We start from the raw sequence: 72089 nt of genomic DNA on the forward strand, positions 1-72089 counted from the left end.
CAAATTGCTGCAGATTTCAATGCGGGGTCATCAACAAGTGTCAGTGTGCGAACCATTGAACGAAACATCACCGATATGGGCTTCTGGAGCCGAAGGCACACGCGTCTACCCTTGATGACTGCATGACACAAAACTTTACGCCTGGGCCCGTAACGCCGACATTGGACTGTTGATCACTGGAAACATGTTGCCTGGTCTGACGAGTCTCGTTTCAAATTGTATCGAGCGGATGGATGTGTCCGGGAATGGAGACAAACTCATGAATCCATGTCAGCAGGGGACTCTTCAAGCTGGAGGAAGCTGTGTAATGGTGGGGGGCGTGTGCAGTTGGAGTGATATGGGACCGCTGATACGTCTAGATACGACTTTGACAGGTGACACATAAGTAAAGTAAGCATCCTGACTGATCACCTGCATCCAAACATGTCCATTGTGCATTCTGACGGACTTGGGCCACTCCATTAAGGCGCTGCAGTCATGGACTGTGCGGCTGGTCCCGGCGGAGGTTCGAGTCCTCCCTCGGGCATGGATGTGTGTGTTTGTCCTTAGGATAATTTACGTTAAGTAGTGTGTAAGCTTAGGGACTGATTACATTAGCAGTTAAGTCCAATAAGATTTCACACACATTTTTTTGGGCCACTCCAGCAGGACAATGCGACATCCCACACGACCAGAATTGCTACAGAGTGGCTCCAGGAACACTCTTCTGAGTTTAAACACTTCCGCTTGCCACCAACTCCCCACACATGAACATTACTGAGCATATATGGGATGCCTTGTAACGCGCTGTTCAGAAGAGATCTCCACCCCGTCGTACTCTTGCTGGTTTATGGACAGCACTGCACGATTCATGGCGTCAGTTCCTTCCAGCACTACTTTGGCCGTTAGTTGAGTCCATCCCACGTCGTGTTGTGACACTTCTGCGTGTTCACGGGGGCCCACACGGTATTAGGCAAGTGTACAAGTTTCTTTGGCTCTTCAGTGTAATACTGTACTCTAACATAACAAGGTTTATTTTGCTACTCATCTGCATTAACTTACATTTTGTCTACATTTACAGCTAACTACGATTCATCAGACCAAATGGAAATTTTGTCTAAGTCATTCTGTACCCTCCTACAGTTACCTAATGACGAAACTTTCCCGGGCAGTACAGAGTCATCAGCAAACAGACGCAGTTGCTGCTCACTCTCTCCGTCAAATCGCTTGTGTATATAGAGATCAAGAGTGGTTCTATCACATTTCTTTTGGATCCCCAAGATGACACCCTCGTTCCTAATAAATTATCGCCGTCCATGATACCTTTCTGGGTTCTCTTATTTAAGAAGTTTTCGAACCACTCACATATCTGGGAGCTGATTCCGTACACTTGGACCAAACTCCACAGTGGGGTTCTATAGGAACAACACGAGTCTGAGGAGGACCTTGTCAGTGTAGGGTACAATTTTTGGAAAAATATTCATCATATGATACGAAGTCTGGAGATACAGTAAGGATGCTAAAGTTTTATGGAGGAATGTAGCGTTCAGTTGGTCTCATATCATGCGTCACAAATAAAATTTTCGAAAACAATGAAGCGAGATCGTACACTTGAAACTGGATCTACGGACCTGAACCGAATCGTCCCGCATATTTATACCTATAGAGGATGACGAATATCTGATTCACAGCGCCAAACCTGCAGATGAAGTCATCTGGTGAGAACAGATCCGCTGCACATTCCTCGCAGTGTCCAGTAGCGGAGTAATGGTGCTATTCTGTGAGTAACGATTGTGAGCCTTCCTGCGAATCTAGAAAAGAAGTGCAAGGAAGAAAATTCGATTACGGACAACGCACGTGTCCTTGTAGGAACGTGAAAGGACTGAGAAGAGGGGAAGCGGCAAATGGAGCCTGGAAAGAGCGACCAAGGCTGGCGCGTCTGGCGTCTCGGCTTTCCCGGTAGCAGCGACCTTGCGCAACGCACGCAGAGGCGCGAGGGGCGGCCCCCGGCTCATCTCTGGAGGGGACGCGTCTCAAGATGAGCGCTCGGGGCTCCGCCGCCGCTCACAACCAGCTGGACACGCTCGCCCGCCGCATCGCACCGCCCGTGAGTACCTCTGCTGCTCTCCTGCTCTTTCCTGCGCTCTCCGTTAAGTGTGAGCTTGCTTATTTTTTAAAGTGACTACTAAGCTACACTACCTCCTTCTCACTTCACTGCTACAGCGTGTTATCTTCACAAGTTGCTAGGGTTTTTTTTCTAGATTATATATTCTACATGGGTTCTAGAAGACAGTGTGTCAGTATTATGAAATGAACTTTTAAAGTAAACTGTAATCCTTCCATACTAGAATGTGCTCGACAAATACTATTAGAGTGAGGTTTTATTACGTAGTTTTCTATAAAGTATCAAAAATTTATAAGTTCGCCAGCAAATTTTGTTAAGTTTCTAGGGGTACATACACGTAGCTTCACTGACGAATTTCCTGTATTGATTCTGTCTCATTTACGTCTCCATTTGTATTCAGCAAGCCACGGTACGGTTATGGTGAAGAATATTCTGGGTGAATGCGAACTTTGCCGACAAAATTTAAAAAGTTGTTCTGGGTATTTTCTGAATATTTCGGTATAAGAGCCTCCAGTCTCCAGTTGATCTTTACACAGTAACTGAATTTCGATTGATTCGTATCAGTTTTAATCTTTTTATATCTACTACAATGAAAATATTTTCAAACCTGTGGAAATGTTGTTGGTATCCCTTCTTTGTATTGTTTGGAAACAACATGTTTCATTTACTTACGGTAAGCGCTGCTACAACAGCAACTGTCCACCTTATTCTTCGCCCTCATTGCTGAGGGCGAAGAATGAGGTGGACAGTTACTGTGCGGCTCCGACTCGGGTTAGTTTTTCCGGTAGCATCAGTTGTGTGTTACATATGATACAAAGCGGTTTGGATATGTTTACTAATGAGGAGTTGGCCGATTTGCAGTGTGAAAGTGCATTCGCAGAAACGAAGATAACTGAGGTAACAAATCTAATGACTCAAAAATACGTTACTATTCTGTTACAAGCCGTTGGAAACCACGGGTCTATTATGCCAAAATACTCAGAAATGTCCCTGAAGTGTCTCCTGAATTTGGTCGTTGGAGGTCCGGCTTACCCTGTGTGGGCTGCTAGTAACCCATCCTACACCATTTTGTTGAACATGCGCTTGAAGAGCTGCTGTTGGTACATCCCCATACGAGCGGAAATCCATACATCTACATCTGCATCTACATGTATACTCAACAAATCACATTGAAGTGTCTGGAAGAGGGGTAATCGAACCACCTTCACAATTCTCTATTATTCCAATCTCGTATAGCGCGCGAAAAGAACGAACACCTATATCTTTCCGTACGAGCTCCGATTTCCCTTATTTTATCGAGGTGATCGTTTCTCCCTATGTAGGTAGGTGTCAACAAAATATTTTCGCATTTGGAGGAGAAAGTTGGTGATCGGAATTTCGTTAGAAGATTCCGTCGCAACGAGAAACGCTTTTCTTTTAATGATGTCCAGCCCAAATCCTGTATCATTTCAGTGACACTCTCTCCCATATTTCGCGATAATACAAAACGTGCTGCCCTTCTTTGAACTTTTTCGACGTACTCCGTCAGTCCTATCTGGTAAGTATCCCACTCCGCACACCAGTATTCTAAAAGGGGACGGGCAAGCATAGTGTAGGCGTGCTAAGTGTCCTGCCAATAAAACGCAGTCTTTGGTTAGTCTTCCCCACAACATTTTCTATATGTTCCTTCCAATTTAAGTTGTTCGTAATTGTAATCCCTAGGTATTTAGTTAAATTTACGGCCTTTAGATTTGACTGATTTTTCGTGTAACCGAAGTTTAACGAATTCCTTTTAGCACCCACGTGGATGACCTCACACTTTTCGTTATTTAGGGTCAACAACCGATTTTCACACCATTCTGATGTCTTTTCTAAATCGTTTTGAAATTTGTTTTGAAGTTCTGATGACTTTATTAGTCGATAAACGACAGCGTCATCTGCAAACAAACTAAGGCGGCTGCTCAGATTGTCTCCCAAATCGTTTATATAGATAAAGAACAGCAAAGGACCTATAACACTACCTTGGGGAACGCCAGAAATCACTTCTGTTTTACTCGTTGACTTTCCGCCAATTACTACGAATTTTAGAATTCTTCTCATTAACCGAGATGTATTTGAGAGAACGCAATAGCTTTTTGTGTCGATTTTGAAACATTTGCTTTAATAATTTTTATACTAAGCTGTTAGACATGTGTATTGTCTACTTTATATCGTCCGATATGGTGTCTCGGGCTGATTAGATGATTCATTTATTGTATGAGAATTTTCTATCTCTTCCGTCAATGCAAATTGGTAAGCATCCGAGACTAACCAAAGATGCTTTAACCGATCGGAGCAACTTGTTTTTCACGTGGTGATAAAACTTGGTCTAATGGCAGATTTTATATCACTTGGCTCATCCAAATATTGACCCTTTGCCCCATTTCTTGAATTTTCACTGAAAACGAAGTCATTGTCACAGAGAACTGACTTAGTTTACAAAATGATTGGAGAAGGAGTTGAAGGTAATCTATAACTATGAATCACGTCGGTTATCCCCGCAGAAACTCATATAACCAAAATGAAGATTAAATAAGATGGGTAAATAGTACAACCACTGATCACAGGCCGTGTTTCCCTTGTATCCGACTTCAGGTATTAATCTGATTGCAGTCAGTGTTGTTAGGCCCTGTACAGATTCTATATACACAGAAAAGGTTTCTGTAGAACTTCAGATTTACACCCTGTGAGAATACCTTTGGTTCAAAATAAACACGCCAGCGAGAGCCCTGATCAGAGCTGGATCTCTATAGCTGATCACCATCCATCCATCTATTGAATGATTCCCTGGGTAGAACTCACTCACGGATAAGGCAGGCGAATAAGCAGTTTAATTTTACGCACTGTCTATAACTGGTAGCATTTACCCACAGGACAAATGAAGAGGAAAGGCTCGAAAGTGACGTTAATATGAAATCGTCCAGATTACTGCAGTTATTTAGTCAAATGAAAGATAAGCTAAAGAGCGGACCCAAAAGTGCGTTGAACCACCGTTTTCCGCATGCGAATTCCGCGTTTCAAACACTGTAGAACGTCAGACGGTGTGGAAGGTGAACTCGAGTGCCTCGGAAGTTAGTGTGTTGTTGCCTTAAATTAAAAATACTGCTTCCATTCCTGATCGAGTATAAGATTTCCGTTGATTGTGAAGGACTGTATCAAGCTAACTGTTGCCGTTAAGAGGAGAGAGGAAATAAAATTGAGAGGACACAGTGTGTTTTTATGTTAAATCTATAGCTACAACAGAGACTAGATCGGTTATCGACGTTTCTCATCTTTGTACAATGATGGAGGCACTGTGGGAGAAACAATGTGGTATTTGTAAGCTCACTTTGATATAAAACACTTTTTTTTAGTGTATTGGTACTCTAGGTACAGCAACTAGTGTTTACTGTCAAGGTGGACACAAAATTCCCAAAATGTTTCTCTACATATTCGGATCAATCATGGAACCAGTTTACGTACTAGGGGCGTTCGATAAGCAATGTGACACATTTTTTCTCGGCCAGTTTCGATTGGAAAAATGTTGAATTTTTTGTGCGACATCGTATAATACACCTTCTTCAGCCCCTATAGTTTCATGGAAGTTCCGGTTGGTGGCGGTGCTATACGTAGCTTTGAAAATGGTGTCTGTAACGGAGGTGTGTTCCGAGCGGAGAGCTGTCATTGAGTTTATTTTGGCGAAAAACCGGAGCACCGTAGATATTCATAGGCGCTTGCAGAATGTCTACGGAGACCTGTCAGTGAACGAAAGCGAGGCGTCTGTCATGGTTGCAACAAGATCGTGCAAACTTGTCCGATGTCCTGCGTGTCGGCCGGTCGCACACAGCTGTGACTCCTGCAGTGTTGGAGCGTGCGGACACTCTCATTCAAGGTGACAGACAGATCACAATCCAACACCTTAACTGGACGTATCTGCTGGTAGCGTTGACAGACTCGTCCACCAGTTGGGGTACACAGCACAGTGGTGTGTGCCCGTAAGGAAGTAGAAGAAACGACTTCAGCGCGTTCGTCGCCACAAAAATGCAAACGAATTTCTCTGTCTCCATGACAAGACAAGGCCTGATACAAGTGTGCGTACCTGCGAGGAGCTCACAAAACTTAATTGGCCTGTTCTTCTTCATCCACACTACAGCCCGGGATCTCGCCCATCCGACTTTCATCTGTTTAACCCAACAGCTCCGTCGGAAGCTGTACTTGGGTAATGGGGAGGTTATTGATGCAGCAAGACGTTGGCTCCGATGTCTACCAGTAGAGTGGTACCAAACGGGCATACAGGTCTTCCCAGTAAGGTAGTGTATGGCCGTCGTACTGAACGGAGATATGTTGAAAAATAGGGGTTTGTAGCGAAAACAGTGGGGAATAATGTGGTATACTGGAATTCGTAATGAAACCAATCTGCTTTCAGAAAAGAGTTGTATTGCTTACTGAAAGCTTCTCGTATTCTGGGCAGAGCTTGTTGAGGACTTGTCCGTGAGTATACTTGCAAGTTACTGTATTTCTTTTCTGATCCAATAGACTCATGGCATAACGGCGTAAACTGACGAAATAATTTTTCATAATTTTTTCAGCTTTAATATAAAATCACGGTACAAAATATTACTCAGTACGTCAAAAGCACCCAATGTTCGCTTTGGAGCGCTGTAGATGGTGTAGAACTGGTACCAGGCTGTCAGGTGACTCTCCATCACCGACGTTAAATCATGGCTGTGAAGCGGTGAGTGTATGCCAGTCGGCTGTATGGAATCAGATCAGCAAAATCAGCCAACGAGGAGAATGTCAAAAACGATCTATTGTGTTTGGTCGTGCCTACGACCACGCCATGAATAAAGCTACCCGATTTATTGGCGTACCAACGTGGACTGTCCATCATATCTACAACAAATAGTGTACCCCTTACTGCCATCAGACATGGCTTAATAAACCTGGCCGTGAAAATATCTTAACCGTGGTGGCTCAAATTGGTTCAAATGGCTCTGAGCACTATGGGACTTAACATCTGAGGTCATCAGTCCCATAGAACTTAGAACTACTTAAAACTAACTAACCTAAGGTCATCACACTCATCCATGCCAGAGGCAGGATTCGAACCTGTGACTGTAGCAATCGCGCGGTTCCGGACTGAAGCGCTTAGAACCGCTCGGCCATAGCGGCCGGACGTGATGGATCAGAGACAAATGTCACGCCTTGTCAATGACGGCAGGTTTCAAACCCGATAGAAATTGCTACTGTTAATGAATGCAGATCCATCAAAGCCAGGTACCGAGTGGACATTGATCACAACGGCACAAGAAGCTGCATATCTTCAATCGTGAAAAAAAACACAAAAACTGGAATGTAACTCACTGGGGCCTACAGTATAGTCCGACGAGTTGCGATTTTGCCCTTTTTAAATGATGCAAGTCGTCGAGTGCACCGATGACCCGATGAGGCGTTTAGTCTACAGTGTGTGCAGGGTATCATGCAGGCCGGAGTTGACTCTGCTAGATCGCTAGCTATTTTTCGTTCCCTGACTTGGGCCCACTCATTCAGGTTATCCTGAACTGAACCAGAATGTATACTTCAAAGTTCTCTGTGTCCATATGTTGTCCTTTCTTCTACATCTTTGTGATGAGTATGCTGCGGACACTCCCGCCTTCAGAGACGATAACAACCGTGTTCACAAGGCTGCATATATACGTTCCTGGTTCGGCGAACACTCAGACACTCTATGGAAAAACTCAACGAACCCGCTAAATCACTCCATCTTAATCCCATGGAAAAAGTCTGAGACTACTTGCAAGAGCGAGAGATACGTCGCAAGCAATGTCCTCTTAGTTTAGTAACTTTACGGGATCTAGTCAGGTGGAGGTGTTATAGTTGAAGAAATGTGTGGACTCTCATCCTACCCAGACGAGGTTATTATCAAGGCTAGAAGGGGTTTGACACGATATTAGCAGGATGTTTCCTGGGGGTAGCCTGTGTACGACACTCACTGTAACATGGGAAGGGCACATAATATTTAATACGGTAATTTATTTTCTTCATCACGGTCTGTCACACGACACAGCCAGTCACTCACGTAGTAGACCTTATGAGAAATTTGCACGACTAAGCTGCTGGACTTGTCGGACATGCTTCACCCTTTTACACTACTCTAATTTCGTGATTTCATTATCATTATGCAATAATTAAAAACGCAATTTCTAAATAAAAATAGGATCCGAAGATATTCCTGGGATACTAGAGAATGTCAGTTACTGAAAGAATTTAAATCAGTGTTTGTATTACATTCAATTTTTTAAGGAAATAGGTCCAGTGCGGTGCACTACTCTTTACAAACACTAACAGCGACCTGCAGTTCTGTAATTGAAAGAAACAAAAAATTTTACCTGTAATATGAATGTACTCAAAAATTAGCCCACTGACATCTTTTGACTATGTACTTATGTACTTTATATGAGCACGTTATTGTCTACCATGTAAAAACGAAGTTTCTGAAATATTTCTGAAACTTTATACTTTGTTTTATTCGAATGAAATATAATACTGCCGTTCTGATAACTGTGTCTAACAGACTTCGTATCTGCTGGCCTGCATTACATACTGTATATCTTCTTTACCGGTGGGCGCGCAGCGTAGATCACATCATAATATGACGTTTTGTAGTGAATAATTCCAGGCAAGCCGCAAATGGTTTAATTAGTAATTCTCCTTCTTTACTTAAGCTTGTTTGGGCTATATCGCCATTACCAAGTAAATCTGTAGATGTTACATTTGGGGAGTATACTTACTTTTGTAAAAGTTGCACAGAAAGGTCAGTTTGCATACACACTTACATCTAGTTGGAAAAGGTGCCCATATTGCATCAGTGTGTAAACTGTCGACTGTCTGTTTGTTGCCAGATCGCTATAATAGCGTAAGTTTTGTTTCTATAGAATATTTTCGCAAAATACTTTGGACAGTTAGAATGACAGTTTATTCTCGTTGATGCTTTATGTTTACAGTGCAGTCTTTGCTAGTCACTGATGTTAGTTTCGTTTTTCTGCAACCAAAGATAGTCATAGATAAAAACGATAACAAAATTATAATAGCAATGAAACGCGACTGACATCACTGACTAGCAAAGACTGCATTGTAAACATAAAGCATCACCGAGAATAAACTGTCATTCTAACTGCCAAAACTGTTCTGCGAAAATATTCTATGCAAACAAAACTTACGCGATTATACCGATCTAGCAACAAATAGACTGTCGACGGTTTATTCACTGGTGCAATATGGGTACCTATTCCAACGAGATGTAAATATGTATGCAAACTGACCTTTCTGTACAACTCTTATAAACGTAAGTATACTCATCGAAAGTAACATCTGCAGGTTAACTTGAGGATGGTGCCAAAGCCGAAACAAGCTTGTAGTAAAGGAGAAAGATTACTGATTAGACCATTTTCAGCTTGTTTGGAATTATTCACTACAAAATACTATATATCGTCAACGTATCTGATTTCCCTAAATTTATATGGTGTATTGTAAGATCACTATTTAGAATATCCACAAGCTGTACGGTCCAACTGCAACGGTACTTAGATTGCCCCTAAGAATTTAACATAGAATCACGAAAAATTAGGTCAAGAGAGTCGTCATTAGTAATACAGTCACCATCTCCCAGGATTCGAAAGAGACATTTCCTATTTTCAATCAGTCACTCACATTATCACTACATCGCCATTTCCATTAGGGAGATGGATGTAGCTAACAAAAACCGGAACTGATACGATCAACCTGCCACCAGCTGAGAGCAGACGTTACTGGATGTGATAATTCTCGCGAATGCAGTCGTTACCCATACACTGGAAATTAGCATTGAATTTCAGCATCCCATTGACAAGATTGTTAGAGACGGATGAAAAGAGCCAGATATAGATTTCGGTCAGTTTTTGGGAAGCATAGCGACGTTTGCGTCATTCAGACAGATAACCCCACAGGAAACGTGACTGAGATGGTCGAGTAAGGACTTCGGCCAAGCTTATTCCGAACATAAACTCATTGTCTTCCACAATGTTTCACCCCGCATGGTCTCATACACATAGTGTCTTTACAGATGTAACAGAAGAACTTTGGATTCTTTGTCGAGGAGGCTGCGTTCAGAATACTCCGGTAGCAATCGTGAATCCGCTTTTCGGTAAAAAAAAAGCAAATTGTTGATAGAACTATGAATACGTTTAGGCTGCAAGCAAATGAATCTGCTTAGTGTCTTATTACCACGTTTGAGCCTCTTTCGTCTGATTCCATCTTCATTAACACGAAACGAGCGAAGAGATCTAGAGTGGTCATTGAAGATTTGGAAGCGGGAGGAGGATTAGGATATAACGTTCCACCAACGACGAGGTCGTTATAGACGGTGTGCAAGGTATCATTGGTTAAAGGAAATTGGCCGAGTCCTTTTTCAAACTAACCGTCCCGTCATTTGCTTTAAGTGATTTATGGAATCCTACGTCTGAATGGCTGTACGGGGATCTGAACCGCACCATTCCCGATTTTACCACCTCTTTCGGTGGGGTACTAGAGTACCATAAGACTGAAATCGGATACAGAAAACACAAATCGTCACCCAACAAAATAAATACGTCTTTCAGAACTGGTAGACATGCCTCTAAAGGGGTGTCTGTGAAAATGAAAATTCCCTTGCATTATAGTTGTAAAATGGAAACTTTTTGACGTTAAATAAAGTGTATCAAATCATTTTGTCCCTCAAGTAGACTCCAACAACAAGTACAAAAGATAAAACGACTCCGTCTGAAAGTCTTCTTCGAGAAATGGTGTGCTTGAGATTGGTTCACGAAGAGACATACAGACCGACACACACAAAGGAAATGAGACATATATTCACCAGCAAAGAACATCAACTCACATATCTCCATAATCACTTACAGTTAGGAACTGCTAATCGAACATCAAAAAATGGATGCTTCTGTGAAATGGCGGAGTTAGAATTAGACCAATGAGAACTCAAATGTCATCCCATCTAGTATTATTTAAGGTTTCAGTACTAGCCTAGAATCGCTCCAAATGACTTTTAATGTAGCGTACCGGATTACTGTTTTGCTACTGAAATTCACTAGCCTTTGCCTTCAAATTTTCTGTTCAAAAAAATGTTCAAATTTGTGTGGAATCTTATGATCAGTCCCTAAGCTTACACACTACTTAACCTAAATTATCCTAAGGACAAACACACACACACACACACACACACATGCGCGAGGGAGGACTCGAACCTCCGCCGGGATCAGCCGCACAGTCCATGACTGCAGTGCCCTCGACCGCTAGGCTAATCCCGCGCGGCTCAAATTTTCTGTCTGTCTTCTTGCATCACTACGTATTAGTTGATAAAATGTACTGGACGTATTGATAATGTGTATGTAGACCAGTAAAAGAGTATTTCCGACATTTCTTCGGGACAAGATCGTCGATAAACCGCTCGGCTAATCCCGCGCGACTCAAATTTTCTGTCTGTCTTCTTGCATCACTACGTATTAGTTGATAAAATGTACTGGACGTATTGATAATGTGTATGTAGACCAGTAAAAGAGTATTTCCGACATTTCTTCGGGACAAGATCGTCGATAAACATTATTTGAAGCTCGGAAAATGACTACGTTCAAGTTTGTTATTGGTTTTCTATGGATAGATTGCCTTTCTCGAATACCATGTAATCGTTATAAGTCAAGGCAGACCTCCGTCTCAAAAATGGTTCAAATGGCTCTGAGCACTACGGGACTTAACAGCTGAGGTCATCAGTCCCCTAGAATTTAGAATTACTTAAACCTTACTAACCTAAGGACATCACACACATCCATGCCTGAGGCAGGATTCGAACCTGAGACCATAGCAATGCGCGGTACCGGACTGAAGCGCCTAGAACCGCTCGGACACCGCGGCCGGCGACCCCTGTCTAATCTGTGACGTATCTTTTGCATTTTTGACTCTTGGAACAGTGAGACTATGTACGTAGGTCTTTGGAGTCGCAAGCCGAATAAAATATTCATATGCACATTGTAGTCACTGAATATGATAACATACACTGTTAAATCAAAATATCTGGACAGCTATTAGTGGACATTAATATGTGATGTGTCCCCACTTCACCTTCATGGCGACTTGAACTTTGCTGGGGACACTTTCAGGACTATTCCTCAAGAGCCGAAGCCAGAGAAGGTAGTGATGTTGGACGCTGCGGTCTGGAGCTAAGTTGGCGTTCTGACTCATCCCATTGGGTTCAGGCCAGGACTCTGGACAGGCGAGTCTCTTTATTGTCTGCAAACCGCTTCCTCACAGATTCTGCTTTATTACAGGGTGCACTAATACAAACAATGATCGTCTCCAAACTGTCTCTCTGTTATACGCAATGCACATTGATGTAAAATGTATTTATATCTTTCCGCATTTACCGTTTTCTTTAACGCAACAATGGACAACACCTTAACCATGAAAAACCTTCCCATAACGTAACAACACCTCTTCCGAACTTCCGTGTGGGCGTTAGGGCGAAGGCAGGTAACGTTTTCTAAGCATTCTCCATTCTAAGCATTTTCAGTCATTCAGTGTTCCGTGGTGTCGCTCTTTACACCACCTTAGATGTGCTAGCTGGACTGCTTGTAGCACTTTGGCACTCACGAGTGATTTCCTCCGCTGACTTTTTGCGACTTTTTACAACCACCTTCGGAAATGCTGCGTCAGTACATGAGGTCTGCCTAATCTCGGTGTTGCTATGGATGTTCCTTCGCGTTTCCACTTCACAATCACCTCACAAACAGCTGACCTGGGCAGATCTACGAGGCCCGAAATGTCCCTCGTGGATTTGTTACTCGGGTGACATCTAATGATTAGTCCACGCTCAAGTCTGTGGGCTCTCTGAACAACGCAGTCTGCTGTTACTGTTTCTCCACTGGCAACATAATACTCACCGCCCCCATGTCTACTGGCGGGTCTCCCTCTCGTAGCCTTCAGTCGCGATTGCTACATTGCATATGCTTGTTCGGCTACTTTTGATCAAATATTTTATCCGCGTTCGTGTAAGTTCCTCTTTCTCCTTCTACTTTAACGATCAGTTTCACCTCTTCTTGAAGTCCATAAGTGTGAAAATACTTGCATCTGTTCGTGAATGTTTCCTTCATTGGTCAAAACGATTTCTTTATTGATATTTCTAATTTTTATACACCTTCTCCATTTCTGTCTCTCTTTCTCTCTCGTCTTCCGCTGTGCTGTGTGAGGACGTAAGAGGGTGGGGTGGGGTGGGGGGGGGGGGGAGACGCGCCCACTTGTGTGTAAGTAGAATTAATATAAATTTTTTTGTATTTACTCCGATTCTCCTCAAATTTAGCACAGTTGTTCATATATTAACAAATTTACCCCTGTTTGGAGATTAAATTTTATCAATTTACGAAGTATTAAGTGGCCATCCGTCAATATGCAAGGTAATCGAATATTCATTGAAGTTGTGAATCGTGAAATATGTATTAAACAAGTTAAAATACCAATATAATTTCATCAGAATTTTTTTCCAACCGAACACACTTTAACAATGGTAACAGCGACAATATAGTTACACTACTATTCGTTCGAAGTTTACACAAGTGGAGTATGTGTAATAACGCTCGCAAAATGTTTTTCAGCTAATACTTCTTTTCTACACCATTATTGTCTTTTAGTCGGTTCGGTTTAGAGAGGAACAAGCGTTGATCCCATTTATGTGACGCCATGTACTGACGGCTAGATAGAGTACGTGACGGAGATTCGATTCTACATTGTTCCAGAATTTCGTTTTTCTGTTTGTTGAAAGAGTGAATGTCGTGTTTAGAGATATACTTATTGTTTTGTATCTGAGTTACTAGCATTGACACCCAGAACTGTTGCATGATGTAGGAAATATAAAGAGCCACGTATCACAGTAATAACATATTGATAAACCTTCATCGACGAAAAAAGCATGATATATGCTTTTGTATTATTTCGTGTGATCTCAAGGTGACTCAGAGGATCTGTTGAGAAGACATTGAAAATTCTGGGCTCGTTCATATGTTTACTTATTTTCATTTATTGTTTTAAGTACCCTATATTTGACTTTATCGATCATTTAATTTTTTTATGTGTATCGAAATGCTGAAAGCTGTAAATGAGTCAGTATTTCACTAACAACTCCTGAGCCTATTTATCTACAGTCTAATATTGCTGACGTCGAAGGATGTTAATAAAGATTCTACATTAAGATTATAAAAAAGAACAAATTACATGAATTAAATTCCACTTTTGCCTGATGATTGTATGTGCATTTCATAATTAATTTTTAAAAAAATACACTAAAATTACATTAGATGTGTCCCTTGAATACACTAGATGTTTCTACAGTGCCCTCTAAAAAGCGTGCTCGATATTACTGTCATAGACCTGCACGCCTATTTTTAGAGTGTAATACAACGACGTGAAGAATGAACGCGAACATATTCCCACAATTCAGTGTTAACAGAGAGATTTACATCACATTAATAAGGTGGCTAATATTTTCATAGATATTGAAATATAACTTAACGTGCAGTTAGGAGAATCAAGACTCGTTGCACAGGAATTTGCTGGAATCTTTGCACTTATCCTACCAGTCATGAGCTTCATCATGTTTTCTTACTGTCTCTTCCCTTCTCTTCTTTTCTCCCCAGACATATTTTGAAGATTTTTGTGTTGCCAACTCTTGTCAGTCATATGAAATCGCCCTAAGACTTTATATTCACTCTGTCTAGACTTCTAGCGCATTTTCAGGTGCTTACTTTTCGCGCTGGACTCGCATTCGGGAGGGCGACGGTTCAATCCCGCGTCCCGCCATTCTGATTTAGGTTTTCCGTGATTTCCCTAAATCGCTTCAGGTAAATGCCGGGATGGTTCCTTTGTCAGGGCACGGCCGACTTCCTTCCTCATCCTTCCCTAATCCGATGAGACCGATGACCTCGCTGTTTGGTCTCTTTCCCCAAATCAACCCAACCATACATTTGCATTTGGCAGGCCTTCGAGTAGTATTTTATGAGTAGGTCTGTCTACTTTATTAGTTTTCCTCGAACGTTTGCTGGCATTTTCTCGCGTTCAGGCCAGGAACAACACTCTTGTGTTTGCTCCTGAGTGTCGTCAGCGAGTGCTAAATCACCAGAATCATAGGCTGTTAACCCACTGGCAAATGTGAGCTTGCGAATTTTCTGCGACGGGCATTTAGACACATTTTCTACGTCAGTTAAGTTTGAGCTCGAGACTTTGGTAGCCGGCCGCGGTGGCCGAGCGGTTCTAGGCGCTTCAGTCCGGAACCGCACGACTGCTACGGTCGCAGGTTGGAATCCTGCCTCGGGCATGGATGTGTGTGATGTCCTTAGGTTAGTTAGGTTTAACTAGTTCTAAGTTCTAGGGGACTGATGACCTCAGATGTTAAGGCTCATAGTGCTCAGAGCCATTTTTGAGACTTTGGTGCCGATTAAATGTAAATACTACAGTACGCTTTCAAATAAATATTGAATCTCAGTCATTGGGAATTATAAAAAGTCCCATTTCAAAGTTTAAAAGAGCGCCAACTATTGAACCCAAAGTGTTTCGAATTATAGACTATTTCCTCGCAGTGGAAGAGAGAATAAATAGCAAAGAGGCTGAAGGGATAAGCATGTCCTTTCTTTCCTTCGCAGTAATCCTCTACTCCTGAATATCTTCTCCTGTGGAAAGTGGTGAGCATGTTGGTCCGCAGCAACATGGCAGAGTACGTCAGCTGGCATCGTTCACCTTGTTCTATTTCTCCAGTGAGTGCAGGTCTTTTACCAATCGATATCCACATCACGTGTATTCGTAACAACAAGTCTCAAAATGTAGTCGACAGTTCTTCACTCGTTTCGTGTAATTAATAAGTACCATTATCATGAGCTCTGATTTTCGTTGTACATAAAAGTATCTTTAGTAGACATTAGATTTACACTTGACAATCTCCCGATGCTTTTGCTGACTAAATAAATGAGATTTATTTCTGAAACAGTAGCATGGCGGAAAGGAAAAATATAACTAAACTGGAATCCATTGGACCCCTGTGCACGCAGCTACTGCTGAGATTTTCGGTATTAAGAAAAGGATAGCAATCGGTTGCAGAATTCTTCGTTTATTGGAGCAGATCTAGATCTGGACTATTGCACAGACGTAATAGGTGTTAAAAAATACAAATACAGGTGGAATCAACAACAGATACAAAATATGTCGAATACCACATGTACAAGAGTCCGTAAGTGAGTACATAAAATAACATACCAGTTGATAAATGTGACATAGGTCCCAATATGTCTTTGTATAAACACCAAGGCACTGGGCAAGCGGATAAGTGGAAATTATAAACGTATATGTCTATTTACAAAGTCATAGGAGACGTTGCAGGACCTTATGCCTCTGCCCACATATAAAATGGCTGCTCTTTTATGGGTGATTCACTTTCTATGAATTTATAAACCCTAGACATACACTTTTATAAGGTCCACTTCTCAGTTACGGTTTTATTACAAAAAACGTTTTTTAAATAATATTCAAACAAAAATATTTTTGTTCGATGTATACTCCAACAGAGGACACCATACGTTCTCTGCGATGTATGTTCATGCCGCTAGCGATGATATAAACAAAGGCCTCATCTCTCTGTGTGTCACATGCATGCCCATGTCATTGATTAGTGTTGATGCTCAGAGAAGTCCTCCTACTTAACTGAGTGGTAACATGTTTTCTTACGATGCAGCAGGCACGCGTTCGATTCCCGGCTGGGTTTCAGAATTTCTGCACTCGTGGACTGAGTGTTATGTTGTCCTCATCATCATTCATCATCACCAACGCGCAAGCTGCCCAATTATGGCGTCACCCGAAATAAGACTTTCAACTCAGCGGCCGAACTTACCCGGATGGGGACTTTCGGCCATCAAAGCCACACGATAATTTCTTTATACATTGGGTCTTATATCAAAATAAAAATGGTTCAAATGGCTCTGAGCACTATGGGACTTAACATCTATGGTCATCAGTCCCATAGAGCTTAGAACTACTTAAACCTAACTAACCTAAGGACATCACACAACACCCAGTCATCACGAGGCAGAGAAAATCCCTGACCCCGCCGGGAATCGAACCCAGGAACCCGGGCGTGGGACTTATGTCACCTGCTATCAAGTTGTATGCTGTCCGCCCCCGGTAGCTGAATGGTCAGCGTGACGGATTGTCAATCCCCTGTGCCTGGGTTCGATTCCCGGCTGGGTAGGGGAATTTTCTCCGCCCAGGGGCTGGATGTTGTGCTGTCCTCATCATCATCTTATCATCCTCATCGACTGCAGGTCGCCGAAGTGGCGTCAAATTGAAAGACCGGCATCCGGCGAACGGTCTGCCCGATGGGGGGCCCTAGTCATACGACTAAAAAAAAAAAAAAACAAACTGGTATGCTATTGCTATGTACTTACTTATAGTCTTCTGTACCTGGGCATCTGATATTTCGTATCTGGTGTTGATTCCACTGTCTTTTTATTTTTTAGAACCAATGATGACTATGCAGTAGTCGAAATTTAGATTTGCTCCAGTAAACAACGGATTTTGCGAGTGATTGCTGTCCATTGTTTAATAGTGATGGAAAAAATATTCTCTATCACACCATATTTGTTTTAATTCGTATATTGTACTTTAAATTTAAAATAAGCATCTCATTTTACAAATATTATATATTAAAATACACAATAATAAAATTTACTTAATTATTGTTTTGTTTTGATTGTTACAGAGCATATGAAAGAAGGACAAAGCATCCAGTAACTGTCCACTATGAAGACTTTGCTCTTCATCTTAGGTAAGGTTGTTTACAATATTATTGATAGTATTTCTTTTACCATAGTATAACGCTAGCTTATTTTTATGCCCACACCGAATGACAATCTAAGCACTTTAATTCTGTCTGGAATTCTAAGAATATTTTTAAAAAAATGTGTTCTTAGAAAGGTATCACGCAAGGAACTAAACATTGGTAATATAGGCCTGTATTATAGCCAGTTTCCCTATATCATGTTGAGAATATGAGCAACAAGTACCACTGATATTTCGCCACGCTGGCCTCGGCTGTTTCCCCAGCTCCACGCAGGAGGTTGCCGACCTTTAATTGGAAGCAAGAATGAATGAGAAACAAGTCCGCTTTCATCATGTGCCGTTCTCAGGTTTACCTGCATGGCCGCTCAGGAGTTACTCTCTACTTAATTAATGTCTTAGCTGCAAAGAGTCGCACGAAAAACCCGTCCGAGCTTATGCACGTGTCGTACTTTCACACGAACTCGCTGGGAGTTACTGTGCAACTCGAGTCTTATATTTCTCACAGTTACTGTGATATGCAAACCTGGTGGTGTAAAGCTGTCTTTTGAAGATTAATTAACAGTATTTATTGAAAAACTCTTACACATTATCAACAGGCTATGTAATTTGAGAAATGAAGATTGTTTCAAGTTTTTACCATTTCAAGAGGGACGTGGTGTGTATAAATGAAAAATCCGATTTTGACAAGACAACTGTTTCCTCTAATGGTACACTACAGACTTCCCATTTCACTTGTGTAGTAGGATTATTTTCTGCCTCTTGTGCATGATATGGACTATACTGTATATCTAATACACCGCTTAAAACAGGCGCTACTTTCAAATGACAGAAACTAGCGTGCTTTCCATCGTTGTCCGCCATGGGAAAGAAACCTCGAGAACGCTGCGAATGCAGCATGGCACGGGCGTTCTGACGGGCTGGTGGTGTAAAGTGGCTCAACTCCCTAAGTAGGTCATTCTTAACTTCCTTCGTTACGCAACGCTGTTAGCATAAGTGTGCTGCAGTGAAAGTTCCTCGGGGAGCGTTTCCTATAAGGCTAATACTTCAGTCAGTATCTTCAACAAGAGGAAATACGTGTCGTAAAGTGAACTATCAGGACTTAAGTAACTTCACCTCTGGAGGAACCGTGCTTGGTGGCGCAGTGGTCAGCACGCTATACTCGCATTCGGGAGGACACGGTTCAGATCTCCATTTGGCCACACAAATTTAAGTTTTTCGTGATTTACATAAATCTACATCTACATCTACATCTACATTTATACTCCGCAAGCCATCCAACGGTGTGTGGCGGAGGGCACTTTACGTGCCATTGTCATTACCTCCCTTTCCTGTTCCAGTCGCGTATGGTTCGCGGGAAGAACGACTGTCTGAAAGCCTCCGTGCGCGCTCTAATCTCTCTAATTTTACATTCGTGATCTCCTCGGGAGGTATAAGTAGGGGGAAGCAATATATTCGATACCTCATCCAGAAACGCACTCTCTCGAAACCTGGTGAGCAAGCTACACCGCGATGTAGAGCGCCTCTCTTGCAGAGTCTGCCACTTGAGTTTGTTAAACATTTCCGTAACGCTATCACGGTTACCAAATAACCCTGTGACGAAACGCGCCGCTCTTCTTTGGATCTTCTCTATCTCCTCCGTCAACCCGATCTGGTACGGATCCCACACTGGTGAGCAATACTCAAGTATAGGTCGAACGAGTGTTTTGTAAGCCACCTCCTTTGTTGATGGACTACATTTTCTAAGAACTCTCCCAATGAATCTCAACCTGGTACCCGCCTTACCAACAATGAATTTTATATGATCATTCCACTTCAAATTGTTCCGCACGCATACTCCCAGATATTTTACAGAAGTAACTGCTACCAGTGTTTGTTCCGCTATCATATAATCATACAGTAAAGGATCCTTCTTTTTATGTATTCGCAATACATTACATTTGTCTATGTTAAGGGTCAGTTGCCACTCTCTGCACCAAGTGCCTACCCGCTGCAGATCTTCCTGCATTTCGCTACAATTTTCTAATGCTTCAACTTCTCTGTATACTACAGCATCATCCGCGAAAAGCCGCATGGAACTTCCGACACTATCTACTAGGTCATTTATACATATTGTGAAAAGCAATGGTCCCGTAACACTCCTCTTTGGCATGGCAGAGGTTACTTTAACGTCTGTAGACGTCTCTCCATTGAGAACAACATGCTGTGTTATGTTTGCTAAAAACTCTTCAATCCAGCCACACAGCTGGTCTGATATTCCGCAGGCTCTTACTTTGTTTATCAGGCGACAGTGCGGAACTGTATCGAACGCCTTCCGGAAGTCAAGAAAAATAGCATCTACTTGGGAGCCTGTATCTAATATTTTCTGGGTCTCACGCACAAATAAAGCGAGTTGGGTCTCACACGATCGCTGTTTCCGGAATCCATGTTGATTCCTACAGAGTAGATTCTGGGTTTCCAAAAACGACATGATACTCGAGCAAAAAACATGTTCTAAAATTCTACAACAGATCGACGTCAGAGATATAGGTCTATAGTTTTGCGCATCTGCTCGACGACCCTTCTTGAAGACAGGGACTACCTGTGCTCTTTTCGAATCATTTGGAACCTTCCGTTCCTCTAGAGACTTGCGGTACACGGCTGTTAGAAGGGGGGCAAGTTCTTTCGCGTACTCTGTGTAGAATCGAATTGCTATCCCGTCAGGTCCAGTAGACTTTCCTCTGTTGAGTGATTCCAGTTGCTTTTCTATTCCTTGGGCACTTATTTCGATGTCAGCCATTTTTTCGTTTGTGCGAGGATTTAGAGAAGGAACTGCAGTGCGGACTTCCTCTGTGATACAGCTTTGGAAAAAGGTGCTTAGAATTTCAGATTTACGCTTGTCATCCTCTGTTTCAATGCCATCATCATCCCAGAGTGTCTGGATATGCTGTTTCGAGCCACTTACTGATTTAACGCAAGACCAGAACTTCCTAGGATTTTCTGTCAAGTCGGTACATAGAATTTTACTTTCGAATTCACTGAACGCTTCACGCATAGCCCTCCTTATGCTAACTTTGACACCGTTTAGCTTCTGTTTGTCTGAGAGGTTTTGGCTGCGTTTAAACTTGGAGTGAAGCTCTCTTTGCTTTCGCAGTAGAAATATAGCAGTGAATGTACTCGAACTCGGGACATCTTAATTACCATGCCGGATACTTACCATTATGCTACTAGCCGACGCTACTAGCTTAACGCAAGTACAAGCAGGGTTCGTTTGAAAGGGTATGGCCGAATTCCTTCTCCGTTCTTCCCTAACGTACATTTTATTATTTTGGCGCAGTTGTCATATGAAAAAAAAAGAAAACAGTCCGAAATTCAAAGATTTGTCTCAGGAACAGAATGCTGTACTAGTGATGGGCGTTTAGAAGGTAGTATGCCTCTGACTTCCTCCTACCTTCGAATTGACTTACTCAGTTCTCAATAACGGGACTCTATGGCTCAACGCGAAATCTAATCGCAATGCTATTCGTAATTGCCTATACACACAAATCATTTCTAAACGAAAAAAAAGGTGATAAATGAGAGAAAAATTCAGAATTGAATCCAGTACTGTAGAGTGTCAGTCAGTCGTGTACCCATTGGGCTAACTAGTCGCGTTGAATGCATCTGCAAAAAAAAAGTTACAATTCTCATGACCATTTCATCTCATTGGTGAAATGTTACCAATCCACTTGGAAACCATCCAGAAATTTTGCTCCATCAGGTGTGACGTTTTCTGGATCTCGACTATCCTCATGGCGGAGTCTGCATGAAAGACAATGTGCATCACGGTGAGTCCTGATCACAAAATTCCAAGAGCCTATGTTTCAAAATGAGTCAAAAATATATTACACTCTCCACCATATACCTCACCTAAAGAACAATACGCTCTAAGCAGAGACGTTCTGATTATAACAGAAATGCAAAAATATTTTTACTTCCCGTGTACCATTCGAGAATGGAATATTATCGAAAGTGTAAATATCTCCCTTACTCGCCCTGATAGACGTGCGCGTGAAGGCGCCGCTTCCGCGATGGGGAGGTGCACCGCCCTAGATCGAATCTGCCCAGCGAATTAACGACGAATGTCGTGCTTTTTAGGTGGTTTCCCACATCCCCCTAGGTGAATATCGGGTTGGTATCCAAGTTCCGTGTTAGTTACACGATTTGTAAACATTTAGAAAACTTTCACTGACTTTCACACGGCAAACACCACAAGTAGGCTGTTGGGCACACATTTTCCGCCCTGGGGGTTCACATGGTGGCGAGAGGGAGAGGAAGGGCATCCGGCCACCACATAAAATTAACCATGTTAAATCAGTTTCATAACCATGCCGACCCTGCGCCGATGTAGGACAAAGGCACAAGAAAATAATGATGTACCATATCTCCCCAGCGTCATACACCGTACGATGACTTGCAGAATACGGATATAAACGTTGATGTTTACATAATCGGTGTGCACACTCAAGCAGGTTGACTCTGCAGACTCTGTGCTCACTGCATGAATGATTGAGTTGAATCCACAGTGATCAAAGCTGGCCAACCACAGAAAAAAGTTTAGAGGGCTCCTGAGTTGACATAACATTATGGGAGGCCATAAATGTTCACTCCTTTCTTCATACATTAAGAAGGTTAGCTCAGTTTGCTGCAGTCTAGAAACACTTTCATAAACGGTTTCGTGCTTCAGACCTATGTGCTACCGAAGCAAAACTTTCCTACCTAGATTTAATGAAGGACGAAAGATTTGTGTTTAACGTCCCGTCGATGAGAAGACTATTAGAGATGGAGTACAGTCTCAGTATGGGGAAGGAATTCGACTATGTCATTTTGAACAGAACTATTCCAGTATTTGCCTCGAGAGATTCAGAGAAACCGCGTAGAACCTAAACCTGGGTGCTCTGAAGGTGATTTGAATTCCCATCCTTCCCAATGCGCGTCCATTATCTTACCATTGCGCCATTTCACATGCTTGCTTCCAAAACATGGTACCTGAAAGCACTGAGAGCCGTGCAACTGGTGTCAATGTAATTGTCCCACATATCATCATGACGGCAGTATTAATAAGGGTGTCAGCCATACCAGGATGAACACTGGACGATCAAATGGTTCAAATGGCTCTGAGCACTATGGGAATTAATGTCTGAGGTCGTCAGTCCCCTAGAACTTAGAACTACTTAAACCTAACTCACCTAAGGACATCACACACATCCATGCCCAAGGCAGGATTCGAACCTGCGACCGTAGCGGTCGCGCAGTTCCAGACTGTAGCGCTTATAACTGCTCAGTCAGTCCGGCCGTCACTGGACAATCACACAGGAGCATCTGATCAGTCAAGTAGTCGGTCATTTGTTTTCAAAGGACATTAACCAATACAGCTTATTTTAGCACAATTTGAAATTGTGATTCTCTGTCAATACAGACTAAAGAAAATCATGTAAAACCGCTGAATTTTGTAAAGGAATAGAGAGAATCATGTGGAAAAATTTATTATTACCGCTTTCGCTTTACAGAGTATCTCACCAAGGAGAGTTTTGCCACAAGTGATTCGTTAATGGAAGAAGAAAATCTTTTCTTCTATTAAATATTTTTAGGTCTGTGGAAGCATGAAGATGCAACGGAGATATGCTATGAGCGATGTTGGGAAGTACATCCTACAGTTTTGCCTCTTGTTTCTCTCAGCCATCTGAAAATGGCTTTATTGGAATACGCGCTACTGGAACCGAAGGTCGCGGCCTCGCTCCGAGCATCTCCTGCTCCCTCGTCACGACTCGGTCGAGGTAGTTGTGTATCCTAAGCAGGCAGCGCAGCAGCCCTACGGCCTGCGAATTCCTAACACTTTAGGACAAAGAAAATACTTGCGCTCACTTAACATCAAACGACAGCACGAAGAACAATGTTAGCAATGTCGATTTACCGTCATACGAGGGGAAATCGATATGGAAGTCACACATTATTACGATAGGCCTAGTAACTTCTACTGAATGCTCCACTACACTTCACAGTGACGCAGATGTATGACACCATTTTCAAGATAGTCAAGTCCCTTTAAACAACGATCGGAACGTTCTACCAATTGTTCAATTCCTCGACGATTGAAAGCCGCTTCTTGGTCACGAAGCCATTCGAGAACAGCCGCGTTAACATTTTCTTTGTTGAACAACCAATATCTTTCCTTCTTGGTATTCTTTCAACTTGCCGAAAAGATAGAAATCACATAGTGCAAGATGTGGACTTTCTGATTAGTATCACGCACCTCTGTGTGGCTTTGGTCAAATTGTTGCCACTGTTTCACTAGGGCTGGACGTGGCATTCATTTGGTCCACATATCACCACAATTTCACGGTAAATCTGTGTGAAATTTATATGTTTTGCCAACAAGAATCATACTGTGTAAAGTACTTCGACTTTGGAGTCTTTTTCCATTTGTCGCACCACTTCAATCGCACTCTTCTGACAATGCGCCACTCCTGTTGCGTAATGGTCTTGGCGTGGGACGACTTGTGTAACTTACCTTCAGAGGTCCCTATGTACGGTTCTTCATCAAATATTAATAAATAATATATGTATGTTCGATTAAATAAAATAAAGTAAAAATTGAGATCCTATTTGTATATGCGACATACGCCTTTTTATCATCTTACCAGGATATCTGTTTTTTCTGAAAGTCATATAAATTTCCTGTCCTTTTACAAGATAACCTATAATAACAGATGTTTTACAAGATATTTTAATATCCTTACTCACACATGATTAAGTTTTTAAATGAAATTTCTGGGCATTCTTTTGGAAAAGTTACTTTGTAGTATTGACAAATTTGCTATGGATAATATTGAATTTAGCTTTGACATCTCTTCCAGTGTATGTCTCATCTCATTTCAGCCGCATTATCTTATTCTTAAAACACTGTATCATGAACTAAATAATAAACATCACTATTCTGTAATAATATTTCTTAGAGAGTTGTGGTGGTACAGTCTCAGTTTCCAATAGTTATCCATCATGGTCAGATAGCACGGTCGTGGTTAATAACATTTACTATGAAAATGTTATTAACCACGACCATGCTATGTTGTTGTCGCCGAGTAGGAATGGCTGGTTCAAATGGCTCTGAGCACTATGGGACTTAACATCTGTGGTCATCAGTCCCCTAGAACTTAGAACTACTTAAACCTAACTAACCTAAGGACATCACATACATCCATGCCCGAGGCAGGATTCGAACCTGCGACCGTAGCAGTCGCGCGGTTCCGGACTGAGCGCCTTAACCGCGAGACCACCGCGGCCGGCGCCGAGTAGGAAAATTCACCAGTATGTTATTAAAATACATTAACAATGAGCCTGTTAAATTTCGTGATGTTAACATCTTAGTGCAAGAATAACTAATTTCTATCTACAAAAATGAAGAATTCTGTTGTGAAGAAGTCATGGATACCTACAGTTAATGCAACACATTAATAGTAGCCAGTGGATATGGTTAAATGCTTAAAATTTTTAGGATATATGCGTTAATGATAATTTGATCTTGAAAATACATATTATAAAGGTAATAGATTACAGCAATGTTTTGCAAAGTTTGCGTTGTTAATAACTGCTAAGTTGTGGAGAAAAGAAACTAACATTCTATCATATTTTGTATGTTTACATTCTAAAACATATTACAGTATATTTTTCCTGGGTGGCACATCACTTTGCCCAAAGCGAGTTCAAATGGTTCAAATGGTTCTGAGCACTGTGGGACTCAACATCTTCGGTCATAAGTCCCCTAGAACTTAGAACTACTTAAACCTAACTAACCTAAGGACAGCACACACACCCATGCCCGAGGCAGGATTCGAACCTGCGACCGTAGCAGTCCCGCTGTTCCGGTCTGCAGCGCCACCCGAAGCGAGTAGGAGAAATAATTATGTGTGTGCAACTAGATATCTAAGTGCATGTTCACAATATAATAATCCACGAATGAAATTCGTCATTAATAATCCATCACAGTTTGAGAAAAACAGCAGTGCCTATAGCTTTAAAAGTATAAGAAAAAATTATCATTACTCATTACTACAGCTGACAGTAGCTCAGAAAGCAATTCTGTATGCGGCCACGAAAGGAATGTAACATCTCCCCAGTAACATAGCATATCTGACAGGTTGCAAAGTGAATTTGAATCCTAAACTGATATCATTTCATCTGTACAGATCCGTCTCTCCCAAAGACAAATATGTAATTAAACACAGACAGCATGTGCTGTATCATAGAAAAATATGTATACCTTGTTGTTAAAGCTCTATTTCCCTTGTAACATTAGTAGTGGCAAAGATTAATATGTTCATTTTTATTCCGTTTGGCCACTTTGCTAATTATTAGTGTGCATATGCAATACACTTTAGCGATGCTGAAATGCGTACATGGACTAAACAGACGGTTTCGTAGATCTTCGTTCTTTTCAGTTATTTCTTAAGTAGTTTGTTTCAGTCCCGCATAGCGGATGGTTTATATAACTACAACTGTATCTGTTTATGGTTTCAGCAACGTGCCTGGTGGCAATATGCGATTCGCAGCGGCGACCACCCAGCTACAGTTTGGACGACATGCCCGAGACTAGCTTTGATTGCCGAGATAAGATCTTGGGCGGATACTACGCTGACCCGGAGACCGACTGCCAGATGTTCCATGTCTGTGTCAAAGTGCCTGGAGTCGGGGTAAGTTGGCAAGAGTTGGTACAAGAGGTTGTCATAAAGTTTTATTTATCACTGCGAAAAAAATTATCCCTGATTGATTTTGCACCTCGATTGTAATACCCTAATCGTGGAGCACTAAGGTCTCCACATCTCTTACGATACCCGATTCTTCACAGAGAAAAGATCTGAACTTTGATCTTCGTCATTCAGACTTATTTGGTGATACTGGAAGCGTCTACACGATCTACCCACTGTGCCATACATTGTTGCACTGTTGTAGTACACTTCCACCAACTCAGGAAGGATTTCCACAGCGTTGTTCTCTTTGATGTGCAATAAATGTGTAATTGCACGATACATCTCTTTACCAACTGGCTGTAATATCTTGTTTTGGCGTCTGTAATAGCGTACTGCGATGTTGTGGTGCAGCGACTTCAATGTGTACTAGGAATGATAAAAATTAATAGCGTAATTTTATTTTTTTGACGTAATAATGCAAATTTTATGACTACCCGCATAATCGTCTGACTCACTGTATCAGCGAATGTAACTGAAAAAAAAATGACGTTGCAAGGAAAACCTCATACAAAATGCTACTTACGAAATTTTTTTTGGATTCGTCAAACGCTTGTTAGATGACAAGTTTTTCTCTTGAAATTTGAAATTACCTGATACGCGATGTTTAGTGATGTAATCAAATTTTCCGTGAGAAATTAGTGTAATAGTTAATTGACATTTATGTAAATGCTTTATCTGTAATTACTGTTAAACCATTAATGTACCTCTAAGGTTGAATAAAAAGTACACTGTTTCTGTTCTACTGATTTTTATTTATTTCTACGACGTTTTCGGCTTACTGGGCCATCTCCAGGAAAAACTGACTAGCGTCTGCAAGGTACATTAGTTCTTAGGTAACCAAACATTATAAGGAAATATGCAAATCACTTGCACAAAATGTTGTGCAGGAAACTTGTTTTTTTTTACGTTGAAATTACACTTTACGCAATGGACAATACTAAACACAATAATCAAAATTATATGTAGTGTAACTTACAATGTTAAAAATATGTTTGGTGCACAACATAAATGAAGAGACAGTTTTTCAGCTAATGTCAAGACCTCACAAACGTTACTATTGTAACCATATAACCTGCAATACTATAATATTGTGTATTTTAATTATTTATTGCGTTTAATATTTTCTTGTGTCAAATGTACTTTCAATGCTAAAAAACCAAGTATGGTGCACAACATTCTGTGCAAGTGGATTGTATCTTTGCTTATAATGTTTAGTTACCTAACAACTAGTGCCCCTTGCAGGCGCTAGTCAGTTATTTCCTGAAGATGGCCCAATAAGCCAAAAATGGTCAGAAATAAACAAAAATCATCAGAAAAAACAATGTACTTGTTAATCAATCTTAAACATGGAATTGTACCAAGAAGTAACGGAAGAATCCATAAATAACACAAATACATAGTTCACTGAATAATTAAATATTTTTTACGTCAGAACTTCGTTGCAAAACCAGTTTAACGTACGTTAATGATATGCTTTACAGGTACAGAATTACAGGTTCTTGTGCCCGAATGACACTGCCTTTGATCAGGAAAGCCAAATATGTGCCAGCTGGTATGATGTTGATTGTGAAGCCGCGCTCCTGTATGCAGACAATTTCGACTTATACAGGATTGGTATGTATTTTTAAACCGGTACGTTAGCATTAGTTATAGGCAATCTCCGTTATCTGTGCAACACTGGACACGGTAAGTTTCTAAGTCATTCTAGACAGAGATTAGGATTGTTAAGGACTATACTATCCCGGATAATTACCAACGCGGAGATATTACTGACTACAGCGATACTGATGTCGAGAGTCTAATTAAAAATTCACGAAGGTGTTTGAGGATGGGCTGCAAGGCGCGTTTTGATGTTGAAATATAAAAACAGGTCAGCTACTTAACCGTCGGTAGAAAGCCAATGCGCAATAAGATGCACTCATTAATTCAATTTATTGGACACTGCTGCCTGAAACGTGTGCTTTTCTATTATTTTAATTGGATGACACCATTACCATAACTACGGAAACTACTTCTCGTTTAAGTAAATGACGCTAGTTTAGGAGTTTAATTCACGCGCCTTCGGAAGTCTACTTTCAGGGTGAGCACTATCTTAGAACAAAGAGTATTCTTCAAGCAAAATAGGTGTGGGTATTGAATGAGCTCCTATCCAAATGTCATTATTGTGACGCATTAGGAAACGATAAAATATTGTTTAAAAGTTGTGGCACATGTGTGAAGAAAGTACACCTGACGGTGAATAGGTAGTTCAAATGACTCTAAGCGCTATAGGACTTAACGTCTGAGGTCAGCAGTCCCCTAGACTTAGAACTACCTAAATCTAACTAACGTAAGGACATCACACTCATCCTTGCCCAGGCGGGATTAGAACCTGCGACCCTAGCAGCAGCGAGGTTCCGGACTGAAGCGCCTAGAACCGCTCGGCCACAGTTGCCGGCCCCGGCGAATAGTCAGTGGTATGAGGTTTGTGATAATGAGTGTTAGGAACTGTAAATATCACGCTTTTGAATCTGAAGAGCACTTTCAACCATTTCTTCGATGATTATGTTGGAATACATTTATCTGCTCGTACATAATACATACGATAGAGACATTAAGAATAATTATAAATATATTAGAAATTTCCTAAAATCGGACAAATCTGATTCGACCTGTCACTGAAGATACAGGTTACTCTGCAGTCGGAACAGAACTACTCAGAATAAAACGTCTTACAAACACGAAAAAGTGTTATGCAAGTAACTTTTATTATCTTCTACTAATCTGGATTCTAAATCATCATCCAGTCAACCCAACACTACCTCAGCACTATTTAAGATCGAAACTGACCGAAAACGATAAAAGTTATTTATATAACAGCCTTCTGCTCTTCTAAAATGTCATTTCTGAGTGATTTAACAGCTGTGGACTATGTGCAGTAAGAAGGGATCCAGCAGAATTAGGAAACGTATCCATTATGTCGTAGGGACAACTGGCAGAGAAGCGCAACTGGGCTATACAGTACTTTTCTGTATTTATCTTCTTCCCTTATGGTAAAGACAGCTACCTGAAAATCAGTTTAATCTGGGCCGCAGATCTTAACTTTGGTGAAGCCTAAGCTCAATTGCCATTCTGTTTATTATGCCTCCACATACAAGGGAGGCAGCACGTGAAAAACTAGGTTAAATCTACTCGAGGAGAAGTAAATCCCTGTTGACTTTCGGGGTGCAAGAAGAAACAAATATCTGTGCACCGAGTCGTCATTATTTTCACAAAAATTTTATAAAATGGGTGAGAGCTGCAACTGACATAACCAACTCGTGAAAACTGCATGACATTGTACACAAGCATGTTGGACAGGACTACTGGAAACCGCAAAGCAGGACAACACTGTCTAGAGTTCAGCCAATGCTATTTCATCAATTTACAGTGACATTTTAAATAGTGCGCATCGTGCAGGTCTTGCGGGGCATGCGGTGTGCCCCAGCGAATGCTTTAATTTGTAGTATCATTCCACTACGTCTGTGCCACGCAGATTTAGAGTTATTATTTGGAAGTATGATTCCGAATCCTCGCTTTTCTGCTTTCGGAGATTTCCTGCATTCGTAGACAAATATTGATATTAGCAGATGGCTTACTTATGAAGTCATATGCATTGTAGAGTGCTGGACCGTGTCCTCTACAGTAGTTAGGATAACATGTTGTAAAGTGCGGGGGCGAGAATCTATCAGACATCCGAAGGCGTTAGTAAACCATTGTAAACCGAATACACATTTCTTGTCCATAGACACACAACTGTTATTGTTTAGGTTGCCGGTATCCCGGTGAGCAGTTGAAGTTCATTCAACTGATGCCTTGGCGCCTCGCAGTCTTGGCCTCCGCAGCTACGCGACGGGGCTATACATGCAGCGGCCAGCTACGCCACAGGAGGTTACTGACAGGTGGCACTGCGGACGTTACCTGCGTGGTCCCGGTGGCCAGCAGCACGGGTAACAGGTTACCGGGGCGCTCTTGTTGACATCGTAGACGGCACGCAGGAAAGGCACCCAACAGCTCTGAACAAGTTGGCTGTAGTCGTGAAGAGTTGCCGTGGCAACTCCGTGAAAGAACGGCCAGTGATGCAGGTGTGTGCTCTTAGATCGAGGTGGTTTCGGGTCAGCAGCTACTGCGCTCCCTTGCGATGATGGCAGTCTGGCAGTTCACCAGGTACCATCACGCAGGCCTCCGTGAGACCTAGTGGTCGGAGGCATCCGAGTTTTCTCATCAGCGAAGGCGAAGACGAGGCAGCAGCAGACTATGGCAGCCAAGTTCTTTGGTCTGGGTCGACTGTTGCATTGTTGATCGAAGTCATACAGGCAAGCTGTGTATGGAACGTCACAGGTCCAACCTCGGCATTGGTTTGCTGCAAAATGGGAACTGTGGTTTCGAAGTCAGAGTATTTATACCGGACAGTCTATGACAATGATATTATCGTGTGGCAAGCATGACCAGATTTTATCCATTTTCGTGGCCCCATCAGCACTCAGCACCCCGCCGCGGTGTCCCAACTCGTCTCTTCGGCTTCAATTTTTGTTGTCTATTTTTTATAGCGTCTGTCTCCGTGAGGCAAGTCTGCTGCATCGGTCATCTGTTCTTTTAGCTCGTCGCCTTCATTCGCTCAGTCCCTACATTACAGCTCAGATTAGGTGCTCTAAAACTCACAAAGGTTAAAAATTAAAACCACGTAGCCACAATGTGTCAACAACAGAAATGAATTACAGATCTCACGCCGAATGATTTTTTTTTAAACCCTTTCAGGCTTTAACTCTAAACAGTATAAGTTTTTACATTTTGTGTCACTAAGATTAATTAAAAAAAATAATTATGACTAATTAACACATGAGTTTTTAAGATGAAACAACAAATTCAAAAGATTTATCTTCCATGGCAGTTCTAACACATGGCCTTTAAAAAGGAAACACATAAATTGAAATGAATACTTCTTTTTATACCAAACAGTTGATGCACCAAATAGTAAAAGTATTGCAGTGTGGCAAGGTATTGGTTTTTACAAGTGGGTTTATGATTATTTAGAGCATGGTCTGATAACGCGGAATGCTGATGCACAAGGAGGACTATGTCAAGGTAAGGACCTAATAAAAGCTAGACAGTGTTGTGCACTAAAACTCGAATTAAATTTCTATATTAAGCCCTCGCTTAAAGAACAGGGGTTTTCGCAAATCAAAACCAGTACTGCAGTCAAACATAACAAAAGTTGTTCAAAATTTTTTTTCTGTAATGAAAGTGTATATTAAATACTGGTAAGAAAGGCTGCCCCCGGTAGCTGAGTGAAAGCCGGCACAGTAACTCAGCGTGTTCGGTCAGAGGGTTGCGAGGTGCCAGGGCTAGCAGTGTATTTAACACTAAATTCTTCTAGAATCTTCATATATAAATGATGCTCTAAGACCCCCCCCCCCCATTCTAACTCCGACTTTTGCTGTTGCACATGGATTAAAAAGAAACGCGAACTGACTGTAATCGACCCTGCGAGTGCAGTAGAAAAGAGTTGGCGCCTGCAATAATTTAATTTGATAAATAAGTTAAATAAAGGAAAGTTTCATTAACATAATGAGAAATGAAAGGATTGCTCTACCGATTAACAGAATGAAAGTTCTGTCCAAAATAACAATATGATTTATTATGACTAAACTCAAAATAATAAACAAAACACATGAAACATTTACATCAAATTGGCTCAATTGGATACTCAAATAAATGCTGTGAAGGTGAAGTTGTCCCTAAACTAGACTGTGACATTTATGACGACGTGGTTTGTGGAGCCAATTCCTTGCAACTCAAATCTTAAGAGAAACACATAGCCAACCCAACATTAATTGCTGCTACAGTAGTGAGAACTCAGACAATGAACACCCAAGACAGAACAAAGTTAGAAAAAGACGAACAGGCGCGCTCTGCTGAGCTCTGATTATCACCTAGGAAAATCCCTAATCTGCCGGTGCTGCGGACATTCAGTACCAAGCTGTCTTCTTAACTGCAAGAACACGATCTGACGTATCGAAGGCGATGGCTGGTTGCTTCGTCGTCCCGTCATGGTGAGATAATGTTGCGAATATAGCCCGAAACAAATTATCCTGGTCTGGTTGTTCCAGACTAAAGACTTCCTAGCAATACAAATGCGCCTCTGAGGGAGATGAAGAAGGCTCGCCACACAATCACTGACGGTACAGTGATTATTTTAACAAGCGAAGTCACACAGTAACTCCGAGACAGTCAACTTTAGCCAAAACTGCTCAAGACAGACAACATAGGCCGCTTGTACACAGAACGCTCAATTGCCATCTGTACTCGGAAAGTTACGTTGAAGTCGAAACTTCAGAAATTTCGTCAAACAGTTACAATAAAATAAAATAAAAGTATATTAGACAGCCAACGGAAGGCAGGCTGTCCAGAGCAGCGAGCGCTCTGTCTTGTAACCTACTCCAACCGAAAGGCGAGAGACGACCCTCCTCAAGAGCACCCGTACAAGCCGAACACAGAACATTCCCGCAACCACGACAGTGGCCGTGGTTAAACGTTCCAATCACTAACTCGAAAACTGGCGGAAAATTCCACTCTGTTGCCGAAGCACTACCATTCAACCAATGGAGATTGGCTCAAATGGCTCTGAGCACTATGGGACTTAACATCTGTGGTCATCAGTCCCCTAGAACTTAGAACTACTTAAACCTAACTAACCTAAGGACATCACACACATCCATGCCCGAGGCAGGATTCGAACCTGCGACCGTAGCAGTCGCGCGGTTCCGGACTGAGCGCTTAGAACCGCTAGACCACCGCGGCTGGCCCAATGGAGATTCTTGGCGCCAATTTCTGCGCCGATTTTGCTACGTCACGGAGCTATGCCCTGAGCAATCACAGTTACGATTTTGCAGAAAACGCGGGAATTTGCCCGCCAAGACTGCCTGGGAACACAAGTCATTCCAACGCCTCGCTGGTAGCCTGCCGTTTCTGCGAAGTAACAGAATCTCTAGCCCAGCTGCTCCTCCAGGCCCCTGCGGGCGTGTCTCCTCCGCTCTTACGACAATGTCAGCGTCTAGAAAGCATTCACTCGACTCCCTAACACCCGTCGGCTTAACCCCATCAAGATCAGCGGTGCCCGCCTCTCACCAGACCACCCGGGTGACGAGAGACGCTGCGTGGGAAGTCCGCGTGTGAAGGAATAGCGACTTTTCACCACATGCAATCAGAGAGGAAGATCAAATGACTCAGACTAAGATAGAAATATGAGAGGGGGCTCATGCCACCTCTCAGGGTTAGCTGCCCTCTGTAATAAAAAAAACTGAGCTAATGGATCAACGACAAACTGAAATGGGTGTCTTGCGACGTCCGCCCCGAAAAGTTACAACGAACGAAAACGAACAAAATGAGATTAAAAAAAAGTGGTCCATGCGAAAGAATGTCAATCCTAAGGGCCCAGGTTCGATTCCCGGCTAGGTTGGAGATTTTCTCCGCTCAGGGACTGGGTATTGTGTTGTTCTCATCATCATCAACATTTCGTCCCCATCGGCGCGCAAGTCGCCGAAGTGGCGTCAAATCGAAAGACTTGCATCTGGCGAACGGTCTACCCGACGGGAGGCCCTAGTCACACGACATTTATTTTACTGGCAAGAATCCACAAACCGAAGCAGTAGAAATGGGAAATGTGCCGACCCTGAGGACGCGAATACACGACCACGATAGCAGTAATTCCTCGAATGCCAGAGGTACACTTTTCACAATTTTGGATCACCATCCAAAACATAATGAACTGGACCTCCGTCGTCGGTGAACAACCCTAGTTACCCCATGGGAAACCAAGCAAAACTCTCCCATCGCAGAGCACGTGTGTGGTTAAATCTGCTCCATGAGCTGCCCCTGGTTGGATGCCGGCTAACCCATTGCCATGATACGAAGTACAGAGTAGTTTAATGAGCGATGGCTATCGATTCCAACTCAAGTGCTATAGTGAATGTAGCAGTTACTAATATGTCTCAGAGTAAAGGTATCATGAAAGGCTGTGCATTTTCGTGATTTAGTCAAAAGAAATCATGTAACAGCTCATATAATTTAGAAATCGAAATACACTGAAAAAGTAATTAGTCAGAACATTGTGAAGCCCTCTGAAAACCACAGAAATATTATTACAATACGTTAAAAAGTGCTGAAAATATAGAGGCACTTTTAAAAAAGAGATCTGATTGAAGGTAATCAACGGCTGATAAAAGTAACTAAAATAGCGAAACATCAAAGTGCAAAGTGCAAGAAGAGCCCCTTTTTTAAACAGGTATACTATGTTACTGTAGAACCATAAATCGATAAATTAAGCGAGTCAAAGATATCTGAAAGACTTTGCATGTATCCATCTTAACGCTGTAAAGAAACTGTTTGTCAAATTCAAACTTCGACATTTGAACAATGACTTCGATATTATAAGAAGAACAAAAACACGTTAAGAAGTTGATCTAATTTTATATTAAACAGAACAGTTGAACTAAGTGATAGCGTAATGTTTATACCTGTTAAAAAGTGTAGTTATATGTGACTTGCCAATATTACCGCCCGTCATGAATCATGCACCTTGGTCGCGCTGGGGTGACTATACAGGTAGCTATACCGTAGGTGCAACCACAGCGGCGGAGTATATGTAGAGATGCCAGACTTAATTCCTCGTTCCACAAGAGGGGCAGCATCGTTTTCAGTAGTTGTTCGGGCAATAGTCTCGAGGACAACTAGTGAGGCCATCTAGTATTAGCATACATGGCCTTGCTGTGAGGGTACTGCGAATAGCTGAAAGCAGTGGGAAATTATAGACGTTATTTTTTTCCTGATGGAATGCAACTCGACTAATAATGATGGAATCATCTTGTGTAAAATATTCTGGAGGTAAAATAGTTCCTCATTTCGATCTCCGTGCGGGACTACCCCGGAGGATCTCGTCATAAGGACAAACATAATTGGGGTACTAAGGGCGAGAGCATGGATGGTAGAGCCCTTAATAGTGTAGGGAGATTAGAGATTTAAAAGATAAATGGATAAGCTGAAGTTAGATATTCTGAGAATTAGCGAACTGCGGTGCGCAGAAGAGCAGAAGTTCTAGTCACGTCAGTGCAGCGTTATCAACACAAAACCAAATAGGGCTAATGCAGGAGTAGGCCTACTAAAGAATCAGAAAATAGGAATGTGAGCGAGCTGCTACGAACAGCATAGTGAACGCACTATCGTTGACAAAAAGAAAGACACACAAAAACCTACATACACCACAGCAGTAAAAGTTCATTTGCAAGGTAGCTCCGAAGATGATGAAGAGATTGAAAGAAATTATGATGAGATAAAGAAAATTGTTCGTTTAGTTAAGAGAGATCAAAATTTAATTGTAATGAGTGACTGGAACTCGTTGGTAGGAAAAGGAGGAGGAGGAAGCATAGTAAGAAAACATGGGCTGGGGGAAAGTAACGAAAAAAGAAGCCACCTGGTCGAATTTTACACAGAATTTTACACAGAGCATAAATTAATCATTGCTAAAACATGTTATAAGAATCTTGAAAGAAGCGTAAATACCTGGAAGGTACCTGGGAACAGTGTAAGGTTTCAGTTTGATTATTTAATTGTAAGGTAGGGCTTTCGAAACTGCAACACATATCCAGGGGCAGAGGAGGACTTGACGACAATCTATTGGTTATGAAATGCAGATTAAAAATGAAGAAACTGCAGAAAGCAGCAAATGAATGAGAAGCGACCTGGATTAATTGAAGGAGCCAGAGGTTGTTAAGCGTTTTGAAAAGAGAATTAGGCAATGTTGAACTGAAACATGTGACAGGAATGCAGTAAATAACACGTAGATGATTCTGAGAGATGAAATAACTAAGGCAACGGAAGATCACATAGGCAGAAAGACAAGGCCTGGCAGAAATTCCTGGATAGTGCAGGGGATATTGCATTTAATTGACCCAAGACATTATATGGTAGCAGATGTGGGAGCGCTCGTATGTGGTCTAGCACTGTCATGCTGAAGGAGAGGATGCTTCATATGATTACAGCACGCTGCCTCTCACGCACAGACGCAGTTACGTTGGAAACCGCCATGTTACACGCTACAATTTGGAGCCGTCTAGCGGCAAAGGACTGCAAATATGTAGAAAAAAGAATAATGATGTAGAATGTTTCATTTAAAAAGTTTTAAGAGTTTTCACATGAAAAATTCGGAGGCATTACTTTCCAGCACAACCTCGTACGTTTGTAGTATTCGTAAATTTAAAGAAAACATCTGACAGTGTTGACTGAACTACACTCTTTGAAATTTAGAAAATAGCACAAATAAAATATAGGGATCAAAAGGTTATTTTCAGCTTGTGCAGAAATCAGATTGCAGTTATATGACTCGAAGGATATATAGGGAAGCAGTAGTTGAGTATGGAGAGAGATAGGGTTTTAGCCATTACCCGATGTTATTCATTGAGGAAGCAGCTGTGAAGGAAACCAAGGAGAAATTTGGAAAGAGAGTTAAAATTCAGGGAGAAGAAAAAAAAACCTTTAAGATTAGCCGATGACATTGTAATTGTGTCAGACACGGCAAATAGCTTTAAACAACAGTTGAATGGACCAGATGGCACACTTGGAAAGAGATTGTAAGACGAATATCAACAACAGTCAGACAAATACATTGGAATGAAGTCGAATTAAATCATGTAATGCTTATGGAATTGAATTAGAAAAGATGCACTAAAAGCAATCGATGAATTTTGCTATTTGCGCAACAAAATAACTGACGATGATCGAAATAGGGAGGATATAAAAATTAGACTGGCAATAGCAAGAAAGCGTTTCTTAAAAAAGAGAAATTTGTTAACATGCAATGTATGTTTAAGTATTTTGATGCCTTTCCTAAGATACTTGTATGGTGTACTGCTTTACATGGAAGTGAATCGTGGACAACAATATGTTCCGACAAGAACAGAATATAAGAAGAATGCTGAAGTTAAATAGGTAGATTGAGTAACAGATGAGCAGATGGGAGGAAAAAGAAATTTGCACCAGAACTTGATTCAAAAATGAAGGGATTGGTTGACAGGACATGTCACGAGGCATCAAGGAACTGTCAGTTTGGTAATGGAATGAAGTGTTGGCAATAATAGTTGTAGAGTAAAACCAAGATACAGTAAGCTGGTTCAGATGGATGTAGGTTGCGGTATTTATGTAGAGATGCAAAGACTTGCACAGGATAGACTAGCATGGAGAGCACTATCATACGAATCTTCGGACTGAAGACCAAACAAAACAGCAAAATTAAAAATTGTGGGGAAATTGCATTGTGTGTGTAAGATATTGGCGGGTGGGACTGAAATGATTTATTTTCAGATCATGTTGTGCTACAGCTTCTGGCGCTGTGAAGCGGAGTGCATTTTATGTGTGACAGAGAATCTAAAACTCGAGCGGTTTTGGCATACCTCAAATAAAGACAGGGAACTTCATATATGCAAAATTACAAGATGAAGAAAGATTAATGTTTAACATCACGTCAACGACTTAGCCATTAGTGGGGGAACACAAGCTCAGACAGGAAGTGGGTGGTGAAAAAAATTGTCCCTCTAGACCTTTGTAAAGGAAGTGTTCAGAGATTCCCTCTGATCTATCTAGGAAACCGCTGAACTAAATGTGAGTGATTTGGTCCTCGCTTCTTCGGAACTAGTTTTCATTGCCTTATACCATTGCACTATTTCATTCAGTTAAATATTAGATTTTCGAATACTGGTCATCGATCAGAATCTTTACTGATGCCGTAGACAATTAACGATTGCAACATCTCACCGCATTGACTCCGGGAGGATTGACGCATGCATTTTATTTACTATGACATTTTATTCTCCAGTCTCCAATGAGACAGTGGAAGTAATAACAGTGGACTGGAGAGCACGCTATCGAGATCTTTATATTTCTTTCCTGATCGGTGAAAGTTAAATAGGGCAAATGGGGCAGTATCTGTGTGGCATTGACGCAATTTCAAACTCAAATGTATAGTGGTAATTTATTCGGGTTTCTAATTGTGTATTGACTTTCAGTACACAAAATGTACCACCAAAATATCTTTCTTGTAATTTCATGAGTATGAGATTACTGATTGAAATTCAAAGTTGTGGTCAAGCGATACAGAAGTGAAAATGGAATATGACTTAATCTGCAACTTTTACAATTTCGGAAACAAGGAAATGTCTGATCAGTCAGTCTGAGGTAAGGATCGTAAAACATGCTTCTGGGTATGAATCCGATTTCAGCAATGTTTGAGTGGCAGGTAAAGTAATCTGTCCTCCTTTAAGCCGAGGGTACTTCAGCTATTTGTTATAGACAGCTTCCAACGGTATTCAGGTCGTGTCGCACCTGTCATGCAATTTACGATGATTGTCGGATTATACAAATTGATACGAGAACAGCTGCAACTGCATCTACTGTGCATATTCTACAGCGACGCAAGCAAACTAATGAGCTAGTTGTGATTGTGCATTAGCGAGCGACTCTCCTTGCTGGACTCTCTCGTTACGCTGTGACAGTCACAGATGTCTTAAGCTCTGGTAGAAGGTAGAATTGGCGAAGTTCTTATGAGGCTTTGTGGGAATCATAAAATGTTTTGAGATGTAGAAGGGACGAATGCAACCTTGTTTGGACTCAAATAGATTCTACTTTGCAGGTGGCCATTAGCAAAGGAATACATGTCAATATAAATACTTACAGCGTTCGTCTTGTTTCTCTTGTGTCACACTCACGGCGGAGTGCACGAAAAAAATCTGCAGTGAACTGCTCGAATTCTGGCGCTGAGTTGAGCGATTACGATAAAACTTCTCAAAGTGTGAGGGCAAAGGTCAAGGTGATGAACAGCTAAACACTAAAGCACCCTTATATGTAGTTTCTTATCAACGAAAGCAGTCTCCATTCTGCCATGTGTCAGTAGTGTGTGAAATATGGGAATCGGAATGTTGCACCTCTATCTAAAAATATTAAATCCAAGGGAAAAAATATTCCTTATATAAATGTCATCATGACAATAAAATATTGCAGTATGAATATGGAAAAACTCTTACGTTATTGTCTGGGCGCGTTTTGTATTTCACATTTGGGAAGAAAACATCAGGTTGCTCCGCTAAGAATGTTAGACACTTGGTGAACACTGGAACTGTAGCGTAGTTTAGTGTACTCTTGGGGAGTTCGACGAGGTGTGGGATCCACTTGAAACGCTTCATACTTTAATGTTATTGTATTATTATTATTATTATTATTATATCCTAGCGTTGTTATAATCGATATTAATAGTGACTGGTGGCATCATTCATAAATACTCGTCATTGTTAAATTATTAGGTAAGAATATTTGAAACGACGTGTCCAATTCCAGGATTTGCTTTACAACTGTAGGGAACTTAATAAAGACTTTGCTTGGACCAGTGAAAGGTGACCTATTTTAACTCATTTTTTGTTATAAATTAGTAAGCCTAATATTCCCGTGTGTTATTATGCGTAAAATGACTGAAGACTGTTACTTTCACGATATGTTCTGAAGTGTACATGATAACTGTTGCTTCTAAGTTCCTCTATGAGCTATTTCTAACGGAGATCGCTCATTTGCTGAGGCGGCACCACGCGATCGGTGGCTGTCAGTGTAATTAAACGATGAACTCTATATCACATATTCATCCTGCAGATTTCACACGAGGTATTCGACCCATTCTGAACATTCCAATTACCCCAAACAGCAGTGTATTTTAATATGTTTGTATCTCAGGATGAGTGAGCAAGCTTTGCTGTGTTTGGCGGCAGGTTACGTGCCCAGTAGTCCGGCGATTGTGGCCAGCAAGGCGACGGCGCTGCCCCTGGGCCCATCCACGGCGGCACCCGCTCGCCCGCGACAGCCCTTCAACTCACGCCAGCCGCAGCTAGACGACGAGTACTACCTCCAGGCTGGGGACACAGGCGACAGGCGCCTTCAGCCTAAGGATGTGCTCAGGTAACACTCTTCATTTTACCAGTGTTTTCTCTTTCAGTGACTACAAGTCTTCCATCTTACTGACACAACTTGTAAACCGAGTGACTCATGAATTGTTCCGAAATAAAGTATGAGGCTCATCTATTAAGTAAAACTAGATAGGTATCATTCAACAGAAATAAAAGGTACCCAAGCACTACTTGACGTACAACAACGCTAGATCTAATCCTAATTTTGTAAGAGAGAAAACTTCGGCTTAACGTCCCACGACGACGGGATCATTGGAGGCATAGCACAAATTTGGAAAGGAGAGAGAAAGGGAAGGAAATTGGCAAGATCCTTGTCAGAGGAACCATCCGGCATTTCATGTTAAAATTGTAAAATATGTGCCAACAAGTAGTATTCTCCGTTTGCTTTTTCCAGTTTGTGAAACAGTCTTCCATAACTAGGCATCTTAGGAATGTGTTTCTCGAAATCGTAGAAAAGATGCAGGATTTGTCTCTTGTAAAGTATATTTTTTGCTTTGGATATGATTTTTTATCGTAGGCTAAAGCTGCTTAATTACACACCGTGCATGCCAGCAGGAGTGATCAATATTCAGGGACATGACAGGAACTATCTGTCGATGCAAAAAAGGCTAATAAACATGCGTTCTGAAATGCATACCTTAAGAGCTATGAGTACTTCTTTATCTTCGACGCCGTGAATCAAATTTGTTCTACTACAAAGTCTTTGCTTTCCATATTTTAGGAGGCGGTAGTATGACCAACATGAAAAAAAAAATTATCTAGTACACATTGGGTGTAATATGTATACCGAGAGCAATGAGCACTTGTTCAATAGAGAGATGTGTTTCACAGTAGCGAAGATGAACAAGTGCTCATAGCTCTTAACGTATCCATTTTAGAGTCCATGTTCACTCGACTTTTTGCTTCAAATGATCTTTTCTGTCATATTCCCGAACATTGATCGTCCCTCCTGGGACACCCTGTATACGATAAGTTGAACCTATGTTTAGGATCGAGATTCGGGCACAGATGTCTGATTCCCAACACCACGACGTAATTTCTAGAGCTCTGGCTTTTACAATCAAGTGTCTGGGTTTAAGGGGAGCCGGAGGTGCCTATGCTGCCCATGTTAAAATCACTATGTTAGAGGAACATTTATGAATAAACTACCAAATAGAAAAATTTGAAATTATTTTTACATATAGAGTGGTTTAGTATTGCAGTTATGACAGAGGGTTTTTGGAGTATCTTTTCTAGTTTCCTTCCAATTATTTTTTTTATTAATGACCCAAATTTTTTTTACAAATAATTGCTTTATAATTAAACTGAAATGAAACTACTGAACATATTGCCAAATGGCTGTGTTACAATGTAAGTTTGACCACTAGGAGTGCTGTATAAAAATTTCATCTCTCTAGCTTCAGTGGATTTTGAGAAAATGTTCCTTATATTCGAAAAATTCTAATTTACGGGAAATGGCTATCAAAGTTTCTCAATACATTCCTGCACTATAGGATGGATTATCAGGGTCTTCTTCCTCATCCTCCAAAAGCTTCCTCTTCTGTCTTCTTTTCTGGCCTGTTGTTCCATCATACTTCATATGCCTTTCTCTTCTTTCTGCTCCTCTTATCCTTTCTCTGTCAATATTTCTTAGTGCTCGTACAGTGTTCACCCCAGCTGTAAATTCTAATGCCTTCAGAACTTCACACTTCATACTGTTCCCTTGGTTGTAGGTTGCTATTGCATCATAAATGCCAAAGTGCAGTGTTTTTGTGCTTACATACACCGTTTTAGGAGTCACTTTCCAAATCAAATTGTTTACGCTCTCATTAGGATTCTTCGTCTTTCCGTGTAGACATTTGTGTAACAATTCTGGCTGTGCTAAGTCATGAAAAATTGGTTTTATTGCATTTATCACAGCTGCTGGCAATCGATGTTTGTGATCATAGTCCTTTTTTGCATTATATTTGCACCAGGAATCTTTTGGGCACAGGCTGTGTCGAGGGTATTCATTGGAAGAGGCAGTTTGAAGGAACAATGCCCACACTGCTTTTCGCATGTCACTAACATTACTAGTATTTTGCCTTATAGCATATCTATAGTATCTCTGTAGACGTTCAATCACTTCATCAGTAAGCCTGCCTCTCCCACCTATTGTCTTTCCATCACTGAGCTTACTTGAACCCAAAGTATGTTTGAGCCTTCGAAGCCGTGCACCCATACGCTTTTGCACATGCCCAATGCATTCCAACTTTTCAACTACAAATTCATTTCCATATCGTTTCAGTTCCTCTATAGTCTTGAAACCATTGGAGTCACCATCCCCAAGGTAGTATTTGCTAGAAGATGTCACAGGGCCATGGCTGGTCATGTGTTGCTTAGCAGAAGAACGCACTGTTTCAGTAATTGTAGTACCACAACTTGGTATTAGTGTTAATTTTCTTTTCCCTACGTTCTTCCTCTTCTTATATACACGGTTACTAAAATGTGGCATCGTAACCAGAACAACGCTTTACACAAGAAGTATAATACTACCAACAACAGGCGCAACACTGAACTAATTCGAAACGGTAAATAGCAAAGAGACAATGTTCCGCGCTCTTAGCGCTTCATTTGTCACAATGCAGCCAACCCTTGCACACTCGCTGCATGCGTAACAGGCCGAGAAAATCCCAAGCACTTGGCCAGGAAGTCACGAGAGGGTGTTAGATGCATTCAGCGGCCGCCCATTTCCTCTGCAGGCGTGGGGGAAAATGGTAATAACTCCACTTCTAGGGCGAGTAGAACAATAATTCAAAGTTTACATTAAAGAGGAATGTTCCAATTAATTTTCGGTACCAAAAAAAAAAATCGTAATTTTTTGGATTTGACCACCTCTGGCTCCCCTTTAGTCGAGTCTGGTACACTGTTTTAACTTCTTACATAAGTAATGTGAAGTTTCTTAATTCTTTTCTGTTTTTAAACTTACACAGCGCACGATATCTCTCTGTTCAGTAAGGGCAATAGATGCGAATGTTGTAAAAACGGTGACATTAGTCTGTTGAAGGCGGCGTAAAAGATCCATACAGAAATATCGAACAATAGAATAACAGTTCTAGATGTGGCACTTCTCCAAAATGGAAGGGGACTTAGAAAAGGAAGTTCGTGTAGTAGCAATATTTCTACTATAAAACTACTTAACGAAAAACAAAGAGAATTTAATCTTGAAACACACATAGTTTGTGTACATTTTGAAAGAGCTTCCAATCGAGCTGATCGAAGTAAATTATGGGCAATAATGAAAGGCAGAGGAAACCCAGCACACCTCATAAGTCAAGCGAAAACTTACACCGTGAAACAAAAATAGTGATAAATACAATAAAAAAGAACAAATGAGATAATAATCAATCAAGGAGTGAGAACGGGGTGTTCCCTTTCACCGACTTTTTTTTAATGTTTATGTTGACAGACGGCGGAGTGTATGCCACTGAGAATAACGGGAATTTTGTAACTACATAACATGCAATATTCTTCGTCCATCTTCCTTTCTTATTATTTCACATACGTTCTCTAGGATCGAGCATAACACGGACTGTAAGAGGTTCTTATTTTCAGTTTCTCTTAGGCTAGAAAGGATTCACTGTCTTTTCGCGAAGTGTGACACTACTTGGTGCTGTTCTCAGCCGCAGCACACACTGAGCTAGGCAAGTTACACTGTCTGATCAAAAGTCTCCAACACACCTATTAGTGGACCTTGAGGTGTGTTTACATATGTGCGCCTTGCGGCTATTCACTGTGTCGCTGTAGCTTGCCATATACGGAAGAAGACGCGCCCAGTGTGAACACAGGTGTGAATGGAATCAGTCGCATGCACATGTTGAGGAAGAGGCATGCAACCAACACGCGAGCCTCTACTTGTTGTGGGGCAAGCACAGTCACAGGGCGTCTAGGCGCAGGGCGCACAGCTGTAAACTGACTTTTAATATGGGGTGTGTCCACCCTTTGCCTTTCTCACGGCTTTGTTGTGGACACTTTCAGTGAGCTTTCAGAATGTCTGTGGAGGAATAGCAGCTCATTCTTCCTCAAGAGCAGGACCCAGAAAAAAAAGTGATGTTGAACGTTAGGGCCGGGAGCGAAGTAGACGATATAACTCACAGGGTTCAAGTCCTAACTATGGGCAGGCCAGTCCACTGCAGGAACGTTACTGTCCACGGACCACATTCTCACAGTTGCTGCTTTGTGACAGCGTGCATCATCATGCTGCTACAAACAAAGACTCTGTCCGAACTGTTCCTCTACTATTCGCAGAACACAATGCTGTAACATGTACTTGTATCCTTCTACGTTTAGAGTTCCCTTAAGCACAATAAGGGGACCCCACCATTATCACGAAAAACACCCCTATGTTGTAACAATACCTTCACCACATTTCAGTGTTGGAACTACAGATTACGACAGGTAACGTTCTCCAGGTATTCCCCAAACCCAGACCCTTCTATAGGATTATCACAGGATACAGCGTGATTCTTCACTCCAAATCACGCGCTTGCAGTCGTCCACTGTCTATTCAGACTCCTCGCTGAACATGGACCCACCAGTGGTGTTCTTCATACCACCTCAAGCGTCGCTTAACGCTAATTACAAAAATTTGGGGCTTATGAGGACCTGCCTGATCATTGTACACCATTCTTTTCAACTCCCTATTCTGCTTCACTGTGGTAGCTGAACTTCTGGCAACGCCTTGGAACTGAACTCACGAGTGATTCTATCCACTGATTTCATGAGATTTTTACAACCCCGCTCCGCAGTCCTCGACGTTTCCTGTTTGTTAGTATCTGAGGTCAGCCTGATCTTTGTTCCGCTGTGGTTGTTCACTCACGTTTCCAATTCACAATCCTGTCACCAAAATCAGCTTTGGAAGGGTTGGAAATTTCCTAATGGATTTGTTATGTAGGCGAGAGCCAATGAATGACTAGTCTATGTTCTAAGTCACTGAGCTGTCCTGAACGATCCATTCTACTCTTACTGCCTCCTAATAAAATAATTTTCACCGACTCCTTTCATACGTGTGAATCCGCCTCTCGTGACATCTAGTGATCAATTCCGCATTACATACAGACGTTCGGTTATTTTCGAGCACATAGTGTATATATTGTGAACACCATTAACGTCAATGTCTTTCTCAAGCGCAAATCTTTTATCGGTTTATCAGTGTCCTCTTTCCCGGCAAACATGAATTCTTTTCCTATATGCACAATGTTGCTAACAATAGTGTCGGTTCTGCTCACATATCAAATCCCTATGCATTCTTCATCAACGTCAGGGCTCATTTCGTTCCCACTGATTAGCTTCTGCTTGGAATCCTTGTCTACAACGGTCCATCTTCTCCTCACCTAATCTTACATAACTTCATGTAAAGTACTTTCTCCCATACCACTACACATACTAGCTTCTACATTATTAACCCACCCTAGATTAATTTCAAAGTCTAATACGAATTCATCCCACACAAAACACCATATTCGTTCACTTATAGTCGTTTTTGACATCAGTTCTAAGTATAATTATTAAACAAATAGTACTGTTTCGCTTGTGAAACATTCAGATTTTAAAATAAGCAAGCTACCAAAATTAAAAAAAAGAACTAAGCTCCTCCAATTTAAAGACAATTAAAATGAATGATTGAAGATTTCTACTTTTGTGCTGGTAGCATTGGAAAATTTAGAAAGTATCGAACCATGTTCCAATCACTGTTCTAGACACTTCACACACACACACACACACACACACACACACACACACACACACACAACTGATATAATGACTGTATTTTTTATATTCACAGTGTGGTTCAGTCATCTTAAAACTCTGATTCCTCATTAATAAACAAACAAATTGTCACCATGGATATAACTGACGTAAGTGGTGGAGCTATGGATACTGCGAATATGCACTGTGTACGTTAAGACAGGCATTCAATAATTAAGTAAGAAACCGAGAAGGAGAAAGAAACCTAGATGATTTGTATTGAAAAATACTACAGAAGGAATTTTGTTTGATGAAGTCTCAATACTTATACAAATGTATGAATAAATGTGCACTTATTACAAAGATAAGAGAACATGAAAACTACAAAACAAGAATTATTTGAGTTGAACAGCTATCTTATTATTATTCTACATTTTTTCCCGTCCTCTATGATGATAAAATTGTTCATGTGTCCACTGCCACCTATTTATGTCCAAAGGACACAATATTTTGGCTATGAATCCTGTCAGGATCACCACATCGCCGAAATATTGTGTCCGTTGGGCATCAGCAGTTCGCAGTACATCCGCGGATTATTTTGTCAGTTATTGCATATTAGGTAATGATGTAAAGGGAATAACACATATGATTCACAAATAAAGCACTTGTTGTAGGGGATATTAAATCCATACTATTGCCACAGGGCCTTTCTTCTTTAGCCGCGGCACTCTTGAATTATAATTGGAAATGTTTACGACCATACTCTTTCAATTGGTGTTCATCGTCACGGGAGGCACTGCAGACACAGAATAGCACCATTACTTCCCAACCCCAAGAGATCATCTTTCGTTTGCTCTGAGTGAACTGCTCGATATCCATATACACAGTTGTAGCCTTCATTGCTCTGCTTGTAACCTTCTTCCCTAGTTCACGAGCTACAAATGATATCTTAGATTTCCGGGGGCTACACTAACTTTATAGCTTTTTCTGCACGCTTGTTAGTAGACAACTTGGATTCTTAAGTCTGTGCTCTCTTCGCTAAAACCATTTTCCGTTGCTTCTGAAAGGTCTTACTCTTTTTGACCATTTTCAATATTTTGTTGCAGTAACATTTAAATTTCAAGCTTCTTTCCCATTTACACTCAGGCTATCGTTCTAGCCTCAACAAGTTCAAGGCATGTGTGTAATAATTACACATCTATCTCGTTCAGTTAGTTAGTTCTTTGTTAAGGGGAGCCGCAGGTGGTCAAATCCAAAAAATTACGATTTTTTTTTTTGCTACCGAAAATTAATTGGAACATTTCTCTTTAATGTAAACTTTGAATTATTGTTCTACTCGCCCTAGAAGTGGAGTTATTACCATTTTCCCCCACGCCTGCAGAGGAAATGGGCGGCTGCTGAATGCATCTAACACCCTCTCGTGACTTCCTGGCCAAGTGCTTGGGATTTTCTCGGCCTGTTACGCATACAGCGAGTGTGCAAGGGTTGGCTACATTGTGACAAATGAAGCGCTAAGAGCGCGGAACATTGTCTCTATGCTGTTTACCGTTTCGAATTAGTTCAGTGTTGCGCCTGTTGTTGGTAGTATTATACTTCTTGTGTAAAGCGTTGTTCTGGTTACGATGCCACATTTTAGTAACCGTGTATATAAGAAGAGGAAGAACGTAGGGAAAAGAAAATTAACACTAATATCAAGTTGTGGTACTACAATTACTGAAACAGTGCGTTCTTCTGCTAAGCAACACATGGCCGGCCATGGCCCTGTGACATCTTCTAGCAAATACTACCTTGGGGATGGTGACTCCAATGGTTTCAAGACTATAGAGGAACTGAAACGATATGGAAATGAATTTGTAGTTGAAAAGTTGGAATGCATTGGGCATGTGCAAAAGCGTATGGGTGCACGGCTTCGAAGGCTCAAACATACTTTGGGTTCAAGTAAGCTCAGTGATGGAAAGACAATAGGAGGGAGAGGCAGGCTTACTGATGAAGTGATTGAACGTCTACAGAGAAACTATAAATATGCTATAAGGCAAAATACTAGTAATGTTAGTGACATGCGAAAAGCAGTGTGGGCATTGTTCCTTCATACTGCCTCTTCCAATGAATACCCTCAACACAGCCTGTGCCCAAAAGATTCCTGGTGCAAATATAATGCAAAAAAGGACTATGATCACAAACATCGTTTGCCAGCAGCTGTGATAAATGCAATAAAACCAATTTTTCATGATTTAGCACAGCCAGAATTGTTACACAAATGTCTACACGGAAAGACGAAGAATCCTAATGAGAGCGTAAACAATTTGATTTGGAAAGTGACTCCTAAAAGGGTGTATGTAAGCACAAAAACACTGCAATTTGGCATTTATGATGCAATAGCAACCTACAACCAAGGGAACAGTGTGAAGTGTGAAGTTCTGAAGGCATTAGAATTTACAGCTGGGGTGAACACTGTACGAGCACTAAGAAATATTGACAGAGAAAGGATAAGAGGAGCAGAAAGAAGAGAAAGGCATATGAAGTATGATGGAACAACAGGCCAGAAAAGAAGACAGAAGAGGAAGCTTTTGGAGGATGAGGAAGAAGACCCTGATAATCCATCCTATAGTGCAGGAATGTATTGAGAAACTTTGATAGCCATTTCCCGTAAATTAGAATTTTTCGAATATAAGGAACATTTTCTCAAAATCCACTGAAGCTAGAGAGATGAAATTTTTATACAGCACTCCTAGTGGTCAAACTTACATTGTAACACAGCCATTTGGCAATATGTTCAGTAGTTTCATTTCAGTTTAATTATAAAGCAATTATTTGTAAAAAAATTTTGGGTCATTAATAAAAAAAATAATTGGAAGGAAACTAGAAAAGATACTCCAAAAACCCTCTGTCATAACTGCAATACTAAACCACTCTATATGTAAAAAAAATTTCAAATTTTTCTATTTGGTAGTTTATTCATAAATGTTCCTCAAACCTAGTGATTTTAACATGGGCAGCATAGGTACCTCCGGTTCCCTTTAGTCGGAATGCAGGTAGGAATCATTTGACCCGTTTCCCACAAGCAGCTAATTGGGTAGGGCGTTTCATACCTCCACCAGGGCGACTAGCAAGTGCTGTATGGTCGTTGGTGCATGTGGACCTGCTGCAGTATGTCTCTCCAGAGCAGCTCATACGTGCTACCTGGGATTTAATACGGGCAATGCGTAGGCGAGTCCATACGCCGAATGTCCACTCGTTGTAAGAGCTCCGCCACCGGGACTGTGTAATGCGGTCGCGCATTGTGATCCATAAAACTGAATTCGGGGCAGAATGCACATGTAAGATGACGCACGTAGTGAAGGAGTACAGTGTCAAAATTACGTTGATCGGTGAGCGTGCCGTATTCAAAGATTTGGAGGACAGTAACCTCATGCAACGTTATACGTCCCACACCATGACTCCTGAACCACTAAAACGCACATGTTCGAAATTGTTCCTGAGTACATTAAGTGTTCCCACTATTCGCCAAATAAGGGCACGTCCAGCACTGTCAAACATGGTCGTTTTGGTGGTCCAGGTGCTATGATGTGGGAAGGCATAATGTTCCATTGTCGTACTGACATCCAAATGTTGGTGCACTGTACACTCGCTGTTTAACATTATTGCGAAACTTTACTCCACCCACATCTGCGTCTTTTCAGGGGTGCACTCGGCCCCGAATTCATTTTTATGAATCACAATGCGCGGTCGCATCGAATAGCGCAACTGGAGCAGCTTTTGGAACGAGAGGATATTCGACGAAAGGACTGGCCTGCCCGTTCCTCCAACACAAATCACATCGAACGCGCCTGGGATACGTTGGGGAGACGTCCACATGCACCAACCACCATCCAGCAGTTGTGAACCGAGCTGGTGGAGGAGCACGTTGAGTTGCAGAGCACACATTACCGTCCTTGATGATCACAAATCCTATTAAGAACCATGCTCCGCCTTTTCTAATGTCCAGAGGACCTCCATGAATCGTGGTGACTTCAGTGTGATTATTGTCTTTGAATAAAAGTGTAATTTCTGTTCGTGTCACCTCGTATTTATTTCTGATACTGTCTGTACTGTAGTGTAGTGTATATATGGACCAAGTTTCCTCGAGCTGTGTTACTAGGCAGTGACACATCATGCGAAATTAAGCTTCGTTCTCAAAGTTTATCACACCAGTGTATACCGCGTCTTGCATTATTGGGAAGGGTGCGGAAAAACTACTGAGGACGCTTTCGCATCAAAATATTCGAAAATGAATGTTACTTAAAAGGGATTGCAAGTCTCTCTCACATTATATTAGAAAACGACGCTCCGTACTTGTTGCTTTTCGTATATACAGAGCGAAATCACGTCAGTGATGGAGGTAAGATGTCTGTCCTTGAATTAACCTCTTGAGCAGGCATCGAGCTCTCTCTTCATTGTTACGTGTTGCGGTTCTTTTAACGATTTCTTCGCAGTCAGGTAGTGCTGTTGTCCTGTAAACAGATGTGTGGCTTCGGATATATATGTGGATAAGTGAAGTTATAAATGACAGAGATAACATCACGGTAAGGTTTTTGGAAGTACTAATCGTGAACCTGCAGTAACGCGGGGCCAGGATAAGTAGGGAGATGGTGGATCCTGGGGGACGAATAGTCTTCTGAGGGGTAAGTTGCAGTGCTGTCAAGTTATTCTACATGCTACAGCAAAATATATCATCTGTTCCTTACAAAACCAGTTCGGATTTCCTTGCTGGAGGGGTTCGTGTTCTGTACTTTGGATGATAGGCGATCTACTATCAACATTTACCGGCAAGGGATAGGATATCTTGTTCCTCCCGTTACTCAGCAGAATAGAAACTTAAATTTATAAGAGAATAACAAACAAAAAGACTTTATGGATGGTTTTCACTCTGAGAGCTTAGTTGAAATTGGTCTACCAGGACCGTGTTTATTTAATCCGAGTTAGCACCTAGCTGTGGACAAAGGATGGTTTCAAATTAACTGCAACTATTAGTACATTGGAGCACACACACACACACACACACACACACACACACACACACACACACACCTTCGCTCGTGCGAAACTCCACTTGCCCTTTTTCACATGAGATTCTGCGAACAATGGATGAAGGGCAACAAGTGGATTGCATATTATGAGTTTTCTGTAAAGCATCTGACACCGTTCCACACTCCCGATTGTTAACGAAGGTGCAAGCATACAGAAGAGGTTCCCAGGTAATTGAGCGGTTCAAAGACTTCTTAAGTAACAGAATACAGTATGTTGTCCTGTCGGCGAATGTTCATCAGAGACAAAGGTATCGTCAGGAGTGCCCCATGGAAGTGTAATAGGACCACTGTTATTTTCTATGCACATAAATAATCTGGCGCACAGGGTAAGCAGCAGTCTGCGAGTGTTTGCTGATGATGCTGTGGTGTGTGGGAAGGTGTCATCGCTGAGTGGATACAAGATGACATAGAGAAAATTTTTAGTTGGTGTGATGAATGGTAGCTGGCTCTGAATGTAGAAACTGAAAGTTAATACAGGTGAGTAGGAAAAACAAACCCATCATGTTCGATCACAGTGCTGCTTGACACAGTCACGTGGTATTAGTATCTGGCCGTAACGTTGCAAAGCGATATGAAATGGATCGAGCATGTGAGGATTGTGGTATGAATGGCGAATGGTCGACTTCGGTTTATTGGGACAATTCTAGGAAAGAGTGGTTCATCAGTAAAGGAGACCGCAGGTAGGATGCTACTGAGACCTACTATTGAGTACTGCTCGAGTGTTTGGGATCTGTACCAGGTCGGATTATAGAAAGACATCGAAGCAGAGGCGGCCTGCTAGATTCATTACCAGTATTTTCGATAAACACGCAAATGTTACGGAGATGTTTCGGGAACTCAAATGGGAATCCCATGAGGGAAGGCGACGTTCTTTTCGAGGAACAATAATGAGAAAATTTAGAAAACCTGTATTTGAAGCTGACTGCAGAACGATTCTGTTGCCGCTAGAAAACATTGCGCGCAAGGACCACAAACATAAGATACGAGGAATTAGGGCTCATAAGGAGACATATAAATAGTCGTTTTCTCTCGTTCTGTTCGCTAGTGGAACAGGAAATAAAATGACTAGTAGTGGTACGGAGTACCCTCCGCCACGCACCGTAATGTGGATTGCGGGGTGTAAATGTAGATGTGTTGTCGTGGGATAGGCGTTTTGTTGGCAGAACACTTAGAAAATGTAACAGATCCACTAAACAGGCTTCCTACACTACGCTTGTCCGTCCTCTTTAGGAGTACTGCTGCGCGGTCTGGGATCCTTACCAGATAGGATTAATAGAATACATCGATAAAGTTCAACGAAGAGCAGCAAATTGTGTATTATCGCGAAATAGAGGAGAGAGTATCACGGACATGACACGGGATTTGGGATGGACGCCATTAAAGCAAAGGCGTTTTACGTTGCGGCGGAATTTTCTCACGAAATATCAATCACCAACTTTCTCCTCCGAATGCGAAAATATTTCGCTGACGCCGACCTACGTGGGGAGAAACGATCATTATAATAAAATAAGGGAAATCAGAGCTGGCACGAAAAGATATAGATGTTCCGTTTTTCTGAGAGCTGTTCGAAACTGGAATAACACAGAATTATTGTGAAGGTGGTCCGATGAACCCTCTGCCAGGCACTTAAGTGTGATTTGCAGAGTAACCCTGTAGACGTAGATGTAAATCTATTGCATCTTGTAAGTGTTCTGCCAGTGAAACTTCTCCAATACATTTTCTGTGTGTTCATTCCAATTTAAGTTTTTCGTAATTGGAATTGCTAGGTGTTCAGTTGAATTTATGGCCTTTAGGTTTGATTGATTTATCTTGTAACCGAAGTTTAACGAATACGTTTTAGCACTTATGTGGATGACCTCACACTTTTCATTGTTGAGAGTCAATTGTTAATTTTCGCACCATACAGTTATCTTATCTAAATCGTCTTGCAATTTGTTTTGGTCTTCTGATGATTGTACGAGACGATAGCCGACAGCACTATCTATAAACAACCTAACACGGCTGCTCAGATTGTCGCATAAATCGTTTATGTAGGTAAGGAACTAATTTATGTAACCACGTTACGTCGTTATGTCTTTTAGTAAGAGAGGAAGGCTACAGCAGTGTCTGGCGCCCCTTTTGGAAACCAAGTTCTATAAACTTTACAGAAATTCACTTTTATTAATACACTTACAAGATAATTAACTTGACAATGGAAAATGTTAAGGTAATGGCTTACTCGAAGATGTCTGTTTGATCATGTTTAAGCAGTTATTGATTTGGTGCGCTACGAAACCTATTATACCATCTCTTACTGTTTCGCCGCGCGGGGTAGCCGCGTAGTCTGCGGCGCCTTGCCACGGTTCGCGCGGCTCCCCGCTGTCGGAGACTTGAGTCCTCCCTCGGGCATGGGTGTGTGTTGTCCTCAGCGTAAGTTAGTGTAAGTTAGATTAAGTAGTTTGTAACCCTAGGGACCGATGACTTAGCAGTTTGGTCCCATAAGAACTTACAACAAATTTACAATTCCATACTGTTTCGTACTTCTTCCTATATCATCGTGTGGTTTTCCCCCAGTCACTTATTTAGCAAAGCTCGAAGACTACTGTTTATGAATAATGCCAAAAAATCGGCCAATGACTGATAGACTCCCTCCCTCTGACGTTTCCTATATAAAATATGATTTATTGTTATTAATACTTTTGTTTGAAGTTAGTACTGCTTGGCGTCAGTCCTCCGGGTCATCTACGATGTATATGTCAGCTCATAAGATACCTTCTCACGTAGCGAGCCGGTCCTCACTCGACCGACCTGCTGTAACCACAATATGTCGTGACATATAACCTGCTAAAGCTACCTCCATACACGGGAACAGTCTCAGAGCTACGCTCACGTTCCTCTATAAGCTACTGTTCGAGATAATACCGTAGCGTAAGAGTCTCACTAATAATTGAAAAATTTAGTAAAAGAAAAGGACGCGATTATGACAAGGAATAAACTAATACGTCAGTATGTATGTCTATATATTACAGCCTACTTACGCTGCATATTCGTATTTCAGAGGTAGCAGCAGCGGAAACTTCTTTAATCAGAAGAAAGGCCGTGAGGAAGAGGAGGAGGCTGTGATTAGCAAGAAGAAAGTAGCCGTGCGCAAGTTCCGTAAGCGGCCGTCGCAGCAACCCGAAGACAACGGACAGGCGGCTTCTACGGCGGCACCGACGACGTACTACAGCACGGCAGGCGCCACCAGCTCGCGCAGCACCAGCGGCAACACTTACCTACCACGTTACAATACCATCCAGCGCACGTCACAGACCCCAGTGCCCGTCGAAGCTGTTTCGCAAACGAGGCGCACAACCTTCCAGCAGCGCCCTAGCACCGCCGCTCCTGCAACAGCCTCCAGCGCAGCTAGCAACTATCCGGAGCAGTCCAGAGACAACTACAACACAGTCGCCGACAACTACAACTACCAGTCACGCCAACAACAGAATAACTACAATTACGCGTCATCCACGGCGGCACCGCGAACTAACAATTACAACTACCAAGCTGAAACGAGACCTAACTACAACGCCGCCTCGCCGACGTCCTCCACGCCGCTTGACAAATACAGCTACCAAACTGTGCAGAGGAACGGCAATAGCTTTCCGACTACTACTATAGCCCCGTCTCGAAGTAACACATACTACAACAACGAGAACGTGAAAGGCAACTCAGACTTTGCTGGTACTACTGCAGCTCCTCTTTCTGAAACTACTTTCTACCAACAGAGAAACAGAAATGTTCAGCGCTACGATACATTCGCTCCCGTGACCACATACGCCCCCAACGCATATTCGACAAGGAACTCTTCCCCAAATACTGAATATGATTCAAGTGGAAACACTGTACCCCAGAGGTTCAATACGGGCCGCGACTCAGCTAGGGTGAGTGTCGGTAGTACGTCTGCGGTGACTTCTGCACCGCTTGAAGCTGAAACATACCAGAGAAACAATAACTTCAACCAACGTGGCAGCGCCAACTCATTTTCGACAACAACGGCAAAGCCTGCATACACGTACTACGATGAATACGAAACTAGAAGTACAGGCAGCAGCGAAGAATACAACAATTACAACCCCAACAATTATGACTATCAGAGGACGAACTACAACGCTGCACTACCAGGAACATTTACTGGAAATGACAGAACAAATGGTGAATCTCTGAGGGCAGCACCCAGTAACAACTACGGCCCTAGCAGTTTCAATTCTTTCCCTAACGGCAACAGTGGAAAACCAGTTGCTGGTTCCAGTACAGGCAATGATCAAAGCCAATACAACTACAACAGCGGGAACGGAAACTCTGAGCAGTATAATAACAGAGAATCGACCTTTTTCACTACAAAACAGGAAAATTACAACGCTGTAAATGCGTCAGTACAACAGTCAGCCAGGAGTAACTATTACTCTAGTGACGTGACAAGTAGACCTAGCACAAACCAGCAGGTGCCAGCCTTTTCAGTAAGACAGCTACCTCGCACAACTGACGATGAATCGAGTAGTTATGACACTAGCAACAATTATAGAACCACTTCGCGTCCAAGGTCTTCCTATAACACAAATGAAGTAGCTTCCACTTCTGTTACTAGTAATACCAGAAGTAGTTTTTACACTCAAACGACTGTGGCGAATACTGTGACGACACAACGGCCGCAGTACACACAGGCAGCAGTACAGAAACAGTACACCGATGCTGCGAGAAACCAGAGCCCCACGTTCAAGGGCGGCAAGGCGCCTACCGTTGTAAATAACACAGCCTCTGCAGCCAATAAAACTGTGCCAAAAACCGGAGACATTGCGTATGATTATGCTTACTATGATGAAACAGCGCCTTCCGAATATGAGGGCTTGGACCCAATAAGCGATCGACATTTCGGAAAAAATGCAGAATCTCTTAAAGTTGCGAGAAGGGCAACCAAGTGATGAAATGAACTGTAAAATATCAACAAAAATCTGCAACAAAATGTAATCAGTACATATATTCGTCGAATATATTATTCCAGTACACTTCACGTTATGTGAACTGACTTTTACAAACAGTCCTAAGGCAAGTATGTACCATAAATGGTAATGCCAAAGACCTGTTACTGAATGCTGAAAACGGAGTGATTCATCAAGAACTGAAGACGGTGGAAAATAGAGCTTTAAAGTTATACATTTAGCATTAATCACATCAGTTTCACAGAATTATTTTGTAGGAACGCTGCTGTTCAACTGACATTCCAAAGTAGTAAGTGTTTTTCAACAGTAGTTAACTGAAGTAATAAGTAATAATACCTTTTGTGTTTAAATAAACGTGTTATGGGTACAACATACAAATTCTGGCAGAAAAACATGCTCTAGCTCTCAAACGATACAGCGTAAGATGTTTACCAGTGGTCTCTAGCACTCTGTAATGGCTCAGGTAATCAGTATCTCCTGTAAATAAGAATTTTATGTAGTAGTATTTTTAAACATTTCTCACTTCATCAGTCACCAAGATAAAATAAAATATTTGAGCAGATTGGTCGCACACGAGTCTTCATATATTTCTAAAAAATGAGAATGTGAACGAGATATTAGCTGTGTATTTAATTTAATTGGACTCTCATTTTCATTTACAGGAAAGTGGAACAATATGTCTAGTTTTACAACTATGTTATCTTACATGTTATAGCCTTGTAAGAATTATACAAAAACGTCTAATCTGCATCAAGAGAAAAGTCGGAATAATTTCTACAAAAAGAAAATCGGTAAAGTAGGCTATATCTTTGTGTGAGAAAACTTAATTCACTTACGCTCTTATACATGACGCTATGTCATACTGTATTCATTCATGTAATTTTTTTTAATCAAACCATTTCCTCGTCCCGTGTTTAGAACTGAAATTTTCCTGAGACGTCAACTGAAAATAAAGATTTACATCCTGAATATCCAAACCCATTTATTTTTTCCTTCGTCACTATTCACAGAGCCGCTGTTATATCTATCGTAGAGCTGAGAGAAGATATGTTAAAGATTTATCACGAAATTACAGTAAAGCATACGAAGGACTGTCTCGATTCTTTGTTTTGAGGACTTATCTACTATGCGTAATAAATGTGGAGCAAACAGTAATCAGAGTATACATAAAATATCGTTTAATTTCTCTCCCATATTAACACTCAGCGTGTGTGCGCATATGTGTGGATTATAACTAATTAATTGTTTATTTTCTGCAGTCGTGATGGCAACAAAACTTAGTAGCGTATCTGTCTATAGTGCTGGTACGCATTTTGTAAGAGTGTATTTATGTATTGCCATTGTTTATTGCAAGTTATAATATTGTTCTTGAGGTTCCATATTGAATTTTGCATTCTTGAAGTTATGAATATTATTATGGGATTAGAGTAACGAGTGTGAAATCGAGGAAGTCTAACATTAACAATAACTGTATGATTTCTGTTAAATAGAGGGGTGAAGACATGGGCAGCGGGTAATATTATTTGGTGGTGGTGCCATAAGAGAAATAACGCCAGAAAACTGTTTTTTAGTTTCAAGGAGGGTCGTTTTGATATAAATAGTTGGCTACATGCCTACAGAATTTATGAAGAATATTTAAACGATCTGATCCGTGATTGTCAACCTCATTGTATCCGGTAGCTACCAAGTATGATGATCATTTAACCTCTGTGCGACATCTACATTCGATGGAAAATGTTAAAAAATCGTGCGTATGGACACTGTGTGCGCTGATTAAAAGCATCAAATACCAATAGGTGAAGAAATGTCCATTTCTCCGCGTATGTTATCAGGTGGCAGGTGCACATCGAACATCAGTACACAATATTGATTGTGGTGACGAAATGAGGTGGTTTTGTGTTTATTTCAGATGAAGGAAATAATAGCTGAACTCTGACAGAAAGCTGACACCGGCTGCTAATAACTGAAGTGGCTTGCGGTCACAATCTAAGAACAACGATCGACAACGCTGTATCAAGTGCTGCTACTCGAGGGCAATAACCGCCCACACTCTACTGATTTGACAGAAGTTGGTATCGTGATTTCAAGGAGCTTGGTAGACAGTTCAACACAAAACAACTAGACACTTAGCGGGAAAAAAATTACGACTAAACATCATTTTAGTGAAACAGAGTGTATTTACTACATTGGGAATGGCAAAATTTCACAAATCAGTAGGACAATACTCACAAAATGGACTGTCTACATGCAGTCTTGTGTTATAAACAAGTAATATTTCATAACCACCACGAAAGTACGGAAAGCTAGCAGTGTGAGTAGACACGTAAAGAAATCCAGTTACAAATTTTTTAATTAGTACTCACTAATTAAATATTATACTGCTGAAACAGCCAAATGCAGTTATTATTTAGTGAACAATGCAGCACTTCCATAAGGTTTTATCGTCAGAGTTACTTGGCACTGAATCAAGATTGCGAGAACACTTATGATGCCGAGATTTTCTTAATATTTCTTGCTGATATAAATTTGGGGATTTGAACCTCGGTTAAAAAAACCTGAGTATTGAAGTCTTGTAAGGTGATTAGAACCGACAGCTAATACAGCGTTTGCTACAGACATGACCACGGTACAGCTGAGCCACCAATCTCCTGATGCGTTAATCGCTCTCCCACTGTCATACTTATGGCTAGGATAAAAATTCGCAACTTAAAAGTTGATGTCACTTGCAGCTTCGGCATGGAACTAGTTCCAGGACTCAAACATTTAAACTCACCAGATAGATATCTCACACTATTTCAGAATCATTTAGAATATTTAATGGGAATGACAGAAAAACATGGAATGTCCTAACATGACAACTCAGCACCACCACAGGAAGTAAGTTGACGATTACAACGTTACCAAACGTTTTCCATGGCGTTACGTAGCCTTAATTTGTACTAATACGAGGACTAACATTTATTCGACAAGGAACTGTTTCTGCAGTGGAACGAAACCGTTTTAGCACTGCCTGAACGACAGACATGCGGCGCTAACAGTCACTGAGCTCTTATGTAACCGTTATAACTTATTTTTTTGGGTTTAAAACAATTTTGGTTAGGAATACTTTCATTGTCATTACCTTTAAAGCATGGGAATCAAATCAAGGGGAAATAACATACTACTGGTTGAAAAAGTAAACATCCATAGAAAAGTTTCGTAATTTGCGAATAATACAAACATTCAATTCGAGCAACTTAATTATGCAAGGAAACCTTATGGAAGGACAGACAAAGCAGGCTTAAACCCCTAAAAATGAAGCCAGTAAATGTTAGTAGTGTATGTTAGATTTCCGCCTCTGCTAGCAGCAGTAGTCATCAGAACACGGAAAAAGGAATACCGTATATAGCTTTCACAAGCGAACACATAATATTTCTGGGAACGGTGATCACTGTGGGCCGGCCGCTGTGGACGAGTGGTTCTAGTCGCTTCAATCTCGACCCGCGCTGCTGCTACGGTTGCAGGTTCGAATCTTGCCTCGGACATGGATGTGTGTGATGTCCATAGGTCAGTTAGGTTTAAGTAGTTCTAAGTCTAGGGGACTGATGACCTCAGATGGTACGCCCCATAATGCTTAGAGCCATTTGAACCACCTGATCACTGTGATTACAACCAGGAAAGGCACGTCTTGTTTTGAACCATAATTAATGTCATTTCAGATCCTCATAATTGGAACCTCAGAGTCATATAAAGCACAGTTACACTGAAATACAAGAAGTAACACGAAACTACAGATATGGTGCACACAAAGCTAAACAGAAAGTTATGTTATCAGCCACATGACAAAATGAGCATATTTCATCATTCCTATGAAGTCAAACGATATTGTCATAAACAAATATTTTATACTAGAATATTCATTCGTTAAGCGATGAAGCTTTTCTAGATTTTTATTTACAAATCGTTTAGGAAACTATACGCAATAGTGCCAGCCAGCTAGACTTTTGCCTATCGTCAAACGGATTATACACAGGTGATGAATGTCGGGGCATAGCGATATGCACCTATAAGATGGCGATAGTATAGCGTACATAAGATATAAAAGGGCCGTGATTTCACGGAATTGTCATCTGTACTCAAGTTATTCATGTGAAAAGATTTCCGACGCGATTATGGCAGCACTAAGGGAATCAACAGACTTTGAACGTTGAATGGTAGTTTGACCTAGACGCATGAGACATTCCATTTCGGAAATCGTTAGGGAATTAGGTATTCCGAGATCCACAGTGTCAAGGGTGTGCTGAGAATACCAAATTTCGTCATACATCCCACACTGTTTATTATGGCTATTTCAGGCAGTGCTGCTTGTCTAAAAATGGTTGAAATGGCTCTGAGCACTATGGGACTTAACATCTGAAGTCATCAGTCCCCTAAAACTTAGAACTACTTAAACCTAACTAACTCAAGGACATCACAAACATGCATGCCCGAGGCAGGATTCTAACCTGCGACCGTAGCTGTCGCGCGGTTCCAGACTGAAGCGCCTAGAACCGCTCGGCCACCCCGGTCGGCAAGCTGCTTGTCTGTTAGCACTGTCAACTCTACGGAAACAATGATGTGGGCTGTGACTACGTGGAATGAACTGGGTCCTCTGGTCCAACTGAACCGATCATTGACTGGAAATTGTTATGTTCGGCTACTTGGATTCACGGACTTCGTGTTCCCAGACAACGATAGAATTTTTATGGATGACAATGCCCCGTGTCAACGGTCCTCAGTTGTTCGCGATTGGTTTAAAGAACGTTCCAGACAATTCGAGCGAATTATTTCGCCGTCCAGATCGTCCGACATGAGCCCCATCGAACGTTTGTGGGACATAATCGAGAAATACGTTCGTACACAAAATTCTGCACCGGCAACGCTTTCGAGATTTTGGACAGTTACAGAGGAAGCATGGTTCAATATTTTTGCAGGGGAGTTCCAACGACTTTTTGAGTCCATGCCACGTCGAGTTGCTGCACTACGCCGGGAAAAAGGAGGTCCGACACAATAGTAGGAGGTATCTCACGACTTTTGTTTACCTCAGTGTAAATATGAACGTATATGGGCCTTGATGGCGAATTACGTCTTCGGTTAGGATGTACTTACTCGTCCAAAACCTTACGGTGAGCAGAGAGGGGTTAGCAGGCGGAGGGCACTGCATCTGTAGTGTGCGGTCTGTGGAAATTTTGACTGGAAAGAGCCATGCTTGGATTGTCATGGTGGTTAAGGCATTTGGACGCGACACAGTCCTACATAGCCTACTGAATGCTTTGTGAATACGTCGTGAATACAAAACCGATAGAAACACAAAGTCTTGCAAAAGTAGTTGTACAAGACATGTACCAATCTCTTGTGGTAAAGAATGTCACAACAACCGAGACATTCATCAAATTATAACGGCGCACCGAGGAAATTAAACAGAAAAGAATCAGGTTAAATAATTATGACCGAATCCAGTATGTGCTCCATGACCAGTAGTGGAAGACCATCACGCCCTTGCCACCTTCAGGTAGTGAGAAAAGAGATACAGCATGGCTACCAGAACTGTCGGACAAAGGCCGACCGTTGTAGCCGAGCGGTCCTAGACTTTTCAGTCTGGAACCGGGTGACCGCTACGGTGGCAGGTTCGAATCCTGTCTCGGGCATGGATGTGTGTGATGTCCTTAGGTTAGTCAGGTTTAAGTAGTTCTAAGTTCTAGGGGATTGATGACCTCAGATGTTAAGTCCCGTCTTGCGGTTCTAGGCGCTTTAGTCCGGAACCGCGCGACGGCTACGGTCGCAGGTTCGAAATCTGCCTCGGGCATGGATGTGTGTGATGTCCTTAGATTAGTTAGGTTTAAGTAGTTCTAAGTTCTAGGGGACTGATGACCTTAGATTTTAAGTCCCATAGTGCTAAGAGCCATTTGAACCATTTGTTAAGTCCCACAGTGCTCAGAGCCATTTGAACCATTTTGTCGGACAGAGTAAGCAAGAGAAAGGAGCCATGAGTGATGACCCAACACGTCTGGACACAACTGAGAACGTTGAAGAAGAGGTATATCGATGTCTGTGCACTACTCTCCACCACCAGTCGAACGCGCGGTGAAGAATGCACTCGTGCAGCTATGGCTTAATTCATCACCGTGAAACGACAACCTAGCATCCGACCAATGCAGAAACAACCTACTCCTCCAATAAATAAAATGCCCCGCAGACGAACAGATATTTGGAAAACAGGGAACAGCGCGTCACTCTATTTTCACTGTGGACGCCCAAGACACGTTGTACTCTTCAACAGTGAAGAAAGACAAGATATCGACGACTACTAAGCCGTAAGAAGTCAATCGTCACAACAGCCCTATTCACACCAGTCAACTGTACACAGTTATAGTCGACCTATGGGCCGAAGCTCATCACCGTACTGCGAACGATGTGGCTCTCCAACACATCATAGTCGTTCCCGTCGGCATACAGTGGTACCAGCCATTCGCCTAGCTGTCGGCCTCAGGGAAAGCACACAAGGCCATAACTTATGGAGGTGAGGCCACCACGGATGTAGGTCCTCCATAGACAGCAGTCGACAGTCAGCATGTCCAGGCACTAGTTGACTCTTGGATTTCCTTTTCTGTAAAGTCGGGTGCTCATCGTCGTCAGCTAAACAAGATACGAAAGCGATTGTGGGATTCAGACACTGCCTGTTTCTGAGCTCCAGCACTAAAAATCCCCTCTGTTGGTTAATAATTTTAAAATTGAGTATGGAAGGAAGACTGCTGCCTTATTTGAACGTAACTGATTGGTCAGTACTCGAAAGAATCATTGTCACTGGTAAACAAAATTAATTACGAAGCTCACACCCGCAAAGACAGAATAAAAATTCACTTCTTTCTGGGAGTGTTCTGTATAATACGTCCATGTGAGGCTAGACAGGGGACATTTCAACCGAAAGAGGGCCTTTGACTTTGGGCTCTGAGTGAGAACAGTCTTCGATGCGGGATAGATGACCAAGAATTTTACAGCCGTCCTAACACTCACTCCTGGGTACCGGTAACTCTAAGTATGGTAAGCAACAGCATTGTTCCTAAATTGAGTTTCAGGAGGAACATGAAGACTTCAGATTAAAATTTTGACTTCCACAATTATATTTAAAGTATCTTGATTAACACTCGCAGACTGAACACGCGGTCAATCAAGGCAATAGTGGCACCCCTTATTCTTTCTGTTCTTGCCTTCTTTCTGGATTAACAATCGCCAGTCACTACGTGGCTTCCGCGAACTTAGTTTATTCCCCAATTACGTGCTGATACTAATTTGTTAACTCCAAGAGTGTTATTTCCAAGAGTCTTATTTCTTTATTTTGGCTTTGGGTTACAAAGACCATACAGCCAACGACGGTGCCGAAGAAACAAAACTGAAAAAATCAGAATAGAATAAAATTACAAAGTTGCCATATAAACGCACAGTAAAATAAAAGAGTAATTAGACAAACACCAGAGCGCTGGCCGCTATGATAACGATGAGATTGGAGCAGAGCTACAAACAGCACTATACGACAACATTATGACAAACATACACTGAAGAGACAAAAATAGTGGTACACCTCCTAATATTGTGTAGGGCCCCCGAGAGCACGCAGAAGTGCCGCAACACGACGTGGAATGGCCTCGACAAATGTCTGAAGTAGAGCTGGAGGAAACTGACAACATGAATCCAGCAGATCTGTCCATACATTCGTTAGACTACGAGGGGGTAGAGAACAGCACGTTGCAAGGTATCCCAGATCCACTCAATAATGCTCGTGTCTGGGAGGTTTGGTGTCCATCGGAAGTGTTTAAACTCAGAAGAGTGGGCCTGGAGCCACTCTGTAACAATTATGGATGTGTAGGGTGTCGCATTGTCCTTCTGGAATTGCCCTAGTCCGTCGGAATGCCAATGGACATAAATGGATGCAGGTTATCAGACAGGTTGTTCACGTATGTGTCACCTGTAAGAGTCGTATCTAGGCGTATCAGAAGTGCCAATCACTCCAACTGCACACGTCCCAAACCATTACAGAGCCTGCATCAGCTTCAACAGTCCCCTTCTAATACGCAGGGTCCATGGATTCAAGAGGTTGTCTCCATAACCGTACACGTCCATCCGCTCGATACAATTTGAAACGAGACTCGTCCGACCAGGAAACATGTTTCCAATCTCCAACAGTCCAATGTCGATGTTGACAGGCCCAGGCGAGGTGTAAAGCTTTGTGTCGTGCAGTCATCAAGGGTACACGAGTGGGCCCTCGGCACCGAAAGCCCATTTCGATGATGTATTCTTTGTTGAATGGTTAGCACGCTGACACTTGTTGATGGCCCGGCATTGAAATCTGCAGCAATTTGCGGAAGAGCTGCACTTCTGTCACGTTGAACGATTCTCTTCAGTCGTCGCTGGTCCCGTTCTTGAAAGATCTTTTTCGGGCCGCAACGTTGGTGGATATTTGATGTTTTATCGGATTTCTAATATTCACTGTGCACTCTTGAAGTGGTCGTAGGGAAAAATCTCCTCATCATCGCTACCTCGGAGATGCTGTGTCCCGCCAGCCGAAGTGGTCGCGCGGTTCTGGCGCTGCAGTCTGGAACCGCGAGACAGCTACGGTCGCAGGTTCGAATCCTGCCTCGGGCATGGATGTGTGTGATGTCCTTAGGTTAGTTAGTTTTAACTAGTTCTAAGTCCTAGGGGACTAATGACCTGGTTCAATCCCGCGTCCGGCCATCCTGATTTAGGTTTTCCGTGATTTCCCTAAATCGCTCCAGGCAAATGCCGGGATGGTTCCTTTCAAAGGGCACGGCCGACTTCCTTCCCCGTCCTTCCCTAATCCGATGAGACCGATGACCTCGCTGTCTGGTCTCCTTCCCCCAAAAACCACCACCACCACTAATGACCTCAGCAGTTGAGTCCCATAGTGCTCAGAGCCATTTGAACCATTTTTGCTGTGTCCCAATGCTCGTGCGCTAGACTATAACTCCACGTCCAAATTCACTTAAATCTTGATAACGTGCCAATGTAGCAGCAGTAACCGATCTAACGACTGACCAGATACTTGTTGTCTTATGCAGGCATTGCCCACCGAAGCGCCGTATTCTGCCTGTTTACATATATCTGTATTTGAATACACATGCCTATACCAGTTTCTTTGGCGCTTCAGTGTACATAAGATGTTAAGGTAAAAGACGAAACATGAAAGGACAAACACCGCACATCATACAATAAGCACAAAATAACTGAAGAACAAAATTGCAAATAACATCATATAACAATATGAGAAATACTTAAAGTAAAAGAAAAACCAGAAATCTCAGACACAATACAACCATCAGTATGTAGAATGGTGACAGCAGAACAGTGACATAAAATGCGGAGGAGAACAATAATGAAAATTTAATGTACGCAACTTAAAACACAATATTACGCACCCGACTACAAACAGCACTGATGCCATGTGACAATGAAGACCTCGGCAACCCATAAATAAAATTTGGATGCTGGTGGCTTTCTAATAGTGTGTGAGCATGTTGTATTTATCAAAATGGTGGGGTAAAACAGGGACACTGATGGGGAGGGGGTAACCTCGCGCAACCAATTTCTTATACAAGATTGATTGTGCAGTCGTGTATTTGGAACATTCCAATATGTCGTGGTTAAGGTCCTCTGCTGCTGTTGAGTCCTTATCGCAGTGTCCAGAAGTGGTAATCTTCAACCGATATAGCTGCGCGGAGTAACACCTGTGTCCTAGCCACATGCGAATGGCACATGTGGTCTACAAAACTGCACCGAAGTGAACCATGGTCGAGAAAGGTCATTCGGTTGTATAGCCACAAGGAAGCCGCCCTTAGAGTGTTGAGAGACATGCCATTCACAGTTGCAAGCGTGATAAGCAGACTTTCGTATCGTCCATATGAGATCCGTGTAAGGGATAGGCACAGGCGTAACTGCCCTTCCGTAATACTCCTCTTGGCAGGGCGGTCAACAGATTCATTATGAAGAATGCCATGATGTCCTGGAATTCATAGTAACTGAAAGGCAATGCCCAAGACCTGCGCGTCTCTTATGGCTACCAAGACGTCCAGGACATACCTGTTGGCCTGTTTATCAAACGCGAAATTTTGCAATTTCTGCAGCACACTGTGAGAGTTCGTAGGTATCAGGATGAATTCGAATGTCCGGGTACCAAAATGAATGGCTTTCCTGATGGCCAGTAACTCCACCGTTTAGACAGAAGATTCAGATGGAAGCGCAAACATTTGGTAGGCGTCACTAGAAGAGCAAAAGAAGGCGCATCCCATATCCAACTCAGATTTAGAATAGTCCATATAGATGTGAATGTGCTACAACAATTGTATGCTGAGAATATACTCCAGGTCACGAGTGATGTTGGTCTCCGCTCGGAAATCGGACGGCTGTTATGACATTGGGGTTGGAGTAGAGAACTGACTAAACGAAAAACGAAAACAGGCGAGTTTTGTATCCTGTAGAACGAGTGCAAAGAGATGGAACCATTTCTCATATCTGCGAACTAATAAAGGAGTTCTGTTCAATAGTCCTCTATGAGGTTTCTGTGTAAGTCTCCAGAAGTGAACCATCACCTTAAGAGAGGCACAATCAGATCTCGAATATCGACTGATGAGAAAAGTATCACACAACATCCGCCTTCTTACGGAAAACGACATTATGGATGCGCCCACTAGCAGGGCATTTGTGGGCGTTGATTTTATGGCTCAGAGAACAAGACGAATCACTCTATAACGGATGACATCGAGCTTGCGCAAAGTTGACTGTGTTGCAGTGCCGTAGACAACGCTACCATAATCTAAGACAGAAATGATCATTACTTATACAGAATGAAGAGGATGATCGGTTCTCCTCGCCACAATTCTCGGGCAATCATACGCAAGATATTCACAGTGTTATTCACCTTGTCGATGAGGTACGCAACATGTCGCGTCCACGTGAGTTTGCTGTCGAAGTAGGCACCTAGGAACTTAGCATGTGACCGAACAGAAAATGTGTACAGGCCAAGCTGAAGTTCGGTTGAGTAGTTACTGCGCCGTTTCCTCGACACAACAACTGGCTTGTCAGGTGACAAAGTGAGCCCATTTTTGAACTCCTATGCGGCCAAGATTTCACATGCCTCGGTAAGCTATAGGTGTGTTATCCAAAGGCAAGACGAACGAGCATATATACAGACGTCGTCCTCATACTGAATAATTTTGATGATGGGGCTGAACAAAGTCTCTAGCCGGCAACATGCAGGGCTATAGTAATGGACTGAGTATCGCGCCCTGCGGGAGGCCACGTGGCATTATGAGGGGTCCACACAACACGTTGTCCTGATCGCGGATATATATGGTACGGCAACCAAAAAAATTATGTATAATCCCTAAAATCACCACCGGGAGGTGCAGCAGTTGCAATTTGTGATAAGTTCAGGTAGCAGACATTGTCATGAGCCCTCGAAAAGTAAAAAACTGAGGCCGTTAAATACCCGTTAGTGAAGAACTTGTTTTCAATGTCCATCGCAAGCCAGGTAATGTTATCATAAGCACTTAAGCCCTTACGGAAGCCGTTTTCCGTTCGCGGGAGCAACTTCCCATATTACAACCACCATTCTAAGCGAAGCTCGAGGAGACTTACGAATGTCTTAAATACGCAGGCAATAGGCAATCGGGTGATACGATGTTGCTTGACCAGCGTCTTTCCCAGGCGTCAGTATGGGCACCAATATCTGAGTCTTTCAGTCGTCAGGCACGTCCTCATCGCTCCAGATACCATTAAAGATATTCACAAGAACACAGTTTGCATCCTCAGACAAATGTAGAACCACTGAGTAGTGGATCTGGTCATACATATACATCTACATGTAGGTGATTACTCTTCTATTCACAATAAAGTGCCTGGCAGAGCGTTCAATGAACCACCTTCATGCCGCCTATCTATCGTTTCACTCTCGAACGGCACGCGGGAAAAACTAGCACTTAAATTTTTCCGTGCGAGCCCTGCTTTCTCTTATTCTATCGTGATGATCATTTCTCCCTATGTAGGTGGGTGCCAACAGAATGTTTTCGCAATCGGAGGAGAAAACTAGTGATTGAAATTTCATGAGAAGATTCCGTAGCAAAGAAAAACACCATTGTTTTAATGATTGCCACTCCAATTCACGTATCATGTCTGTGGCACTATCTCCCCTATTTCGCGATAATACAAAACGAGCTGCCCTTCTTTGTCCTTTTTCGATGTCATCTGTCAGTCCCACCTGATGCGGATCCCACACCGGACAGCAGTACTCCAGAATAGGGCGGACAAATGTAGTGTAAGCAGTCTCTCTGGTAGACCTGTTGCACCTTCTAAGTGTTCTGTCAATGAATCGCAGTCTTTGGTTTGCTCTACCCACAATATTATCTATGTGATCGTTCCAGTTTAGTTTATTTGTAACTATTTATTTAGTTGAATTTGCAGCCCTCGCATTTGTGTGACTTACTGCGTAATCGAAATTTAGCTGTTTTCTTTTAGTACTCATGTGAATAACTTCGCACTTTTCTTCAGGGACAATTGCCACTTTTCGCACCATACAGATGTCTTATCTAAATCATTTTATAAGGCGTTTTGATCATCTGATGACTTTACAAGACGGTAAATGACAGCATCATCTGCAAACAACCCAAGACGGCTACTCAGATTGTCTCCTATGTCGTTAATATAGATCAGGAATAACAGAGAGCCCATAACACTTCCTTGGGGAACGCCGGATATTACTTCTGTTTTACTCGATGACTTTCCGTCTATTACTACGAACTGTGACCTTTCTACCAGGAAATCACGAATCCAGTCGCACAACTGAGGCGATACTCCGAAGGCACGCAGTTTGATTAGAACACGCCTGTGAGGAACATTGTCGAAAGCCTTCTGGAAATCTAAAAATATGGAATCAATTTGACATACCCTGTCCATAGCCGGGAAATGTATGTGATGAGAACATTAGGGCCCTGTGGAGTTCTGCGAGAGAGAATGGCGCGGTCAACCGTATCGTAGATCGGCAGCGGCACCTGTCCCCAAGAGAGCGACTGGTTTCGGCTTGACAGTTGGAAGTGCGACAATGTCGGAAAACCCGTCTATTCAGGACTGCAACCGCTTAGGGGTACCGGTTTCCGTTTGGGCAAGTTCACCATCGACCAGATACGTCCAAGAGGAGTGTACACAGATATTGTTTGCAGAACATTGTCCAGTGTTCTTTCTGCGGTACTTGACAAAGCTCTTAGTGGACGCATCCATCCGTTTGTAGGCAAAATAGTTCTCCCACGTGGTATGCCGTTTCAGACTGCAAGTCAGTCTCCGTTTCGCCACCCGACGTGAACATTCTGGGCCCGAGCGGGCAACAGGGAATCGATTGGTGTTTATCCGACCTTATCCAAGATGTTGATGCTTTAAGTCAATCATATCTCGATTTGATACTGTCGCAGAAAATGCTGACCAGCACCGTCACTATGGTGTAGTGATTATGATGCTAGATTGTAGCAGGGAGAGTCGTAAGTTCGAAAGTCACCTGCGCTGTAAAATTTTTATTTCTGTATTTGGTTCGAGTACATTCTAGAAGTATCCACAAATGTCAAGAATCGTTGTACTGAAATGTTCTGTAACTGTAAATATACCGTATGTGTTCTGGTCGGAGGCAGTTCGCTCCGCGCTCTTGTATGTGCAAGTGCTGAATAAATCTTCATTAAGTGAAGTTAGTGTTCGTCAGTCATCTAATTACACCTCCTTCTACGTGACATTATTCTGGAGGAGACGCTGGGTAGTGGAACTTGTGATAGAGCTCACTATCGACGACACAAGGGCTCCCATCAGGCCACGACAAAAATGGTTCAAATGGCTCTGAGCACTATGGGACTTAACTTCTAAGGTCATCAGTCCCATAGAACTTAGAACTACTTAAACCTAACCAACCTACGGACATCACACACACCCATGCCCGATGCAGAATTCAAACCTGCGACCGTAGCGGTCGCGCGGTTCCAGACTGAAGCGCCTAGAACCGCTCGGCCACGAGGCCACGACAGAGCCACCGTTTGTTTACGTGGCGAGAAACCCGAGTTCGAGCCACATTCAACAGATCGCTATCTATCGGAGACAGAAGAAGAAGAAGAGGACGTTAAGTTGACAGCAACTGTGTGCCACCACTGAGACATCCTTCCGGGTTCTCTGGTGATGATGGCCAAGATCCAAACAAGTGGCTGAAGGTATATGAGCGTATAGCCAAATTTAACAAATGGGATGACACCGTGTGTTTGGCTAACGTATTTTTCTACTTGGAGGGCACTGCCAAGCAATGGTATGAGAACAACGAGGAGAAGTTCACAAGCTGGAAAGTATTATAGGCGGAACTGTGCAAGTATTTCGGCGACACACAACGACAGAAGTGCAAGGCTGAAGATAATGTGCAGGGCACAGCGTCCAGGAGAAACTACAGCATCCTACATTAAAGACGTCTTGGGGCTGTATAAAATAGTGGATCCGGCAATGAAGGAGGAAGATAAGGTTGCACATCTCATGAAGGGTGTTGCTGAGGACATCTATCAAGCCCTACTCCTGAAGGAGGTTTCGACAGCAGACGACTTCATAAAATGGTGCCAGTATATCGACATAATACATCAAAAAGGAATTACACGCAGGAAGTTTGAATGGCTTCCAAACGTCGAATCGATGTCTGTTATGGAGGAAGGAACTGATTTTAGAAGTGTTCTTCGTCAGATAGTGAGGGAGGAAGTTCAGAAGGCACCTGGATTGCACGGCGAGCAAAAACCGAGACGCTTCAAGAGGTCATAAAGGAGGAAGTGGAACAAACATTGAACCCAATCTCTCGTCCTTCATTTCCATTTGAATCGGTGAAAAAGTTACAATCCTACAATGCCGCATGAGGAACCTGTTTGGGCACCAAGGAAGACTGACGTCCGAAGGACCCAGGATAACCAACCAGTATATTTCCTCTGCGGACGACCGGGACATGTGCTGCGCTATTGTCGAGAAAGGCGGCGGATATTTGATAACGCCCGCGCCAGAAGGCAGCAGACCGAACTTAGCCGACGCCAACTCCGGGATGACGAAGATGAACAAGAAGATGTGGCTGCAGGACGACGTAGGTCACAATCGCTGCGAGGTAGCCGCTGGAGAGGACGCTTCCCAACACACCGATCAAGGTCTCCATCGCCGTTTAGAAACTCCAGCCTATCACCTAGCCGCCACAACCTGGGAAACTAAAGGTTGCGACCTTCCCTGGAGGTGAGGCCGCTGAAGAGGAAAATCCTCCGCCGTCGATCACTACAAAAATGATAGGAAACTTCGTCGATATCCTCATGGATGGCCGACCAACCCAAGCTCTTGTCTACTCTGGAGCATCATATTCGGTCATTTCGGAGAAGTACCGTTGCCAGTTGCAAAAAAACGTATTCGTCGACAGCAAGACATCTCTGCTGAAGGTGGCTAATGGGAAATATGTAAAACCTACAGGAAGATGTGACATTTGTGTGGGAATAAGTGGCCATATACAGCCCTTAGGA

General features: G+C 42.1%; 1 protein-coding gene across 2 annotated transcripts; it reads left to right on the forward strand.

Moving 5' to 3' along the window:
* The first annotated feature begins 1992 nt into the window (after positions 1-1992).
* On the forward strand, positions 1993-57474 carry LOC124721381 (mucin-4). 2 transcript variants are annotated; one of them, XM_047246315.1, is made up of 6 exons: positions 1993-2086; positions 17919-17984; positions 26531-26703; positions 28242-28374; positions 40581-40767; positions 54585-57474. In XM_047246315.1, exons 2-6 carry the CDS (start codon positions 17960-17962, stop codon positions 56485-56487), a joined length of 2421 nt encoding a protein of 806 aa, XP_047102271.1. In that variant the 5' UTR covers positions 1993-2086; positions 17919-17959; the 3' UTR covers positions 56488-57474. The 2 variants fall into 2 exon arrangements, with proteins under 2 accessions (XP_047102271.1, XP_047102272.1); XM_047246316.1 differs by lacking the exon at positions 1993-2086 and adding an exon at positions 2117-2135.
* The last annotated feature ends 14615 nt before the right edge of the window (positions 57475-72089 follow it).

Source organism: Schistocerca piceifrons, chromosome X (genome assembly GCF_021461385.2).
Source record: "Schistocerca piceifrons isolate TAMUIC-IGC-003096 chromosome X, iqSchPice1.1, whole genome shotgun sequence".
NCBI classification, from domain to species: Eukaryota; Metazoa; Arthropoda; class Insecta; order Orthoptera; family Acrididae; genus Schistocerca; species Schistocerca piceifrons.

What these genes read in the sequence shown, in the direction of transcription:
- LOC124721381 (XM_047246315.1), top strand. Translation starts at nt 17,960, where the DNA reads ATGAAGACTTTGCTCTTCATCTTAG. An exon ending in TTTCGACTTATACAGGATTG is followed by an intron (nt 28,375 to 40,580) that starts GTATGTATTTTT and finishes GTTTGGCGGCAG; the next exon opens with GTTACGTGCCCAGTAGTCCG. An exon ending in CAGCCTAAGGATGTGCTCAG is followed by an intron (nt 40,768 to 54,584) that starts GTAACACTCTTC and finishes TTCGTATTTCAG; the next exon opens with AGGTAGCAGCAGCGGAAACT.